We start from the raw sequence: 72,089 nt of genomic DNA on the forward strand, positions 1-72,089 counted from the left end.
TGAGAGTCTTCATGAAATGTGAATAAAATATTGTTGGAAGTGATGTGAAGGCATTTAAACTGTTGAATAAAAAATCAGTTGGCCTGAGAGTCTTCATGAAATGTGAATAAAATATTGTTGGAAGTGATGTTAAGGCATTTAAACTGTTGAATAGAAAATCGGTTGGCCTGAGAGTTTTCATGAAATGTGAATAAAATATTGTTGGAAGTGATGTTAAGGCATTTAAACTGTTGAATAGAAAATCGGTTGGCCTGAGAGTTTTCATGAAATGTGAATAAAATATTGTTGGAAGTGATGTTAAGGCATTTAAACTGTTGAATAGAAAATCGGTTGGCCTGAGAGTTTTCATGAAATGTGAATAAAATATTGTTGGAAGTGATGTTAAGGCATTTAAACTGTTGAATAGAAAATCAGTTGGCCTGAGAGTCTTCATGAAATGTGAATAAAATATTGTTGGAACTGATGTGAAGGCAATTAAACTGTTGAATAGAAAATCAGTTGGCCTGAGAGTCTTCATGAAATGTGAATAAAATATTGTTGGAAGTGATGTGAAGGCATTTAAACTGTTGAATAGAAAATCAGTTGGCCTGAGAGTCTTCATGAAATGTGAATAAAATATTGTTGGAAGTGATGTGAAGGCATTTAAACTGTTGAATAGAAAATCAGTTGGCCTGAGAGTCTTCATGAAATGTGAATAAAATATTGTTGGAAGTGATGTGAAGGCAATTAAACTGTTGAATAGAAAATCAGTTGGCCTGAGAGTCTTCATGAAATGTGAATAAAATATTGTTGGAAGTGATGTTAAGGCATTTAAACTGTTGAATAGAAAATCAGTTGGCCTGAGAGTCTTCATGAAATGTGAATAAAATATTGTTGGAAGTGATGTGAAGGCAATTAAACTGTTGAATAGAAAATCAGTTGGCCTGAGAGTCTTCATGAAATGTGAATAAAATATTGTTGGAAGTGATGTTAAGGCATTTAAACTGTTGAATAGAAAATCAGTTGGCCTGAGAGTCTTCATGAAATGTGAATAAAATATTGTTGGAAGTGATGTGAAGGCAATTAAACTGTTGAATAGAAAATCAGTTGGCCTGAGAGTCTTCATGAAATGTGAATAAAATATTGTTGGAAGTGATGTGAAGGCAATTAAACTGTTGAATAGAAAATCAGTTGGCCTGAGAGTCTTCATGAAATGTGAATAAAATATTGTTGGAAGTGATGTGAAGGCAATTAAACTGTTGAATAGAAAATCAGTTGGCCTGAGAGTCTTCATGAAATGTGAATAAAATATTGTTGGAAGTGATGTGAAGGCATTTAAACTGTTGAATAAAAAATCAGTTGGCCTGAGAGTCTTCATGAAATGTGAATAAAATATTGTTGGAAGTGATGTTAAGGCATTAAAACTGTTGAATAGAAAATCGATTGGCCTGAGAGTTATGAAACCTCATAAGAGCTAAGTTGAAAAGCTCTTGTTTTTAGCTGGGAAATTGATTAATGGAACTAAAGTATGCAACCTGCATCATGAAGCTTGAATCAAAGAACTCGACTAAACAAGTGTAAAACGATTTATGAATAAATTATTGTTTCGTTATATAAAAATGTCCCAGAGTTTTTCCTTGTTTCTCGCTTGCCGGCCTGAATGAAAATGCAGTTTGTTTCAGGTATGCCCTGACGCCAGATGATGAAGGAGACAGACTGGGTCCAGCACGAAGCCAGAGTGACGGCCGAAATTAACGATGTTGCCACACGGACTTAGGGTCATGCACATTTCGCGTGCCCTGAGCAGCAGAAGGATATTTTCCAGTGACCAGTGAGAGTCTGGTCACCCTTGAGGGGTCCACCACTAGACAAGTAAGAATGTAGCCCTGCTGGGTTGCATCTATGGTCCTGTGAGCTGGGAGCGACGAACACGGCCAGAAGTACATCACAAGTATGCTCCAGTGAACCAGGATAGCGACGGATGCGGCCTGGTCCTCGGATGAGAGAGGGGTAGGGTTATATTATACATGGAAGTAAAAAAAAAAAAAAAAAAAAAAAAAAAAAAAAAAAATGGAAAAAAATAAAGAAAGACAATTAAACTGGCAAAATCAACTGGGATTATTTGTTTTTGTGAAGCAGAAGATATCAAGTAGAAAATACACTGGGGCTTCTATATCGTGATTAGGCCCAATGTTTCAAATTCAAAGACAGATATCAGGAATCAGCAAACAAAATACTCAAAGATATGTAAACTTGATTATTGATTTGCATTGGATTAGTTTTTTTTTTTCATTACTTTTCATGGTTCCAATAATAGTTCGTACACTCATGCTTGTCAAACAATTTCCTTCCATTACATGTAAACAGTCACAAAAATGGATTCAAAATTTTGAGGACATCAGGGACTTACCAATCCAATAACTTTCAAAAGATGCCCTCAGATACCTTCAGACTCAAGTCCCGAAAGCTTTTCTACAACTCAAAAAGCAAAAATTTCTACCCAGTTGAGACATGAAAGCAGGAATGGAGAAACAATACTTCCAAAGGAGAGGACATTGTTGAAGACCCAACTTTGTGCCTCCCAGGTTTTGCTACAAATAGTACGAAGCAGTGAGTAGCTGCAAGCTGTATCAGAACAAGACATTGCAGGACTGCAGTAAACAAACACAGGTAGCGACAAATAGACTCCCCAATCTGTTCAAAGTGCAAGGAAGCTCACCAGGACACAGACCACCTGATCCTAAACTGTCGAGTCACCTGACTGGAAAAAGGCTACGCGACAGTTCATTTATCTGAAGACAATTTCTGAGAGTGGTTTGAAAAAAAAAAGTGGTATAGAGTTCTAACCCATACGATACAACGGGTCACAAATAAATATCAGTAAAAAAATAGAAACTAACAAAATCATTTCAATATTTCCTTTTTTTACAGGGAACGATTGCTTTCCTATACGAATTTAATGAATACCCATAACCAAAAACAGTTATTGTTAAGTCTACATATATAACTGATAATAGAAGTATTGGTCTGTGTGTGTAGGGGAGGGGCATGATAAAAGCGACTACTTCTCAGTGAAATATTAAAAAAAAAAATGATCATGCAGGAAAATACCCGAGTTTGGTTAAGATTGAAGATAATGAACTTCAACAAACAATCTACATAATATAAAACAAACTTTTCTTTTTAACCAAACTTATCCTTCAACTAAGTTTCATTTCAAGCTTACAGAGGCAACAAAAATGCTTCCTTAAACAATGTTTTCTGCACATCTTTTTATCGTAAGAAAAGGATTTAATAGAATATTTTAGGTTGCACTGGCAAAGGAGATAATAAAATCTCAACAAATAATTTCTTTTTAGAAAACGACCCCAGACCTTTTGACATCTGGAAACATAGTTCAGTGGTAGAGCATTCGACTGCAGATCGAATGATCCCCTGTTCAAGCTCAGGTGTACCTCACCATTTTATTTTAATTTTTTCTTATTAATAAATTCAATTTACGATAAAAGAGATACCATTTAAAATTGTTGCAAATCATTTGTTTGCATATTTTAAAACTAAACATTAATAAAAAGTGACTTTTCCAGGGCATTCATCGTCAAGCCCAAATATCAGCTGACGTGATATTGTAAACAAAAACAGACAGAATTTGATGAATGAGATTATCATTTTTAATTATTTTATTTTTTTGTTTGCGAATTAGTCAACCAAGCAAATTATTCCTTGTAATATATAATCTATATCTATAATATAAATCTCACCTGTCTGTTTAAATGTATGTATGTATGGCTGCCTAAAACTTCGACAGAGGCGACGGATTTTCAAGATGAAAAAAAAAGATGATGAAAAAAAAAAAAAGATTGCTAAAATATTGAAAAGGTCTAAAAGCGTTGTTTTTCAGGTTATTGAAAATAGGAAAAAAAAAAAAAAAAAGGTTTGTTATTGACTGAAAAGAAAAAAAATAATTCCCAATTTTAACCGTAATAATCATTGTCAACATACTCCGCAAATGCTTAAAAAAAAAAAAAAAAAAAAAAAAAAAAAAAATTGAGGGGGTGGTAGTGTCAGTAGGTTGGGTGGTTGTTTTACGGCATATCAACCCTTTTCAAGTTATTTAATGCCGAATCCAGTGATTTTGGAGAAAAAGTTTTTAATAGAACATGTTTTTTTTTTTCAAGTCAGTTTCTATTTAACCCATAATTGGAATCCTAACAGGTACTACAACTCCGCGTCAGAGTGAACCTGGGAGCAGTGGCAATTATGGGGTGGCTTCACACTCGCCAAAGCCCGCAAGCTGGGGCTTCACCATTGGATATAGTTTAAGGTCATATCCAGGACCGTGTCAGTAGGAGAGAAATAGACTTGTTTATCACGTGTGTGTGTACAAACCTGGCAGCTAATGAATACAATGTATGATACAGGTCTTTATGTCTCTATAAGTACTGATCTCCACAAAATTTGAATGAGATTTTCTTAATAATCATAGTAGAAAAACCTATAAAAGGCGTCATTCTAAAGAAAATTGTGGAAGTGGATCTAATGTACAAACTTACCCTCCACCAAAAAACAAAAAAGTTAACGTGTGTGCAATTTTGAGAATCAATCCCGAAAAGAAATTTAAATAAAATACTCCACTGAATTTAATTCCCTAATTATTCAAATTAACGTAAAAAAAATAAATAAATAAATAAATAAATAAAAAAGGTATTTGCTTGTTTGGTTATTGGCCTTTTGGTCAAGATCAAAGTGTAGTATCTGTTCTTCAGATGCTGCACTTCCATTTTTTGTTCTCTTTCGGTGGAGGAGAAATCCTTCACGACTGAGACAATTTTTATTTTTGTACCTTTTCTCCACGTTAAAAAACGACCCTGGTGTCTAACTCTGTCCCGTGGGGAGGCAAAGTAAATAGGTACATTAAAATTTATGGAAATGCCTAAATATTTAGATATGGCTACATTTCCATACTTTGAAATATCTTACAATCTGCCATAGCAGTGTCGTCCACGTGTTTACGAAATTTGAAATTCAGATACTTATATTCTAATATTTTTGCATATTATTATAGCAAATCATCATATGAAAACAATCCAGTAAAAACAGTTGCAAAATGCTACGGGTGTAATGGCTCGGATCACATACATAAGCAAACAAGATGTCCAGTATTTGGGAAAAGAATATAGCTACTACAGAGTAACAAATCACTTTGAAAAAAAAAAAAAAAAAAACATGCTTAAAAACATTGACTATTGTGGTCATATCCAGGCTGATAGACCAACCTCTAGTCTATCCCTTTTAGAGTATAAAAACATTCTCTAATCTAATAAATCAGGTACTGTCTACCAAACTCCAGCCCCATCACCACAATGTTGAATCCATGGTCTTCGTCCACTAGTACTTTCATGAAAATGTGCCCCGATGAACTTCCTGTACTTTGACACCTGACGACAAACTATCCTTTCACTGTAGAGGTCCCTCAGATGCCAGAAAACATACTCTTGCCTTTGAAATTCCCTCCTTGCTCTCCAACTATACCAATATGCAGAAATTTAAATGTAATGTGAACAAACGTCTTGCTGCCCAACTCAGAATACTCCCTATAAACCTGACTCCTAATGTCTCAGTTACAATGTGCCTAATCTATAAATATAAAAGCGAAAATGTGTGTATGTGTGCCTGCTAAAAACTTTCGACAGACACGACGAAAATTCACAAACTCGGTATCATATTGAAGCCCCATCCTTTGCTCGAAAAATATCAAAAAATTGGCCAAAAACATTAAATTTTTTTCACCCCGAAATCGACAATTTTTGACAGGGTGTCAACAAAAACGGTCCTCTTGTGACGACGTCATGACCTGATTTACTTTAAATAGTTGAAAAAAAAATGACTAAATTTCATGTAGGTCATGTTAGCTCAGTTGGTTAGCGCGTTGGTTCGTTATCTAAACGTTTTGGGTTCGAATCGTGGTGTGAGATATCTTTTTTTTTTTTTTCAATTTTTTAAATTTAAATATTGAACCAGTGTTATTTAAGCCATTTTTCACGTAACGTTCGTTTTTCTGTTTTTTTTTTTTTTTTTTTTTTTTACTTCGCTTATCCACCCCCGACCACACACCCGGGTACCCACAGATTTTTAAAAAATTTTAATATCGAAACAGGCTTATTTAAGCCATTTTTCACGTGTTCGTTTTTCTGTTTTTTTTTTTGTTTTTTTTCGATTTTTACATTTAACATTGTTCGTTTGCCTTACGTTAGTTTTTTTTTTTTTCGATGTTTTGATTTAAACCTTCGCCACTTCCGGTTTGGCAATCCATTGCAACAGCAAAGACATCACATTTTTTTTCACGTTATTTTCCTCCTTCACAGTACGGGTTCGAGTCTGCCTGTCTATTACCACACTTTTTTTTTTTTTTTTTTTTTTGATCACCACACCTCCAAACATGCGGGAGATGCCGGGCATCCAGGCTAGTTTGGGGGGGGGAGAAAAAAAGTTACTAAGAGATTTTGGATATTTGTTGAAGAATACAACTTATACCCGTTATGTAAAGCCGATAGTAGCAAGGAAAAAAAAGACAAATAAATATACTGTGACCTCGTGACCTTTCAATTATAACAGCATCAATATTTATTGCGGTGATGCGACACTCTCCAGTTATTTGTTTCTGCAACAATAGAAAATTTCCAACTGCTGAAGTGATGAATATTTTGATATATTCTCTTGATGCATTGGTTCATCTGTGTTTCAAGCTGACCCAAACTGCTCAGTGTTTTTTTTTTAATCAGCTCCAAATGGTCTTTTTATTTCCAGGTTGACCATCTTGTCTAAATTAAAAATAAAACATGCGAAAGGCCCCAGAACTTTGAAGAGTTGAATCTTTTTCATATCCGTTCAAACATATTTGCAATGCAAAACAAAAACTGACCCAACATTTTACGTTAGGTCTGAACTATTTTATTTAATGTTGTGGAAATTTAGTTGGAAATTACTTATTGAATTAAAAGTATGCTTTAATGATCCCATGGCCAGATGAGACGCCATTGCCATTGTTTTTATAAGTATCATGTTTGTCAAGCACTGCAGTAGTTGGAATGTTCTATAGCCTCTGCCGTTTCAAACTTTTATAAATGCTTTAATAGAAAGCTTCTATTGCTTTGAGAACGTTATCAAATTTAAGAATATCCTTTAACAACCACCTCCCCATCAAGTCATTACAGAGACAAGTGAAGTTTTTTTTTGTTTTTTTTTGTTTTTTTGCACAATTTTATTATGAAAATAGAAAAATAAAAAAATTCTTTTCATCTTTGGACTTTCAGATGACAAAAATAAAAAAAATACAAAATGTCTACACATGATTGATATTTTGAACTTTGGTTCCATGAAAATCATTTTGAAAAAAAAAAAAAAAAAAGATTTAAATTATTTACAATAAAATCGAGAATAATAATTATATCTCGTGAAGTTAAAAACATTTGGAAAAAAAAAAGACATTTTGATAATTATGATCTGAAGATAGAATATTTGTCTTTTATGCGTTTAAATAAAAATTCTGAAAAAAAAAAAAAAAAAAAAAAAAAAATGCGAATACAATGAGCTCTTCCCGAGATAAGAAGCATGTTACCAAATGAGAGTATTGACAAATTATGAACAAAATGTACATACTTATATTTCTTGATTCAATATTTCACTTCAGTTATGAAACTTTGTCAAGAATAGCATTTTATTGTACAAAGTCAGATGAAATATACAAAAGCTTGGAGAAAAATCTTTAAGATGGATGCGTGAATGGGAGAATGTTTTTCTTGGAGGATGGAGGTGGGTTGTAGATAAAAGGTATGTGAAAGATGAAAGATTTAATGCATAGATGATAGAGGTGCATATAGGCAGCTGGATACAAAAAAAGAGTAAGATAGAATGATATGTTGAATGGTGGACCAGAAGGGAAGAAAAAAAGTTGAAGTGATGATGCAGACTTTTTTTTTTTTTTTTTTTTTTTTTTTTAAATACAAAATGGAAATTTATATTTTTGTTTTTATTATATTTTTAGCTACAAATGCTGCTATTTGAAATAATCCCTGTCTTTGGTTGATGTGATATTTTAGAATATAGTTTAGTCTCATAATATATATATATATGTAATGCTTTCTCAAAATCTTTAAATGCTGCTTTGATCATTATAATTCAAGAAAATAAAAATGATTTTAAATGAACAGATTGAATAATTACAAAATGGTTTTAAAACAGATTATTTGGGCATCACACACAATATAAAATTGCCCAAATTTAGACACTCAAATATTTTTTCTTCATTTTTTTTTTCAAATCCAAAATCTTGGAAAATTAATGCTTACTATAACAAAATACAAAAAAAGTTAGCATCACTAATTTTTCAAAAGTAACCAATAGGTTTCCACATGGTAACATCACCACAGAAAAGATTAAAAAAAAAAATTGTTTGAAGAATTTAAACAAAGAATAAATTTTGTAAACTTCTTTGATTGTAAACATTTCAGATCATTTAATAAGTAACTGAAAGAAATACTAGAAACACCAGAATTTGTAAAAATCATTAATGGGGGCTCACATGAAGAGCATAGCATCTCCAAAAAATTCTTCACAACTATAAAACAAACATTGAAAATCAAATCAGTGAACAGAGATTAAAAGTGGCAACAAGGCCAACATTTTTCTTATAGTAGAAAATGTAATTATTCTAGAAAGCTTAATTTTTACATAAAATAATGTAAAGTGAATGATTGAATACAGTTTTTAATCAAAATATTTATAAACTTCTGATAAATTTGATTCATAAAATTTTATCAGTATACACCCAATCAATTAAATATGAAGCAGAAACAGAAATATTGTTAATATCATGGTTGCCAGTAAAGACTAAGAAAACATCAGTTTCTTCTTGCACCCTCCCTCCAATTTTTTATTTCCTTTACAAATTTAACTGATTATTAGGCATATTCTTACGACGTGCAGCCCAGGAAATGAATTTATCAAAAGTTTATAAATATTTTTTAAATTATGTATTGTCCTCAGGTTGTGACAATGGCAAACCTCTGGAAAACTATGATTTGAGAAATTTTAAATGCTTGCAGATTGCTGGACAATTTAACTAAAAGAGAATAATATATATATATATATATATATATATATATATATATAAATATGCAAATAAAAATATCACCAACTTGAGCACTTTTCCTGCCTAGTAATAATGAGATGTTCTTAAGAGCACCAACTTGAGGTAAATATTTGAAATAATTTTTTTTTTTTTTTTTTTTTTAAAACAAATTTTGATCTTTTTACAAAACGTTTAGAAATTATACCATGCCAGATTCAAGCACTGTTAGAAAGAGTTAAAGGGGAATAACTCTAGGGGAATGACACTTAAATTGGTTATAGTTCTTATACTGTTTATAAGCAAGTTATATTTACTTTTACGTTATGATGAACAATTACATCAGACACAAAATGTCTCACACTTATTTTACCATTTTCAATTTGGAAAAAATGCATATACATAACTAGTGTAAGAACCATGCAAATATGCAGGATATATAAAGGTTCTGTTTTTATCAGTTGTTGAGAATAATTAACTAGAATTGAAGTAACAACAGAAAGGATTTTAAAGAGACGTGTCAAACATGTCAATTAATAACTGACATTAATAGTAATCATATTTCATAAAAAAAAGTTTTGGTAAGGTTAGAGTTATCTCCCTTACATATTTGGACAGAGCTTACTTCCCTTTGCATGTGATTGAACACACATCTGCCGTCACCCTTGTTACTGATCAAAAGACACACCTGTTGAATAAATTTCTTGCTTCAATCCATTTCCAACAATTTGTTTATTATTTTAGTTTCTTCTATGATAAACGCAAACTCTTGTCAGTCCATTTTTGTTCTTTAACAGTTATTTCAATACCAAAATTTGTCAAAATGTGTATCTTTATATATGCTTAAATTTGTAGGGTTATCTCTTGGTAGTCATAAGGTATAACCGACTATACATGTACTTTTACCAAAATTGCAAATGGTTGCTTAGCAAAATAAGGACGCTTCTATATTAACGGAAGAATATTGAATTTCAAGTGAAATAAATGGTACCTTTGTAATTATCAGGTCTCAAATAGTAATATATCCAAAAATTACGAAAAACGATATGATAGAAAAATAATTCTTAATGAAAAAAAGAAATTTGAAATGGAGCGAAATCATTGTTACGGTTACTAAAAAGAAAAGAGATAAGTTGAAAGGGGAGATAATTAAGTTCTGTCGCTTACATCAAATAATTCAAAATGTCGGACAAATTTTATTTATCATCTAAACTTTATCGAAAACTTTCATTTATAATTTTTCTACCTATCGTTTTTCGTAATTTTTGGATATGTTACAATTTGCCACATGACAATTATGTAGGTACCATTTTTTTTATTTGAAATTCAATATTTTTTCGTTATTATAATATAGTAGCACCAAAATAACTATTGAGGATTTTGTTTCAAGTAGGTGCATTTGAATGTTGATCACATTCAATCCAACGCTAACCACAAATCAAAGGAAAAAGATAATGCCCATCTTTCGTAATTCGATGAAGGATATGAGATTTGAAAAAAGAAACAAAATTCAGTGAAATAACATACAGAAAAAAAGTTTGTCTAAAATTCCCCCATATTTGAAAAAAACAAAAAAATCTATGAATTTGGTACCGTTGGAAAGGTTAAAGTTTCAAGTTTTGTGGGGAATCTTAAAACTTGCTCAATATGAGCACCATTCGTCACACGGCAGACATCTAAACAACCATCTAAACAAACATCTAAAACAAATGTCATATTCCAAAACTCACATAAATTGATCAAGTAGTTTTAAGAAAATCAAATTTTATGAGCAAGTAAAAATGGATTGTATCGTGTGACATCTTGAAGAAACAAGGGCAGATAACCCGGCAATGTATTACATCCCATTACACACTTAAAATCGCTCAAAAATTATTTTCTGTATAAAAACATAACTACTTGACCCATTTACATGATTTTTTAAAATATGATTTTTTTGTTCAGTTACAGGTATGTACACGATAAAGATTTGTATTTTTTGTTTTAATATAGAGAAAAGTTTTGACAACTATCCAGAAAAATGGAATGGAAAAAAAGAAGGAAAAAAAACTCAATTGTGCATTTTACGTTCGGAGGACATATTTTTGGTTTTCAGTTTTGAAGAATTCTAAGGGTTACATGATTCAAGCATTTGTAAAAGTTTCAGATAACACTAGAAAAAGATAAACACACTGAATTAGAAATAACAAAAATAAAACATTTGAACATTTATTGAATTAAAATAAAATTTAGATTTTTAATTACAATTATCATTCTTTGTATTAAATAAAAATTTATGACTAAAAAAAAAAAAAATTAAAAAAAAAATAATAAAAAAAATAAAAATTAAAAATTAAAAAAATAAATAAATCAAAAAGAACTTTTTGAAAATGTATGACTTTTTAAACAAACTCTTAAATGAACAGTCTCTCTAAAAAAGAAAATTCTGCAATAAATGAAATTGATCATATAAAAAATGTACGGCTTCAAAAGAAATTTTTGTAAAGCCATTTTACAAAATTCATCTTTTGTAATAAATCAAAATAATCATTACAAAATTATAAACTTTAAGAATTTCTTGAATTATCTCCCCTTTAAATTCTTTGAAAATAAAAACAAAACTGTTCTCCAAACAAAAAAGTACAAAAAAGTGCAAGGAAATTAAATGAATGCTTAAAATTTCTTCTCCACTTGTTTACTTCTATGAATTCAATTTTGGATGTTAATATTTTCTTTCATCAATTCTGCTGGTAACATATTCCAGTCAATTGGTTTTTTGTTTTGTTGTACCAGGTAGTCGTTACACTTGGAAAAATGGTGACAACCAAAAAATCCACGATGGGCAGATAACGGGGATGGATGAACTCCTTTCAATACGCAGTGTTTCTTCTATAAAAAAAAAAATAAATAAATAAATAAAATCATAAGATCAAACTTTAACAGCTTTCGTTAAGGGTCACACTTGTTGGTTTGCATAATAATTTGGTGGAAATGACGTCAGAAAATTTTTTAAATACGGATGACCAAAATAAAATATAAAAATATGAAAAGTTGAATAAAACTTCTAACAAAATTATAAACTTAATAAAAACATGTTTATACATTTTTTTTTCTTTCAAAAATCAAATATCAGGTGTTAATTTTTTTCCACATCAAACATAGAAATAGAACTTAAAAAAAAAAATATTTAACTATTTTTTTTTTTTTTTTTAATCTATTTATGTACTGTTTTTATCCCCCAATATTATAGTTTATGATTTTTTTTTTCGTTTTAAAAACAAAATATTTTTTAAACAATATCTCGTTGGGGGAAAAAAAGAAAAAAAAATGGTTCATAAATATTTTTCATAAGTTATATTTATAAAAATGAGAGGTAGTTTGCTTGAAGCATTGTGTGAGATAGGTATATACAAGAGATTTAGAAAGCTAATTGAATGCAGTAGGTGTTGAGGAAGAAATAGGTATTCAAGAGAAAACTCACAAATTTAACAAGTTATTAAGAGTGCTCAATAAAAAAAACAAACAAGATATATTTTTATTGATATAGATAAAATTACATGGTCACGATACTGGACATGTATCACAGCTCATCAGTTCGACTGCCCGTACGAGTTTCGACCAATTACGCTAAATTGCCGCTGCTGTGCAGGTAGTGAATTAATGAAGTTTTGACATCATCCGAATACCTAAGCTCGTTTTGTTTACACAAAGAGCATCGCTTAATACACTAATGGTATATCGTGAATCACTTCCCAATATGTTCAACTCAAGATAAGGAGCATTATACAGGGTGTTTCAAAAGTCTTGGGAACATAAAGATTTTTAATAACTCAAAAACTATTAGGAGTTAAAAAATGAAATTGGTACCGTTGGAAAGGTTAAAGTTTCAAGTTTTGTGGGGAATCTTAAAACTTGCTCAATATGAGCACCATTCGTCACACGGCAGACATCTAGTCGATAGTCCATTTCCTGCCAAACGCGTTCCAGCATCTTGACGTCAATGGTTCCCACAACTGCCGTTATTCGAGCCTTTAGTTCGTCAATATCTCTTAGAAGGGGCGGCACATAGACTTGTTGCTTGACAAAGCCCCAAAGGAAAAAGTCACACTCAGTACCCCATATGCGAGTGCTATGCTTGTTAACTTTGCCATTCAGATAGAAGGTCGCCTCATCGCTAAAAACAAGCCGGTCATCAAAGCCGTTATCTTCCAACTTCTCTTGCATTGCAATGCAAAAGTCACGGCGAAGTGGCTTATCAGTGTCCTTCAACTTTTGGACCAACTTGAGCTTGTAAGGTACCATTTGCAGTCGTTTCCTTAAGACACGCCAGACAGTTGCTGGAGCAAGCTGAAGTTCCCTGCTGGCTCTTCTCACTGATTTACAGGGGCTCTGCTGAAAGGCTTCCGGACTTGCTCAACTGCATCTTCTGAAGTTGAAGGGCGACTTGTTCGCTTACTTGGGCATAAACATCCATCTTTCACAAATTTAGCATGCCATCTGACAATGGGTTTCCTTTCAGGGACTTCTTTTTTAAATTTCCTGCGAAATGCATGCTGAACACATGTCCACGATTCAGTCTTTGCAAATTGGAGGACGCAAAACGCCTTGTCTTGTTTAGAGAACGCCATTACTGCACATGGAAAGATAAGACGAAAATCATTAGTATGACCAAAAATTTGATTAAGCAAGCTTTAAAATGGCACCAGTTTCATTTTTCTACCTGGAATAGTTCATGAGATATACGCATTTGTAATGTTCCCAAGACTTTTGAAACACCCTGTATATTAGCCACTTAATATCTGAAGGGTCTTCTTTTATTATTTTTATTTTTTTAAATTTGTTTATCTTTTTGTCATAAGTAGTCCCATAATAACAATGGTTATTTTTATATGCCAGCCTGAACTATTTAATTATTACTCCTAAATTTGTTGACTAGTTAATTGTTAATGATTTATTTTTTATCTTATTTACGGGATTTTATGTTATTGATGGGAATGTTTCTATAAAAGAATATTATAATATTTAATAGTTGTGTCAGTCATGATATGTGGTTTTAGTAGTTCATTTAGTGGTTGCTATCTAATATTGATTTTATTAACTAATTTAATTTTAATACTTATACATCCTTTGAACTGGATGTAACTCAGCATTCGCTCAACTTTCTCCAGAACACAACGTCAACAGTTCGGGTTTAGCTGCTGTTGGACGTAACATGGAAATCAGCCAATCACAACGCTGTGCGCATGAGCAGCAAACAAGAATTTGGATACCAATTGTAAGAAAAAAAAAAAAACTCCACCTTACATTTGGCGAGATTATTTTGTCAGGAATCCCTGGCAGATAGGAGACCCACGCCATATGGTGGAGACAGATGAGTCCGTTTTTAACAGACGCAAACACAACCTCGGCAGACTACTCACATTGGATATGACCCCACTGATAAGGATGGTTTCTTAGTGAGCGTACCAAACCGAAATGCAGAAACCCTAACCCTTCCGCTAATTTAAAAAAAAAAGAAAAAAAAAAATTAGTACCAATTTTAATTTATTTTATTTTTTTAAATTTTATTTTATTTATTTTTTTTTATAATTCAAATTAATTTTTACCTTTTTTTTTTTTTATTATTTTGTATTATTTTTATTATTCTATTTAAATGTTATTTGGATATTTTCCTTTCAGGAAGTTTAATTAAACATATTTAACTGTGTTTATTAGATACCTTGATTTGATTAGGCATGTTAGCTTAACTTTAAGATTAGGGTTATTAGTTTATTTATGTATTTATATTTTGTTTTATTAATTTACTAGCAGGAGTGCCTGACATTGCCCAGGTGTTTGAAGGTATGTGTCGAGCAAAAAAAAAAAAAAAAAAGTGGTAGTAGGCAGGCAGGCAGGCTGGAACCTGTGACGCAAAGAAGGAAAAGAAAGTGAAAGAAAACCTGACATCTTACTGCTATGCTATGACGCGACAGGAAGCAAAAAGCGTTCAAATTTGTTGATGGCAATCAAAAAGTTGCAGAAATGGATAGTTAAGTAAATGAGTTCACACAAGCGTTAAGCTTTCAGCTTTCTGCCTTGTAATTGTTTCCCCATGATGTTGGGGAAAACCAGCTCCCCACAAAGAAGGGGAAATGCTGGCAGTGTCCAAAGGAATAGCAATTGTCCGATATGAAGGGTTTTCCCCACATTGATCAAAGCTGTTCGCCTTCAAGATGTCCTGGCCATGAAGGCCAGCGAGTGACTTTGCTTCAGTTAGTTTCGCTTTATTTACACGAGAAAGAGAAAAACACTGGAAATCAGGGATTTGTTAAAAAGTCGATCAAAATAAAGATAGAGACGATGTCCGTCCGCAAATCGGAGATATTACAATCTATGGAGTATAAGGAAACTTCTCTAAAATAGTAACCTTGTCGAGAACCCCCGCGAAAAAAGAGAGCCTTTTTTGTACATACAAAAATGTGCACAGCCGTTTTGCCTTTTATATATATATATATATATTTTAATAGTAAAGCCATATTTGTACTAGTAGGTTAGATGTAAGAGAGGGATGTAGTGGTATAGCCATATCTGTTCTTGTTAGAATAGTAGAGTATGGGGAGATGGTCGTGGTGGAAGCTATATAGAATGCTACATAACGAATCATGAACTGAGTTCTAGTCTGTTAAGTTCCGTCTGTAGTGATTTCTTTATACAAAGACTTCCAACGTTGTGTTCTGTGGTTAAAATATCAACTTTAATAGATCTATTTAAGTTTCTGCTGAGGTGTTTGTGGAATGATGATGCTTGTATCTGTGTGTGTTCTTTGATTCTTATATGTAGGAGCGTCATAGTGCTACCCATGTAAAATTTTTTGCAGATGGAGCACTCTAACCTATAGACTTATGTGTGCAGTGACAAATGTTTGTGGAGTATATAGAGCAATGTGTATAGAGATGGGCCATCATTGTGCTTCTGTTTAGAGAGCTGCTGTCTAAGGAATGGACCAGAGTGGGCCAATTGCATATTAAAGCAATCTCTTCTGATAGTCCTACAAATAGGTGTCGTGATCCAGTCGCTGAGGTGGGGTATTTTAAGGAAGCAGGTATTGGAAGGGAAGCTTTTTGCTCTTTTTTTTTTTTTTTTCCCCCAGAGGCGTTCGGTGAGTGTTGGGATATCCATTCGTTTCCAGCACCTGAAAGAACTGTTTAGTGCATTCTATCTTGTCTGCTGTTTTACTGCACTTGTTTTGTATGCGGATGACTATTCGCTGCGTATCTGATTATGGCGTTAGTAGGGAGGGCTGACTTATAATTTACAAATATGTTTTGGCTGGCTATCGGTCTTTAGAATTTTGTAGTGATAGTCCCCTCGTCTGAGATTTTGATGTTAAAATCCAGGAGTGAAAAGGATCAATCAGCGCCAGGGTGTTCAATGGTGAATTCTATTTGTGGGTCGGTATCAGAGAACATGGCGTAGATGTTCTCAGCATCAGCGCGTGATGATCTGAGGATGAGGACGTTGTCGACATATCTTGAGAGAAATGCGACCAAATTGCAGGTGTTCAGAGCTCGACATTCTAAATCTGTCCATGTACAAAAACAGCAAGAAATTCTTAGAGACTGGATCCCATAGGCGGTCCTGTGATTTGTCTGTTTGGTGCTGGAATATGAAGAATGTGTTATCGACTATTATGAGTAAGAGCTTGTGGATGTCTGAGGGAGTAAGGTTGAAGCACTATAAGTCATCGGAGGAGATGTGGTCAGTGAAGCTGGGTGTGCTGTAGTGTAAAGGGTAACTACATAGAGACCAAAAGTGCATTTGTTTTGTCTAAGTTTGAAGGGTGTGTAGACATCTGAATACTTCATCGGAACTGATGACATGTCAAGGGAAGGAGAAGCGTAAGGATTTGAATAGTTGCATGAAAAGCCAGATCTTATACAAAGGTCCTTCGATACTTGACACTATTGGTCTAATTTGTGGGGTTGACGTGGTTTAGTGGGTTTTAATGAGGTGGTAAAAAGTAGAGAGCTAGCTATTTTTAGTGATGAAGTTCTGTTTATGTTTGTTGGGGAGGTTTTTACTTCTACATATGTTGGTCCATGCAGAGTTTATATGATTTTGGATATGTGTGGATGTGAGGTCAGCTACTGGTGTGTATAGGGTGTCATTTCTTAGGTGCACAGGGTTTCATTTCTTAGGCGCACAGGGTGTCATTTCTTAGGCGCACAGGGTGTCATTTCTTAGGTGTGTGAGTGCAAGATGTGTCTTGGGGTATGATGTAGAACTCCTTCCCTTTATCGGAAGAGAAAGTCTTCATTTTTGAGGCTCTCAAGTAGGCAGCGTTGTTTGTATGAGATGTTTTGTACAATGCTTGCTTGTCTGTGTTTGATAATGTCGAAAATGTTGTGTTTCAATCTTGAGAACTTGATGTCTAATTCTGGGTCATTGGGTGGAGAACGCAACGGGTGATCTAGTTGGGGAATCCGCCAGTAGTGTGGGGAGTGCGAGTGTTGATAGTGGATAGCCATTTTAGGTTGTAGACTGCACTGCAGAAGTGTGCTATTAAGTTGAAAAGAGTGTCATTAATTTTCTAGGTGATAATGAATTTGGGTTGGATACTAAGAAGGTCCTTTTCCTCGTGTGTGACAAAATTCCTGAGGTCTGTGACTAGGGTGTGCATGAATATTAGGAGTGGTGCCCTCTTGTCCAAGAGGGTGTGTGGGGTTGTTTTTGTGTAGTAGCCATGTGAATTTGTCTAGTGGTAACATTGGTCTAAGGCTGTAATTATTTTATGACGCATAAATATAGAAGTTATCATTAGTTTAGGCTCAGTGGCGTTGAATTCTTCAATATGTTGGTGAAGATATTAAAGGAGTTTCTCCATGCAGTTTGAGGTTTCGTGATGGTTTGAATTTAGGTAAGTGGAGGAATGAAGATAGGTGTAAATTGTTGGTGTTGATGCAGCGCTTGATGAAGTTTGATTTGTCATCCAGTTCTAGCACGTAAAAAAAAAAAAAAATAAATTACCAACACCTCTAATGTTTGATTAAAAAAAAAAAAAAAAAAAAAGAACACAGTTCATAAACATATTTCTATAATAAAAGGTTATAATTTTGTTATAAAAGTTCGGGTTTGTATTACTGTACACAGATTCGAAAAAGTTGTCAAAAAACAAATATATAACAAATAAATGTTATTAAAGGCAAGATAAGTTACTTTTCTACCTAACTGGATAATTTTTTGTGTTTTTATTTAATGTAGCATGTTTATTCAGCTCGAAAAACATACTGTGTTTACCGATGTATTGGAAAATTCAAAATGGCGCCCGACTCTCTCGTTAACGCGGTAAGTTTGGGAAAAGGTGCTATAAATATAAAACTAGACAAAATACTGTTAGAAACTTGCTCAATATGTTACCGTGACATAGGTTGACATATATTCGGTGGGTTTTTAATAGTATTTTGTCTAGTTTATAATTTATAACACCTTTTCCCAAACTTACCGTGTTAAAAAGAGAGTCGGGCGCCATCTTGAATTTTCCAATACATCGGTAAACACTATGTTTTTGGGACTGAATAAACATGTTACATTGACTAAAAACACGAAAAATATATCCAGTTTGGTAGAAAAGTAACTTATCTTGCCTTTGATAACATTTATTTGTTACATATTTGTTTTTTTGACAACTTTTTCGAATCTATGTGTACAGTAATACAAACCCGAAAGTTCAATAATTTTGTTATAAAAGTTCAAACAAAGACTGAATAAAACTACATCACATACAGTGCTGGTCATTTGCAACTTAAAATTTTTCTGATGTCACTTCTGCCAAATGGCTTTGTAAATAAAGTGTGACTCTTAATGAAAGCCACTTTAATATGTTTCATCACTCATTTCAAGTTTTAAAAACATATCAACTCTACCAATAAGCTACCCTTGATAAGAAAACAAGCACATATCTTATCTTGAAAGTGACGTCAAACATGAATCCTATGTGGTGGCAGATACTATTAATAAAAAAAAAAAAAAAAAAAAAAAAAACCAACTTATCCAGAATTCCTGCCCTACGAAACAAACAAAAAACAAATATATAGAAAAATCTGTATGATGTACGTACCCATGACAAAAAGAAAATATCTTTCACAAAAGACCACATAAATTGATCAAGTAATTTTATTTTTATAAAAAAAGAATTTTTAAGTGAATTGAGTTTTTTCAATGCTCTCCATAACCCACGTTAAGAATAGTTTTCTAAAATCTTGATATGGAGTTATCTCCATTGTTCCTTCAGACTGTTTTCAAGATACTGCTGCAAGATCGGCACTAGTAGTTTAGTCATAAAATTTGATTTTCTTATTTAAAAATAAAACCACTTAATATGATTTTTGGTATACAAAATGCTTTTTTCCATCACTGGCAAGCACATCCTTTTTCAGATTTTTATTTGAAGGTTCATGAGAGGAGAATTCTGAACAAATACAAAAAAATAAAACTTTTTTTAAGCTTTCTGAATACGACAAAAGTTTATAGATTGAAAAACACAACTTAATGCTTCATTGTAAGCATGTTGTTTTTTGGCATCATACAAATTCTACTAGTAAGCCAGCCTTTGTTTGATAAAAAAGAAACCAACATCTTAAAAAGTGACAAACCATAAAACTAAATCATATTAAATGATGCATCTGGAGGATATATCACTATATCTTCTAGTAGATAAGACATTGATGAAAGTAAAAAAAACTGAAAACATTAGGAGGTAGGTGATGACACATTGATAATCTGAAAAAAAAAAAATTACATGAAATACAAGGAGCTCCTGCTGAGCTCCAAATTTTATTTCAAGTGGAACAAGACTAGCATGTGGAGTCCCCCTCCATTAGTGAAAAATTTACTTTCACTATGACTAATGTTTGTGCAAAATTTCAAAAAATCCAAGGTGTGGTTATTGAGACAAGTGCAAACAAACAAACGGACAAACGATTTTGGGAGCAATTTTACAACTATAATGTAGGTTCGTTTTGGGGATTAAAAAGAAAAAAAAAAACAGTTTGATTTTTATCTGGTCTAAATACTGGACCAGTACTGAATAAATTTTAATTTGATTTCCTTGTAAAAAAAAAAAAAATATATATATATATATATATTGGTATTGAATCATTTTTGATCAGGATACAAATGCGGTGGTCGGGTCATCTTGTAAGAATGGATGACTCAGAGTTCCTAAGCAACTTTTTTATGGGCAACTGACAAATTCTTGCTGTTCAATCGGCCGTTCCCTGCTTCGTTACAAAGATAAACTAAAAGACAACCTGAAACGTTGTGGAATTTCTGTGAGTTCCTGGGAAAGTGCAGCAGGGGATCACAGAGAATGGAGGAAGATGTGTTTCCTGGGAATCAAAGAATTTGAACATAACCGCCTTTGTCATAGGAACACCCTTCGTACAAATATGAAGGCAAAACACAAGAAAAATCCACCTAAAAATGAATATGTATGCCACTGTGGTTTCAGAGCACGCAGCAAAGCAGGGTTATCTGTTCACTCGAGAAGGCATCTTTGACTGACGAGCATATGAAAGTTCACCATCTGCGGAGGAGTGTGCCGGATGTCTACAGGATTGCAATTATACATGTGGTGGCACAGAGCTTAGAAGCTGCTGAAGATTGCATACCGAATCCTCATTCATTGTCTTCGATGAGAGAATCCACCATATATATATATATATATATATACACACACACACACACACGTCATTTTTTTTTTTTTTCCATCAAACAAAGACATTTTTTCTTGCTTTAAATGTTTTTTTTTTCATGTTGGAATGCCACCTCCAATTTGATTTCAATGTCCTTTTTGATTCAGTATTTTTCATCTCATAATTCTGCGTCGACAAAAACTAATTTAGTTTGATTCAAAAACCGTACCAGTACCAAAAGTTTATTAAATGACATTTTTGGAAAAGATGTAATTTCAGTTTACACGACACGAGTTTCATATGAGATTGCTTCTTTTTTTTTTTTTCTCCTTAATTTCTGTAACTTTTTTTTTCTGCTTCAGTTTCCTTTTCATCATTGTGCAAGTTTGGGAATTGTTATTTTAGCAGATTTTGTGAAGGTTTTCTTTGATCTTTAAATTTTCAGTTTTCCCCTTTCAACTTGAAGCCTACAATTATATCTCCCATATGATAAAACCTGTAATCCCAAAACACTTATCACGGATTAGAGAAAATGACTTTATAGTTACTTTGAATTCCAAACTTACAGCAACAGGTATTCCAAAATTATCACAGGTCTCAGTACTGACTAGCCGCATGTTTCCTAACGTGTTATCTGATGGAAATGCGAAATAATCACGATGCATGTAAGTACATTGTTTACATCTCATTCAATTTTGTGCAAACGAAGGCCCCACAATATTATTGGCATGAATAAATAAAATTATTTAAAAACATGCATGTTCACACACTAAATATATAGTTTTCTTGGTTTTATTTGTTTAAAAATTGGCTAAGATCAAAGTGTAGTACACGTTCATCACAATATCAGCATCATTTGATGCCATAACTTTTCATATAATTATATTCTTTGAAAAATTCAAAATACAGACATAAAGAGAAAGGTATTAGGTATTTAATTTTTTTCTTCTTTTTTTTAAAGATTTTCTTTTTCTTTATGGATGTTTAAGTTTGACCACACTCAATTCATCAATAAAAATTACGCACTATTTATAAATACCCGTGTGATAACTCGTGTTGGGATGATTAATTTGCAGTATCAGAATCGGTATCGGAAAACTTTGAGCCTATTTTCTGATGCCAAAACCGATTCCTTAAATTATCTTTATTTGATTTTAGTTTAAGAAACATCTTCCACTGCTTGTAGCAATAATAAAATAAATATTTATTGATTTAAACTTCCAGTAGGACTAAAATCTCTTGATCACACCGTCACAAATGTGTTTTACGTTTGATAAAATATATGCACATTTAAGATGTGGTTTTACAGTAATCGGGACAAAATAACACTTCTATAGCTAAATATTTAGAGATTAATAATGAATTGTATCGGAATTGGGGAAAATATTAGAATCGTCCTATCACTAGTGATAACTAATGATACAATAAATAAAACTACATGAAAAAGTATACCATCATTTTTGACACTGTGATAATTTTAAAACTTATTTTGATTAAACTGTGAAATTTCTATCGGTCTTGCTGGTTAGGATAACAAGACTTACCTATGCATCCATTCCTTTTATGGACTGTTGTTTTCATAGTTTTTGTTTCACCACATTTCAACCAACTAATCCTCTGGTTTGCTTGGCCAGGATGGAAATCAGATAATGCTCACCTGGAACCATAGAGATGCAACACCTTTATCCACTGCTTCAGGGCCCATGACACAGTAGATGGAGGAACCGAGTCTCTATGGTTCTAGGTGAGCATTGGCCGAAGATAGCGATTTCAATCCTGCTCAAGCAGGCCAGAGAATTGGTTGGCGAAAAACATGACAAGACAACAACTATAGAAGACAGTAATTACTGTGGCTAAGTTACAAAACTCGGCATTCCTATGTTGCAATTAATCACCTGAAGAAGGCCAGAAGAGGAATTGGCTGAAGCGTGGTAAAACAAAAACTATGAAGTCCGCAAAAATAATGAATACACAAATTATGGAGCCTCATAGCAAAGGATTAAAAAAAATGATTTACCTGATCGATAAAAGATCCTTTCTTTTGAGCATATGCTCCCCACAAAATAAAGACAAGACCAGAACGGTTGCTATTCAGCCATTTGATGACGGCATCAGTTAGTTTTTCCCAGCCTTTGTCCTTGTGAGAATTTGCTTGCGACGCACGAACAGTTAAACACGCATTCAGCAATAAAACACCTATAAAAAAAAAAAAAAAAAAAAAAAAAATTAGATTTCAAAGTTTGAGATGAGGATTGATAATCTCCTAAATATTAATTTACTTGTCCATACATCCAGTATCACAAATAAAAAAAAAAAAAAAATATCAAACATTAATTAATGAGAAACGAATTATCTCCCCTTGTAGTCAATCTTTATTCTTACTTAATTGAACCTTTTCATCTAATTTTTGTTTATACTAGAATACATAAATGAAAGCAGCAAAGAATTAAAAGAAAAATCTTGAAACTATTCTGTATTGATATTAAAGTAATGATTAAGTAAAATAAAAAAGGCTGGTGGGTTCTGGTGATATTTAAGCTTCAAATGTTTTTTTTTTCATTTATCACTCCTATATTTGAACGTGCCACTGTCTTAAAGAACCTTCTGTTGAGTTTATACACCGGGCCTTACTGCTTGTGTGGTGATAAAACTTCAAATATACTTTTGATGTTAAATTATATAAAAGTGTTAACTTTGGTCAAAATCAGAATTCCTTCTTTAATAAGATTTTTTTTGGATTATCGATACTTATTGAAATCATTCCGATATAAAACCTATGCAAGAACATTCCCAGACACATGAAGTCCATATGTGTGAAATTTAAATAAAATCAGCACAGCTGTTTAAGTCCATAGGGTACTCATACAAAATTCATTTTATATAATAGTAGAGATAGGAACATATACAGATGAACAACCCAAAGACAGATTATTTGAATGCCTAACTTGCATAAATATTTTTTAAGCAGCCTATAATAAATAAATTAATGTTGGTGTTTGTAATTCTATTGTTCTATTTTTCCTATACAATAGTTTTGCTGATATTGATAGTTAAACTAAAGTGATTTAAAAAAAAAAAAAAAAAAAAAAAGAAAAAGTGTGTGGGGTGGATTAAAAAACTTAAAATATGCTCATTAATTTTCAAGGGAGATAATTTCCATGAAAGTAATATATTGGTTGGTTGGTTTTGTTTTACGGCATATCAACCCTTTTCAGGTTATTTACTGCCGAATCTAGTTATTTTGAGGAACGATTTTTAATGGAGTATATTTTTTTTTTTAAGTCAGGTTCTATTTAACCCATAGTTGGGACCCTAACAGGTACTACCACTCCAGGTCAGAGTGGACCTGGGAGGAATGGTAATTAAAGGGTGGCTCCACACTCCCCAAGATCCGCAAGGTGGGGCTTCACCATCGGATATAGTTTTAGGTCATATCCAGGACCAATATATTGGTGATTAAACCAACACATTTCGGGTGAAAACATTATGTATTCACGCATCATGATGAAATCAATATAAACTGCAAAAACTATGAAAAATGATCCATTAGAACATGTACTAGAAGTATTTGAAAAAAAAAAAAAAAAAAAATCAGTCACAATTACATTCTGAAAATGTTGATTTAAAAATGGCAGCTCCTTAATTTAAGGTCAAGGGTTATCTCCCTTGTTTGTCACACGGACTTGTCACACACAAACCTCGTAATTCAATAAATTGTATTTTTACTTGTAATTATTTTTCTACTGAATCATTTTTTGTAATTTATATTAATTTCCTCATGATTGATAAGTACATAATGTTTTCATTCGAAATCAATTGGTTTAAAAAAAAAAAAAAAAAAAATCACCAATATAAATAACTAGCTAAAAAGATATACCAATAAAGCATAAGAATTCATATTGGACATGACTGCCCTCTTTTTTGTTTGTCCCCTCACTATATTAATACCAACATTTCCTTTTTAAAAATGTTCTTCCTCTTGCCCCAACATACACCATCACTCAAGTGAATCGATTTCTCCTTTCTTATAGTCTTATTTAAAAAGATAAATTTAGAATAAAGAGATGTAGACATTTTTCAAAACACTGTTTCTGTTTTTTTTTTTTTTTTAAATTTTCATGAAAGAATAAAAAAACAATCCTGCAAGACTCCCCCTCAATCAAGCAAGCAAAATGACAAAAAAGAGGATGTAAATCTAGCAATTCAAAGAAAGAAAAGATAAATAAAAATTGAGACTTCTATTTTTTCTGATTTGCTAAAAAGTGACAGTCTCACATTTCTGAGAAATTCATTACTTTGTGGAAAGTAACTGCAGAGCTTTCAGAATTAGGTTCCTAGGTCGGTTTTTAAGGAAAAAAAAAATGGTCTCAGTCGTGAAAGATTTCTCCTCCACTAACCGAGAACAAAAAATTGAAGTGTAGCATCAGAACAGATGCTACACTTTGATCTTGGCCAGAAAGTTTTTCAAGGTTAAGTAATTAAGTTATAAAAAAAAGTTAATGTTTCTGTTGACTCCCTAAAAGAAAACGTGCCTATATTCTTTTGGGAACCACTTATATAGACCAAATCAATTCAAAGCTAATATACTTACCTTGACTTGCCCAGCCAGTCAAGCAGCCATGATCTGGAGATTTAAATTCAGGAATATCTTTGGAAAGTTCTTGATACATATTTGCTAAGCTGATAGCAAAAATAAAAAAAAGAGAAAGAAAATTATTTTTAAAATTGCAGAAAAAGAATAACCATTTAATTGACAATTAAAAAGTACAAACATTTATACAAAAAAGAAAAAAATAGTTACAAAATGTTGGTATAAAAAAACAAAAACAAAAGTTATTGTACAATGAACATTCTGTATACAAGTGTTGGGAACCAGAATTATCTCCCTTAGATGTTTTTTAAAGTAAGAGGGCGCTACGGTTAAGTGATTTTGTACACTTGTGTTGACCATCTTTGTAAATTCAGACCATGAAGAACAGTAGGAAATAAGCCATACATCATCTATTATGATTATGCCATTCCTACAGCTACGTATCTAGAAAACAGAGCTATTAAACCCGACATAGAAAGAAGCAACCTTAGAAGTTAGTGTATAGGAACTGAGTTCTCTACACAAACGATCACACAAACACAAACGGATGACTTGAAGCCAAACATGATTATCACTCTTTAACTCTGGTAATATCATTCCTTGCCACAAGATGGCGATACAGCCTACCTTCACTTTCAGTTTATATTCATTCTCTTTTCGCTGGACCTCAGTGCAGATGTGACAGAAAACAACTTCCCAGTTTTGGCAAATGGCCAAACCGATGTTCGACCTCTCATCAAGGATTCTTAAGGTCAAAACGCAAGTAACATTACTCATACATCTTTCACCATGAACTTTTACAATCTTTAATTTGTAACTATGCTGTAAATAAATTTACTTTAGTTGTAATATTAATATCAGCAGATTTCGTGTCTTCATTTCATGGCAAAAGGAGACCATGTGACTTTTCTTCAATCTCATACCTAACAAGAGAGGATGATTTTGCCAACTACATTAAAGTGTTCCCAAGGATTAAACAGCCGAGAGGGAAAAGATAAAATACAAAGGTCTTATGTACGACATAAAAAGAAATTGGAATCTTAGGAAGATCTCTATCATTCCAGTAATTATAGAAGCAACTGGACCCATGAAAAAGAATTTCAAAAACTACCTGATAAATATACTAAGTGAACCAAGTGCAAGAGAGATTCAAATAATTGCACTTAAAGGGGCAGTTAGAATCCTAAAAAGATCTCTCTGCTGGAATATACGAGATAGCAGGCAAATGTCTTACATCTGGTAGGATGCCCCATCCCCAGCTTAAAATAAATAAGAAAAACTTAAAAATAATGAGATTTCTTTCATTAATGTGACATTCGAACTGATGAACATGCTATTTAAACCAAAATTAACTTTGTTTATTAAGGTTGTTTTTCTGAATGAGTCAACAGACTCGGTCAAGAAATGAAACCGACTGTTCGTATTTTCCGTGTGGCATATCACCGTTATTGAGACTATGTAGATGAATTTAAAATTTTCTGTTCATTTTATTTTTATTTCATCTAACTTCATTTTTGCCACATCATGGAACTTTGTAGGTTTTCTCCATTTTTTTGTATTACACACAACGAATGGGCACCAGGACAAACAATGTTTTGTTTTATGGCATATCAACCCTTTTCAGGTTATTTAATGCCGAATCCAGTTATTTTGGAAATAGTATTCATGTTGCATTCAGTTATTTTGTAGAAGGTTTTTATTCTTCAAGCTTTTTGTATTTTCAATCATTAGTTTGTAGTGTTTGATAGTGGATTTTATCGATTTTGTTTCCTGTCCTGCAGAACATGAAGGAGTTTTGCAATGGGAGAGGAAAAAGGGTTACAGAATTAATTTTTGGTACATTTGAAGTTAGGAAACTAGTCAGGAAGTGGGGGAGATAGAAAGAGAGGAAAAATGGGAAGGAAAAGTGTATATATATATATATATTCAACAATATATATGGTTTTTGGTTTTGCAGAACATAGTTAAGTTTTGCAAAAGGAAGTAGATAAACAAAAAGCATCTCAGGATTGGTTGGTTGTTTTTGTTTTATGGCATATCAACCCTTTTCGGGTTATTTAATGCCGAATCCAAAGATTTAAGAAAAATTTTTTAATAGAATATATTTGTTGTTTTCAAGTCAGTTTCTATTTAACCCATAGTTGGGACTCTAACAGGTACTACCACTCCGGGTCAGAGTGGACCTGGGAGCAATAGTAATTAAAGGGTGGCTCCACACTCCCCAAAGCCCGCAAGCTGGGGCCTCACCACTGGATATAGTTTAAGGCCATATCCAGGACACCCATTGAGGGACTTTTACCCTCTGGGGGGAGGGGGGGGGAGGAGTCAGTGTATTCTAATGTCCCACAGACAGGGCCTTCATCTCAGGAAGCCAATATCTTTAGACAGCTTGATACCACCAGTGATCAACATGAACTCAGAAACTGGGATCTTGGGAAGATATCAATCATATTATAGGTGCCACAAAGCTTATGAAGAAGAACCTGAAGTCCTACCTAACTAATATTTCTGGTGAACCAAGTGCAATTGCACTTAAAGGAACAACGAGGATACTAAAAAGAGCTCTCGACTGGTTTTAATAAAAAGCAGAGCAATGTTGGCAGCTGGTTTAGCTGCCTTATACCCAACATTACATTCTCCAAAGGAAGAAAATGAAAAAATAAAGACACACATATTATTCTAACTCATATCTACTTGAGAGTAAGGCCATGCAAATGTTTTGTTTACTTTATATATATTCGAATTTATTAATGTTTTGATCTATCTACTTTCGTAATTTATATGCTTCTGGATGGTAGATAGACATCAATTTAATGTCCGCTGTATTGATCGCCAAGGAAAAAAAAAATAAATAAATGGAGTGGTAAAAGTAGGAAAAGAAATAATCACTCCGAACATGTACATGTAATCAATGGTGAAAAGATTAAGTTCACATTTTTTGTTTTTTTTTAAATGCATCTTGAATGCTTGTCACTTTAGATTGGTGAAAAATTTATGCCAGGATTACACCAGTTGGTATTACTTGGAGGAGGTAATGTTCAGGAGGATGGCTTTCAAGGACTGAACCAGAACCATACTCCACTAATTTAAGCCTGAAAGCCACCAATCAAAATGTGTGTGTGTGTGTGTGTGTGTGTGTGTGTGTGTGTGTGTGTGTGTGTGTGTGTGTGTGTGTGTAGGCATAGATGTTGCTACGTTTGTGGAAACTGATTTCACCTTTAAAAACATATCTGCAGTCATTTAGAGGACTTTCAAACCAAGTGAAAGTCATTTTGTATTTTACCTCCTTTTCTCAAATGGAAATATTCAATGCTCAAACATAAGCAGAGTTTAGAAATTTATATTTTAATGAGACATTAACTGCTTATATATCTTTGTTCAATTGTTCCTTTTACAAATAGTATGTTAAAATTTAATTTCATGTAAATCTGAACGATTTTTTCTTGTTTTCTTAGGCATGTTCATTTGATAGCATTAGGACTATACAAAATGTTTTCAGCTAACAAAAAAAAAAAATTGCGTTTCCACACAACTGATACCCCAACTATTACAATAATACACACAAACATTAACAAAAAACAAATAAATCACCTAAATATTGTAAAACTTGATTCCAGCCTTGCATCCTGTTTGATCATAAAAAACTTTTGTGGGCTTATATTTGCATTTCTGCAAATACAATTTGGCAGAAATGTTAGTATTGCACTTCTGCAACCTATTTCAAAACCTTTGATTCACCCGTTGTATTCAAATATTTTTTAATTCATTATATTAATTTAAGATTTATTATAAGAATGTTTACTGACCTTGGGGGACGCTGAACACCAGGCTTCACACTAAAACACAAACCTACAGAAAAAAACAAAAACTGAACTTAGCGGGAAATTAGATATGCAAGAGATTCAGATAACTGATAAAGAATATTTAAAACAATATAATAAGACCTACGTAAATGGGGAAGAGGTCTCAATGCTGGAAACTGAAGATTTCTAATCTTATTTATAAATGTAATATTTTGTAGGTTTTGACTAAGTCTGAGGTGGTTCGTCCAATTTGTTTTTCACTTCCTCTCATAACTTGAAAGTGATTTTATCCAAGGTCTAGAAAAAGGCATGTCTTGCTAACTTTTGAGTGACAGAAGTGCGTGTGTAAGAACGTTTAAAATTAAAAAATGTTTAAATTCAACGTTTATTTCACGCGGTTAATGGTGTCCGAATGGATACGGTCTTTGCTAATCAAGCCAGAGATGGCTCGTGGTGCTGAGTTTGAATCTGTCAACTGGTGTTAATCGTGACACCCTACACTGAAGATTCCCGAAAGGATGAAACACTAGTGTCTGTAGGTATTTAATTATTATAGTAAATATATATATATATATATATATATATATATATATACATATATATATATATAAGGTAAAATTAAAAGCCAAGAACAATGCGAGATTTTTTTTTTATATAGAGTAAAATTAAATGAAAACAAAAGAAATAAATTTCTTTTTTTTTGTTGCTTGTTTTTTCTTTTTCACACAAATTTTAACTCTAAACAACATTAAATTTTTTTTTTTTCTGTTGTATTCAATGGTGTTATAAATCTCAATATATTTCAGACTTCTCTTGAAAAAGGACTAATAGGTCTGAAATATATTGAGATTTATAACACCATCGAATACAACAGAAAAAAAAAAAATTTACTGTTGTTTAGAGTTAAAATTTGTGTGAAAAAGAAAAAACAAACAACAACAAAAAAAGAAATTTATTTCTTTTGTTTTCATTTAATTTTACTCTATATATATATATATAAAAAAAAAAATCTCGCATTGTTCTTGGCTTTTAATTTTACCTTATAATTTTCTTCAACAATGCTTCAAGCAAACTACAATCTACTTATATATATATATATATATCTCAGTAGTTTTCATTCCAAATGTCAAAAGATGGAATTAATTGACTCATAAATTTTTTTTTTTTTAATTTTTTATTTTTATCTTTACATACTCCTATGTTAGGCAGATGCCTCAATTTTTGTAGCGGCTGATGTTTACACCTCAGCATCCAAAATCAAAATACGTAAATTCGTTTGTATGCACGTCATGCGCACATACACTAGCCTGAATAAAAACACCAAATTATATTTTGGACCCATCTGAGAACTTTCTGAATTTATTGGATATGGTCTTTCTGGGAGCCACCTAAGTCCTTTAAAAAGCCAGATTTTTATTCAATAAACCAATGGAATCCAGTTGACATGAATCTATAGATCGATATTGCTGGGCACCCCTGAGCTGGGTTCTCATCTCTACCATGTCTCCACTCATAAACATTAATGATCGACTTATTATCGTCTGCCAATCCGTAGAAACTTCATTCATCGAATTATTTCCGATTTTTCTCAATGAACTACTTTTCTAATATAAAAACAAATGAACACTGACTCATATGAACAACTTTCAATGAATTACAATTTATATAAATGAGAGCAGAAAAGTTTTGATAATTTTTCTGACCCAACTAACTTAAGGCTCTTAATAAATTCAGACTTCTTCAATGTCTCAGTTAATGAATTTACCCTTGTTTTACAAGTATTTTAATGGATGCTCTGATGAACTACAAGCCCTTGTACCCCACTCGACGTAAATACCCCGGCAAGCAGCAAAGTCCCACCCCTACACAGTAGAGATCCCTAGATGTAAGAAAGCCTTCTACTCTAATAGTTTCTTCCCCAGAACTGCTAGACTTTGGAATCCCCTTCTGAGTTCCTACTTCCTCAACTCTACTGACATGCAGAAGTTCAAGTGTAATGTGAACAGACATCTTGTTGCTCAACTCCCTCCATAGTATCCCTGCAATTGATGTCCCTGATAGTAGTCCTCTACATCAAAGTGGCACTGTGCCTTGTTCGGGGTGAAAATGCAATTAGAAAAAATAAATATCCACACATCTATGTTTTCTTATTGCTGTAAACTTTCATTTTAAACGTAGAAAATACCTCTATATGCCTTCTTAACTAATTTTGTTTTGTTTAGCTTATGATAAGGTCTTCTTTTTCTTATATTTGGTTATAAAACCTGCAAATCTTTTTTGCTGAAAATATTTCTCTGCAGCCAGGTCACCCCAAAAGTACTTAGCTCATTAGAAAACAACTTAAAGACCACAAAACTGGTGTAGAACGCATTCCTTAGAAACTGGTGATCCAGACCACCTAAATTTTTTATTATATTTGCATTTTACACGTCTTTCGTTGGATAGCGGAAATTATTTCCCCTGTATCACTGAACACCGAGGAGATGAATAGATATTCTTCAAAACCTGCTGCAAAGTTCAAGATACGAAATGTAAAAAATTAGAATTTGAAGAAGGAAAAGGAGATATGCAAAACCTGTAAAAACACAAATTGAAAAACATGGATGGTAATCTTCACAGAAACCAAAAATCCCCAAAATCCATGCTTCTGTTTACTCTTGAAAGACAATGGATACCGCCTATAAGGGTAATTGTGCGTGTAATTGTGAGGCAAGGGTAACACAATCTCCAACCACACCTCTCCTCAACTGGCACTGTTTGAGTCCAGTAGCTCAATGACTGGAAACAATGTTGAGATAAGCGGAGAGCACATACAGCACCTAGAATTCCCAAATGGTCACCCATCTAGTACTGACCAGATTCAACAGTGCTTAACTTTGGTGATCTAACCAGTGTGTCAACATGATTATGCTGTATATTCCCAAAATAATAGTCTTCCAAAACAATGGAGAATTTCTCACAATGCTATATTAGAATATATTAGATTAGTATATTATATACTAGCGAGGGGTACCCGGCGTTGACCGGGTGTTTGGAGGTGTGTGTGAAACCTCTGGGGGAGGGGGGGGAAGTAAGTATGAGGATCGAACCCGAACTCTTGAGGCAAAGTTGTAAATAATTAAAGTGTGAAAGAAAAAAAAAAGAAAAAAAGTGCAACATTGCTAACAGAAAAACGTTTGAATTTATTTAATATCTTGGATTTGGCAGGTGCTCGTTTTAATGAGTTAATGAGGTCAAATTTGACTGCGGGATGGTACCTTCATTTACTGCTGAACGCCCCCCCCCCTCAAGATGCTATAGGAAAAAGACTAACCCACATGCGGCGAGCAACAAATGTTGAATATTTATCTTCCCGAATGCAAGCAAATTAAATAGACAGGTGAGCTTCGTTGTTAACTGTGAGATATTACGATTTATATGTGATATAAAAACTTTTAAAAAGTTGTGAAGCGAGCGACCACTTCTCTGAAAAAAACCTTTTGTTGACATACAGAAAAAACGAACACACATACATACATATTCGCTTTTATATATATAGATTACACATACACACATACATACATAAACATTGGTCTTTATATATTTATTTTGATTTTGTAATAGCAACGTTTTAAATGGCATTGGTATCAAATATATAATGTATCGTTTCCAAAAGATGTATGAAAGTATCGATACGTTTGATAACATGAATATGGAAAATAATGACAATATATAAAAAACTAGCCTGAATGCCCACTGTTGCTTGGATGTTTGGAGGTGTGTGTTGACAAAAAAAGTGGTAGTAGGCAGGCTCAAATTCAAAGGAGGAAAAGAATGTGAAAAAAAACCCAAAAAAAACATGACATTTTTGCTGTTGTGTTCCTCACAAAACCAGAAGTGGAAAACATCAAAATTAAGGCTATTCAATCGAAGAGTGGATGACTTGTGAAAATATCTGCGAAAATTTGTAGAAAACTTTCCAATTGAGGGTGAAAAAAAAGTAATGTTTTTCGCCAATTTTTCGATATTTTTTGTCAGAAAGTTTGAGATTTAAAATCATACCGGCTTCGTCACGTTCCGAAGTGTCTGTCAAAAGTTTTTAGCAGGCATACAAACACACATATTTTTACCCTTCATATTATAAACTAGCGGCATTGCCCGGGTGTTTGTAGATGTGTGTACGGAGGGGGGGGGGTGTATAAGTAACAACCCTGTTTAAATATTATTAAAAAAAAAAAAAAAAAAAAATGTTAAAACAATCAAATATCAATTTCTATAACTTGATTGAAGGATCCAAATATGGGTTTTTCATTCTTATATTTCTCATTGGTAGGTTCAGGTGCGTTTTTGCTGCTAAATGATTTTTGTCGGCGTTCGATTCGTAGGTAAATAATGCTTAATTTTTTATTTTTGAGCGATTATTGGGAAAAATAGGTAACTTTACATGAATAGGGAGGACTTTTTTCTTCACGTTTGAGTGATCCGTCCGTGATTTTTCATTTTAATATACTTTCATAGAAATGTGTCCGTTATGTCAAAAAAAAATATTTTCTTTACGTCACAAGTGTCACGCTCATACATGAATTCCATAGCTAATATAACATACTGATCCAACGGGTCACGGGTAGTCTAGTATGATATAAAAAATCACTTTATTGGTACTTTTATGCACTTATGTTACCGGGCCGGCGGGCGTTTTGTGACTATTCTTTCACCTAAGAAAGTAATAAACAAAAAGACATCGTAAAACTTGAATTCATTTTATTATATATATTTTGGGGGTGGGGGTGGAGGAATTAAATTAGCGAGATAAAGGACCGTTTGAATAAATTCACAATGATTTAAATTTGTATAAAAAAATCATTTTCAGTTGTGTGCACTTATATTACTGAACTGGTGGGTGTCTTGTAACTATTCTGTACTTTCACCTAACAATTTAATAAACAAAAAGATATTGTAAAACTTGAATTTAACTTGAAAATACTATTTAAAAAAATAGCATGGTAACAAATACATAAATACCATTTTATTTTACAGTTCTGTAACATAAGTACACGCAATTGAAAACATTTTTTTAAACTGCTTCTGTGGTACCAGTTTACAAAAATTCTGGCAAAAGACCTGACCTGTTAAATTATCACTCCATTAGCCTCCTCCCGCTCTCCGCCCAAATATTCAAGTCCCTACTGAACCAAGCTCTAGTCCATCACCTTACAACTGCTAAACTTCTGACTGGCCAACAATACGGATTTAAGCAAGCACTTCTACAGCAGACATCCTAACTGTAATCTCTTAACATATATACCATACACTGGACAAAGCAGGGGAGGGTAGAGCAGTAGCCCTGGATACATCTAAGGCTTTTGCCAGGGTTTGGCACAATGATCTTCTCAGGAAAATCAGATCATATGGTATCGCGGGACGAATACTTAACATAATCAAGAGAAAAATAAGAGAAAAGTCACGGTTGTCCTCGATGGTCGTACATCTAACCAATAGGATATAAATGCGGGTGTACCACAGGGGTCTATCCTTGGACTTTCATTATTTCTAATATTCATAAATGACCTCCTTGATAAAATTGTCTCTAAGATGGGTATATTTGCAGATGACATCACCCTCTATAACAGGCACGAGGGGAAAACAAATGAACACATATCTAAGGAAATGGCAGAAACACTAGAGGATGACCTCCAATCAGTGGAATGGGAACAATTATATATATTGAGCACTCTTGAATAATCATGCAAGTTTCATTAGGAAACCAAGCGATGCAATCATTATATATATATATATATATAACTTGAGTTTCTTCAGCTAAAATCAAAACCGAAACCAAAATCATGAATTCTTGGTAAAATTATTACACTAATGCCAAACTCAGAGTTTCAACAGAGTTTATTTACATCTAACCAGATGTGTCGGAACAAAATTCTAAAGAGAGAGAAAGAATATTAAATGAGATTTTGTAATGTGATGGGCAGTGAGTTAATGATCTGCTGGATAATAGAAACTGAACTGATACTACGGTAGTAATCCTGACTCAAACTATTCATTTGTTGGTTGAAAAGTGCTTCCCTTTACTAGTGTTTATTATTATTGCAGATTCCAAGCGTGCAAAAAAAAAATATAAAAAATAAAAATAAATAAATAAATAAAAATAAACAAACTATAGTTCATAGTAATCAATATTGGCTTTTGTTTAACATTTGATACAATTGAAATCTCTTTAGATGACAATCTATTTTGTAAATATCTGTTTATATATATATATATATATATATATATATATATATATATATATATATATATAAAAGCGAAAATTTATGTATGTATGTATGTGTGTTCGCTTTTTCTGTGTCTACAAAAGGCTTCTTTCAGAGAAGCAGTCGCTCGGTTCACAACTTTTTAAAACTTTTTATATCACATAAATCGTAATATCTCACACTTAACGAAGCTCACCTGCCTATTTAATTTGCTCGATTTCGGGAAGATAAATATTCAATATTTGTCGCTCGCCGCATGTGGGTTAGTCTTTTACCTATAACGTCTTGGGGGGGGGGGGAAAGTGTTTAGCAGTAAATGAAATCCCGCAGTCAAACTTGACCTCATTAACTCATTAAAACGTGCACCTGCTAAATCCAAATAATTAAATAAATTCAAACGTGTTTCCGTAAGCATGTCGCGGTGGGGCAATGGTTAACGTTGCACTTTTTTTTCCACAACTTTGCCTCAAGGGTTCGAGCCTCATACTTATTTTTTTTCTTAACCCCCCCCCCCCCACCTCCAAACAACCGGGCAACGCCGGGTACCCCTCGCTAGTATATATATAAGTGCGAGTCTGTTAAGCTACATTGTTCATTGCCTAAAGTTTCCAACCTAATGCATAAATTCTTTTTCTCCAGACTTCTGTGTCCCTTCCTATTCTGTTCATGTTATTTTTACATTTGTTTTGAATTTCCAATGCAATATTTTAAATAACATGAATTGCTAACTATTTCATTACTAATTGATCATTGTCCGCTGACTGAGGTCATACCAAAAGAATCCAACATAATACTTTTACATTTGTTTTTCATTATATGGTTTGTCCTTAAACGTCTACTAACTTGGCTCACCTTATTACAAATTGACATAAGGACATACATGAGGATGTAGATAGAAGCACGAAAAACACTTGTCTAGCTGAAACCACTGTCAATAATTTTCCCCAATCTTTATCTGTGCCTAAATAAAAACATAGATTCCATGAACAAAGCTTCTTTCTTATAAGTGCACGCCTGTGGAACTCTGTTCCATTTGCCTGTTTCCCACCTGACTACAACTTGGATGTCTTCAAGTCCAGCATAAACAAATTCCTGATAAACCGCCCCCTTAAGACACTTTATCAAATCTCCATTACTAATGATTATCCCATTGATTATTGTACACGCAATAACCCTTATCCCAGAGTGGCTTCCGGGCCTTGATAAGTGATGACTACCATATAAAAAAAGAAAAGAAAAAAAGCATGTTGCATCATAAATATGCAGTGTGCAGCATGTTTTGGTGTTGCATAAAAATAGTAGACATTGCAGATAATAGATCAGGAGTGCCCATTACGTTGATCACGATTGACTGGCCGATCACAGAGACACTGTGGGCAGATTGGATGGCATTAAAAAAATAAAAAGTTGCCGCTGGCAAACTCCCACGACCTCTGGGCAGAGCAGGTGACACGAGCAGTCACGTGCGCAACATGACAGAGCATGCTACACAAAGAAAATTGGCGATTGTCTGTTAGCGATCGATGCTTTTAAGACCTTGCGTTATTCATAGCTCGAGTATTTTTTATTTTTATTTACAAGAAGTGAACAGTTTTACCCACTAGAGTCACAAAACTGAAAAAAATGCTGTTGTCATAGCCCTAGTTATCATTCAATCCTGGGCAACGTTGGGTCTCCCTGCTAGTATATTTCAAATCAATATTAGAATAAGAAGTCTTACCTCATTTAATGTACACATGCGGGTCCAGGAAAAGACTTCATCTGTTGGTGGATAGATTGTGTGCTTGCTCCTTTCACTTGCAATAAATTTGCAAAGCTACATTAAAAAAACGAAAAAAGACATTAAACAAGGACAACCTTTTTAAATATTTATAATATTGCAATTCATGACACACAGAAAACTCAGTTGTCTTCTTTTGTCCAAGTAAGAGTACCATGGATTGGTCAAAAACTAAACCCAATTATTGATTCCTTAGGTATTTCATGGCAAGTGCTCGTCTGAACCCCAATCTATGGTCCCCACCTTGCCAAACTTTCATTAAAAACACTTGTCTAGCTGAAACTACTATCAATAATTTCTCACACTCTTTATCTGTGCCTAAACCCAACTGTAAATTCCATGAACAAAGCTTCTTTCTTAGAACTGCACGTCTGTGGAACTCTTTTACGTTTCCCTGTTTTCCAGCTGACTATAATATGGTCGTCTTCAAATCCAACATAAGATGAGTCGTCCCCTTAAGTAATCCAATTTACCGAATTTCCACTACTGACAATTACTATGATTATTGTCCCATTGACTACTGTACAGTCATTAACCTTTATCCTCAAATGGCCTCTGGACCTTCATAAGTGGTGACTCCTTTGTAAAAAAAAAGTATTACACGAATCAACTTATATTTGTTTACAGAAGTCATTTGCACATACGAAGACCAAAATCTGTTCTATTGTTTTTTTTCACTTGACATGAGTCAGTTGAAGTCCTTATTCTTTTCTTGGTCCAATGCGATTTATGAAATTATATTTACATCAACTGCATTCATTTGATGAAGGTAAAGTAATCTGTCAAGAATTTTTCTACCTAAAGCTGAATGATCTATACTTAGACAAATCTGAAAGATTATCATTCAAACACGGTAGTTTTGGAATGTATGGTTAAGTGACAGTTTTAGAACTGCTTTAAAGCTTCACTGCTCACTCATTTTTCGACCAAATTTAAAACAATTACTGGTATTCAAAATCATAAAAAACTGGTTTCCATAGAGACTACTGTTGCTACCAATTCACTGCTCTCACGAAAAGAGAAGTAACAAGTGAAACAGAATGAAAGGGAGATAATTGAGGGATTTTATTGAAAGCAGACAATTGCTGTACATATGTGTATGTTATGTTTATGGAGGCAAAAAAATAAGACAAATTAAACAAAGAACAAATAAATTTACTGGAAGCCTGGAAAAATCATGGTTTACAATAGAAAAATGTGAGCATGAAAAGTAATATGGTTAAGCTTAAACATGGAAAAGTAAAGGACTAGTTAAAACTGAAAAAGAAAACGACAAGATATTCTAGTAAAAAATATAAATTTATAACTTAAAATATTGCAGCATTTTTTTTTTTTGATGTGTTAAGACTTGATTATATAATGTTATAAATTGAATTAAAAAAAATTCTTAATGCTGCAATATTTTAAGTTATAAATTTATATTTTTTTTTTACTAGAATATCTTGTTTTCTTTCCCAGTTTTAACTAGTTCTTTTACTTTTCGATGTTTAAGCTTAACCATATTACTTTTCATGTTCACATTTTTCTATTGTAATAATATATATGCATAAGACCCCTCCACTCAAGGTACAAACTGTCGAAAAATCTGCCCACTTTCATCATGATTCAACAAGATAATGATACAATCAGCTTATTCACAATGTATCACTTGCGACTTCCTGTCCGTCATTTAATATCTTACAGTATAATTCTAATTGTGATTATACTTCTACTGGAATTTTCTACCCTTTTTTTTTATATAAATCTATCCTAATCTAAAATACTGATTTTAACTTTTTCTTCATTTTGTTTAGCACACACAAACCTAACATTGTTAAAAAAAAAAAAAAAAAAAAAAATGAAATTCTAGTTATTCTATTTTAATATGGAATTAAAGCATACCCAGTGATAACGCATAAATTTATGAGTTTATTATTGTTGTGTCAATTTCAAGTTATCATTACTCTCAGGTTTACTCTGACTTGTAATACCCATCAATGTTTCATGTGTTATTTGAATTTGCCACAGAAACCCTTGAGCAAGGTATTCATCTACCCCAAAATTTATCTTTCCCACACTTTGTTTTTTTCCCCCCCATTCTACCTACCTTATTTCCCGACCCAATATCTCTAGCTCTAACCATCCTGGGTATAGCACTGAACTGTTTAATGGTGGTGGGAGTCATTCCTTTAGTAATCATTACTCCCACCTCCACGCTGACCAAGTGGTAGTACCTACTAAACTCTAGTCTGTGAGTTGAATAGAATCTTTCCTGCGAAGAACATGAAACAATAGATATTGTTGGGGGGGGGGCACCCATACAGATTCTGACAATGGACTATTCCTGACGTCACATGCGGTGAACCCAATACTCAGAGAGAGGCAGTTGTAACATTACAGTTGAGTGGAGTTCCCACTCAACTAACGTCGTTTCTGTATTTTCTGTTTAATATATTTTTCATTTTACTGTTTGCGAGTCTTCTCATTCTTTCCGACATTTACACCATAACAGATATACATTTACATCATGAATGAATTAGTTAAATGTTAAGAACTTGAAAATGACTGAATCTGGAAAAGGGCTAATATGTCATCAAACACAAAAAAAAAACCAGCATAATGTACTAAAAACTCTAAAAAGATCTCATTTACAAAAATTAATTACAGAATTAAATCCACTAGATTACATATTGGTTTATTTGTCCACAAGTTTGCGATTACTTTTTTGCTAATACTTAAATTACTTTGTATTGTATGCTTTCAAAAATTCAAAGGAATTTGGAAGCATTTAAACTGTTCATTTCTTGCTTTAAAATTCTCAGCAAATCCCATTCACATCTAATCAGTTTATAAGCAATATTAAACAAAATTACTTACACTTTTATAACAATTTCGTTTGATTCATAAGTTTATAACAAAGTAGGAAATTTAAAAAATTTAAATTTAACTTCCAATTATAATCAATTAACATACTTCCTGACTTCTGGCATAGTGCTACCGGAAATGGTAACAAATCAAATCAATTCATTCACTTTTATTGTTCTTCAGTATTGAAAAATATACAATAAAAGTTAAAATTAAAACCAACACAAAGTCAAGTATCTGCAGAATGTCTTCTTGGTTCCTCCTCTTCTCTTTTCTCTCTCCCAACAATCGAACACAGCATATAATAACAAAACTCTAAAGCACGTCTGACAGCACTGACTTCTGCCAACAGTCTGCTCCTCCTCTTAACAACACAGGCTTTTTATATCGCAAAATCGTTCACCTCTATTTGCATATTCTTCTAACTCACGTGATCACTACTCTATAAATAAGAGTCTTGACCGTTTCTTTTCTTTCTTTTTATTTATTTTCGGTGACCGACCCGCACGTGGTCTATCCAGGTAAGTCACGCATTTCTCCACACTCCCCCCTGATCTCATGATCACAAACAGAACATGCGGGCAATCGTCGTTGGCGGGTACTCCTTCGAAGAAGCACTTCCTCATTGCTGTTTTCTTCATTACCACCATCATTACTACCAGTCTGTTCCATTATCCCGTCTCGTGGTTCCATAGGCGGTGTCTCACAATCAGGGCAGGGGGGCAGTATCCGTCTTTGTCGGGTACTTCTCCGAAGAATCGGAGGCGTCATCTCCTCGGTATGCTCCATCATCCCTTCTCGCTGGGTTTCGCAATCACGGGGGGTGGGCAGTATTCGTCTCTGTCGAGTATTTCGATGAGGCATTACTTCCTTGTGTCCATCGCTCTCCTCACTATTGTCATCAGTATGTCCCATCATTCCCTCATCTGGTTCTGTTGGTGGTGTTTCTATGCTCACCTGAAGGGGCAGTAAGTGATCAGGATCATCTCTGAATTCCAGGATGTCCAATCTGCTGGTGTATCATACGGATCTGGTCAGGTGTTAATTGATCCGTTACAGTCGCGCATGTTTGTTGTTGAAGATCGGATCCCTGCCTCATTGCATCGATCCACCTCTTTGGTACTCGAGTCAAGCTATCAGCCAAATTCTGCATCGACGAGACTAACGTAATGTCTACCTGCAAGCTGTATTCGTCAACTAGACGCTTAATTATTGCTAGTCTCCTTCGTACTAGCATTTCACTTGCAGCTCTAGTCTTAACTCGAGCCTTTCCAGTCAAGGTGTCGGTTAACCAATGGTAAACACACAATGAGTCAGTGTGGAGATGCACAACATTAGTCTGCCATTGCAATGCGAGATTAAGACCTTTTAACGTGGCATCAAGTTCTGCCAAATTTATATGTTGGGCATCATTTTTCGGACGAAGCCAGCATGCATCTTCCACAACAACACCTAGTTGCTCCAACACGACACCTGTAGCCAATGAACTTGCGTCAACCCATGCATTTAGTTCGTTTCCAGACACTTGCCACTCACCCCGGGCAGGGTCATTCCTATGCACTCTGGACAACATTTCAGCCATCATTTGTTGGAGAGAATCATCATCCGCAACATCGTCCCATCCTTTTGTTACTGTAGTCACTCGTCTTTTCACCACTCCTGTTGCCGATCGGAGCCATCCACAGACAGGTAGATGTCCTACCAATTTACCACAGATAGAAAACACAGTACGTCTTGTTAATACATTGGGTAACTTTGGAAGTGGGCTCCCTCGTTTCCATCGCAACGTATTGCCCTCCTCCCAGACCTCGAGGCCTAGCACGGGCACTCCATCCTTTAGGCGCTTAGGGTCTTTGCTTATTAACCCAAACGCTTTCAGTTTTATTCGAACTGCATCCGCAGACATTATGTCCTCATTAACATAGATGTCATCTATGTAGGCTGAAGCAGCTTTTGCTGTGGTCTCATCCTGCATCAAAACAGTTTTAATAATGGTTGTCATAATCAAGGGTGCTACGTTTAGGCCAAAACCCAAACGTGTCAAACAATATAGTTTTCCCTTGAGTAGTACTGTCTGAAACGGCCATAATGACTCATGGACACGTATCTGCAGGTAGGCCCTCTTTAGATCCAGAAGTGCTACATTGCTCCCTTTTTGACGCCACTCTCTCAGTTTAGCAGCGCACACATCTGCGTTTCCGGTAAACGCATCAACATGCCGATTCAACTCTCGGTAATCCATTACGGGACGAATTTTTTCTTTGGTAGGTTGTTCAACAGCCATGAGCGGAATTAATCCCTTGGGTGGTCCCAGACGTTCCTGTGGGTATGGTATTAACCAACCGTTGTCAATCCACATCTGAAGTTCTTCTTCATATGCGGCCCTATTCTTGGTAGAAACTGCATACTCTGGAATCGTGTTGCACAGCCGATCTGGTTCCTGGCCCATGGCCCATTTCCACTTTGCAGTCCACACCCTTTCGTTGTCATCAAATGTAGCACAGAAGTCCTTTTCTTCAATCGACATGGCTGCACAGACATCTTTCCCTTCTCCAAGCCTGATACCTCTAGCTGCTGTGATTGTAACGCCTCCTAGTGCTTGTATTGCATCAATTCCAAGCAACATGTCGTAGCCAAGGGGTTTCTCCTGCATCACCAGAACGTCAACTTTAGCTGTGTCACCCTTCTCAGTGCAGATTGTGACTGTCCCTTCACCACAACATACCCGTGATAAGCCATTAATGGTCATAACGCCAACTGGGTTCCTCCGCCACACCGGACAGCAATGGGCACTAACTATAGACCGGGAACACCCCGTGTCTATAAGTGCTGAACACTGCACATCATCAAGTTTAACGCTAATGACAGGCAATCCTGTGTTTATTGGTTGGCAGGGGGCAAGAGTAGCGATAGTACCTTGCCCCCAACTTCGTTTCCCGAACAGTTGCGAGATATGTGCCCAAACTTATTGCAGCGATAGCATTGCACTGGTCTCTTTGATTGTGGATATACACCTCTCCTATCACTCCGGCACTCTTTAGCAAAATGATTGGCCTCCCCACATTTATAGCACACTGGGGTGGCATGCTTATTACTATCTGGAAGAGAGTCCACATTGCCTCCATGTCGAAAACGAGCTGCTGCTGCAATTGGTTCCTGTTCCTTACAGATGTTTCGAGCTCGGGCCAATAACTCATCAGTTGACAATTCATCGATTCTTGATGATGCCCGCAACAGTTTACTGACCTCCTCGGGTAGGCCTACCAAAAAAGCACAGCTTAATATTTTATCGTTGACCCCACCAAACGGTACAGATAATTTTCGCAGGTCGGCTAGGTACACGTCGACTGTTTCCTTGGGTTGAAGTGTCCGGCTCGTGAACTGTTGCCACGCAACAAATGGATCTGTACCAAATGCTGTATACAGGCTCTGCTTGATTTCATCCCAGTCTGGTTCATCCCCGAGTTGTTGGTAGACTGCATAGGCCCCTCCGGTTAGCCTCAAAGGGATAACTGTGGCTGGTTCTTTAATTTTGCACAGTTTACAGATTTTCTCTGCCTTTTCAATCCATTCAACGACAGCCGGTCCAGTGGTAGATCTGTCGAACTCGGGTATTAAGCAGATGTCGAATCTGTCCATTGTTAGTAACCGCACACCAAGCGCCGAGATAGCTTAAAACCAACACAAAGTCAAGTATCTGCAGAATGTCTTCTTGGTTCCTCCTCTTCTCTTTTCTCTCTCCCAACAATCGAACACAGCATATAATAACAAAACTCTAAAGCACGTCTGACAGCACTGACTTCTGCCAACAGTCTGCTCCTCCTCTTAACAACACAGGCTTTTTATATCGCAAAATCGTTCACCTCTATTTGCATATTCTTCTAACTCACGTGATCACTACTCTATAAATAAGAGTCTTGACCGTTTCTTTTCTTTCTTTTTATTTATTTTCGGTGACCGACCCGCACGTGGTCTATCCAGGTAAGTCACGCATTTCTCCACAAAAATTATACAGATAGAAATAATTAGTTTTTAAGTTTTTATTTTACTTGAAATTTTATACGAAAGATGTTTATGAAATTATAAAAATAAGTTTTTTGAATTTTAAAAAATTATTTTATTTGCATTTATATAATACATGTTTATGAAAGTATGAAAATAAAATTATTGAAATCACAATAACAAAATTTCAAACATAAAAATAACATTATGTATACATAATATTCCTAAAATATAGTTTTAAAATATTTTAAAGTTTTTTTCATTAATTCTTAAAAAATAAAATAAAACTAATTTCAATAATTCTTAATTAAAAGAAGACTGGAAAAAAAAAAATAAATAAATAAATTTTTTTTCAAAAATATATCAAAGAATGGAAAAAAGTAAAAAAAAAAAAAAAAAGAAAGAAAAGTACATGCACATGGGGAGATATAGGCGTGAGAAAAAAAAGATGCTAATGCACTTACTGATCTGCACTATTTTTTAAATCGTATTTCCAAGTTTAATTAAAGTTTTATGTTTTTTTTATTCAATTGTAAGGTTAAAGTACAGAATAGGTACAAAACACCCTCCCTTCTCCATGTTAAGAATGGTTATTTAAATATTAACGTTATTATTTCAGCATGGATCAATAAGTGCATGAGTACCTAAAAAAGTGAAGGAACTGATTTGCCTGTCACTGCTTCCGGTAATGCTACACCGGAAGTTAGGAAATATGTTAGTTGACTATAACTTAAAATCTTATGAAAGTGTAAAAAAACTTTCAAAGGATTTTGGAAAAGTCTGGATTTATGACACCGTTCACCAACAATACTTCCTAAAGGAAAGGGAGCAGAGAAATAGAATATATAAAAAGCCAAAAGTGAACAGTATAAAAACTTATGTCCATTATGTAAAAAAAAAAAAAAAAAAAAAAAAGGAGGCGTGGGGGGGTTGTAATACTTACAGATTGAAAATATTCCTTTTTGATTTCTGGTTCAAGTACCTTCATCCATGATGGCCCAACATTAACAAACAAACCTTGCGTACGCGACTGATGCAACTTTGCAAGAGCGATTATACGATTCTCTTCTGCCCTGGCTAACTGCACTGGAGAAGGAGGAGGAGAAGCAGGAGGAGAGTTTTCAATTTTTTTAATCTTGGGAGACTTCTGAAAAAAATAAATAAATAAAATTAAGAAAATAAAATCTACTTATGCTGAAGTGATTAGCACGGGTAACCATTTAAGTGCTAAATTCACCTTGGTACTTGCTTAAATGGATCTTGGTTTTAATGACTCACAGGAACAATTAAAATGTAAAACAAGTTGAAATGGACAAAAAAAAATAAAATAAACGATAAAAACGGTTGTTGTGTATGAAAAAATTTCAAGCATAAGAAACAAAACATTTTTACAAATATTGAAAGATTGTCTAGTGTTTTTTTTAACACAGGAATCACCACTTATCAAGACCCAGAGGCCACTCGAGGATAAGGGTTAATGGGTATACTATACATTAGTCAATGTGATTATAGTGTAGTAAACATAAGTAGTGTGAACTTTGTAAATTGGATTACTTTAGGGGACGGTTCATCAAGAACTTGTTTATGTTGGACTTGAAGACAATCAAATTGTAGTCAGCTGGGAAGCAGGCAATCAGAAGAGAATTCCACAAAGAAGCTTTGTTCGTGGAATCTACATTTAGGTCTATGCACAGACAAGGAGTATGGGAAATTATTGATAGTGGTTTTTTGGCCAGACAAGTGTTTTCCGTGAAAGTTTGATGAGGGGGGATTGAAGCTCAGATGAGCGTTTGCCATGAAAATAATGATAAAGCAGAGACAGGCTCGCAACGTCTCTTCTTTGGGAAAGAAGTTGCAGGGAAGAGATAAGGGCATCCCTCACGAAGCTACAAAGTTTTCCATGATTGAATCATATTTTTAAGGAATTAATTCTCATTTCATTCACTTAAGCTCATTTGAGTCGACAAATCACAAACAAGAGTCGGATTTTGGGTTTTATACAGCAGCAGTCTTCTTTTCCTCTCCCCCAACAGACCGTAAACTCACCGTGAATGAAATGACATGTAACAGAGTGCATGAGAAAATATCAGCAGGAGCTGTAAGACGGCTGACTTATGAAGATATTAGCAGTAGCCAAAAAAGCACATATGCAAATTAGAAAGTGTGCACGGACTTGCATGACAAAAAGAAAATAAAGGACACCACATGGTAGAGAGAATTGAAGTGCACGTTGAACAAGATGGACGTATAAAGTCGAAGACGAGAAATGGTTGGTGTGCGGTTGGAGAGAAAGAAAAACACGGCCACGTGAGGTGGACATGTGGCTCTGCAGTGGCAATGACTTAAACTGGTGGAGTTTTAATTTCATGACAGACGAAATAAACAGTGAGAAAAAACAAGAAGCAGGCATTGTTTGGAAAGTACTGGTAATAAATGCCTTTTGCTAAATCAGGGAGAAAAGCAGAATTAAATTTATTTTTGCTTGGTCCTTTTCAATGGTGCTGAGGTCCAAGAGAGGTTTAAACTCTAATGAACAAAGTTTGAACGTTATGGCCATGTTACACACATTAAAAAAAAAAAAAAAAAAAAAAAAAAAGTCTGAACCGCTGACCAATTCGCAAAAATCGTCTTTACGTAAACCATACCACAGCAGCAACTCTCAACATTTTTGCTCTCTTTCTCTCTCGGTTGTTCCAACATTTTTTTACATTTGACAGATTTAAAGAGTCGAGCTTGGTTCTTAGAACCGATAGGACACAAGGCATGTATTAAGTATGTAGAATTCTTTCTACAAAGACATCAGGGATTATGGGAAGTACCGCATGAAGGTTGCCAACATCGTAAGTGAAAGTGATTTTTGTGGAATGAACTGGATTTGAACTTGGAACACCCAGGTGGTCATTTCATGTCGTCAACCTCTAGACAACCATCTACCCCCTCTCAAACTGAAGTGTTATTACTCAAAACAAGATATTTCTAATGTGTTGATAGAAAATCCTTCAGAAATTTCAATTCCCTTCATTTGGTACCAGTTTTCAAGAACTTTGGAGAAAGAACTTACCTGCAAAATTATTGCCTCATAAGTCTTGTCCCATTCTTTGATAAAATTATTGTCCCATTCTTTGATAAAATTATTGTCCCATTCTTTGATAAAATTATTGTCCCATTCTTTGATAAAATTATTGTCCCATTCTTTGATAAAATTATTCTCCCATTCTTTGATAAAATTATTCTCCCATTCTTTGATAAAATTATTCTCCCATTCTTTGATAAAATTATTGTCCCATTCTTTGATAAAATTATTGTCCCATTCTTTGATAAAATTATTCTCCCATTCTTTGATAAAATTATTCTCCCATTCTTTGATAAAATTATTGTCCCATTCTTTGATAAAATTATTGTCCCATTCTTTGATAAAATTATTGTCCCATTCTTTGATAAAATTATTGCCCCATTCTTTGATAAAATTATTGTCCCATTCTTTGATAAAATTATTGTCCCATTCTTTGATAAAATTATTGTCCCATTCTTTGATAAAATTATTGTCCCATTCTTTGATAAAATTATTGTCCCATTCTTTGATAAAATTATTGTCCCATTCTTTGATAAAATCTGAATAAACTTAGTCGTGCATCATCATAAAAATGGACTTTTTTCTAATCAGCTTTACTTGCTTCCCTGACATGCAGAAATTTAAATGTAATGTAAACAAACATCTTGCTCGTCTGTAAATATAGGTATAGTTCCAAATAGCCTCTTACGGTCTATGTGCCCCCTCCCTCCCGAATAAATTATAAACGAGAGCATAAAAAAAAAAAAAAAAAAAAAAAAAAAAAACTTTTCTTGCACTGATGATACCTCCAATGGCGATTTCTCTCCCCGTCCTCCAAAAATAAAATTTGGGAAAATCAAAAATGAAACCGGGTTGACTTTTTCCTCTTTCTTGTAAATTACTTGCTGAAAATTTTAAATGTGATATTCGTTCAAAACAGTTCCAAATACACATAAAAATCAATTTTTTTTTAATTGTAAGTCTTCATTTGGTCTACCAAGCCACAAATAACTAATTTGCTTTTTTATTATTATTATTATTATTATTATTATTATTATTACTGTTGTATTTATATATATATATATATATATATATATATATATATATATATATATATATATACGAGAACAAATGATTGATAAAACATGTTAAAACATCTTGAAAAAGAGTTAAAAACATATTTATTTTTAAAAAGGAAGCACAAGATAAGTGGATAGTTCTTAATCCGCGGAGTTTCGAAGAAATACTCTCCTCCTCATCAGCAGGCAGGAATTAGCAAAATGCGGGATCGGATTTTGCATGTAAAAGTATTTAATGAAACCACAAGTAAGTCACAGATCTTACTTGGTTAAAAAAAAGGTGAGGATAGGGGAATAGGAGGTAAAAGAAAAAATGATAAAAAGATTTCACATGAATGGATAGTCCGGTGAAGGGTAAAAAATCCAAAAATGGTAAAATCCAAACACGGTCGAATTAAAAACTTCCAATCCAACAAGTAAGTCCCAAAGGAATCGCGTATCCACTTATCTTGTGCTTCCTTTTTAAAACTAAATATGTTTTTAACTCTTTTTCAAGATGTTTTTTAACATGTTTTATTAATCATTTGTTCATATCATAAGCTCTATTTCCTTTTCGGTTTTATTGAGCTTTTACATCTGGTTGAGACTACTTCACTTGTAAATATTAACGCTTTAATATTTATAATATATTTTAAGTTTACCATTTTGATTACCTTGGTAAACTTATTGCAATTTTTATTTCTTATGAAAATAAAAATCCAAATTTTTGTTTAAATAGGTTTATTAAAATTTTTTGTAAATATATAAACTAGTGACGGTGAGAATCCTATAGACCAAGCCTTCTCAGATTGTATTCAATTGAAAAATTTCTAAGTCCAAACAAGAGGGGATGTACGTATAGATAGGTGAGAATCCTATAGACCAAGCCTTCTCAGATTGTATTCAATTGAAAAATTTCTAAGTCCAAACAAGAGGGGATGTAGGTATAGATAGGTGAGAATCCTATAGACCAAGCCTTCTCAACGTGTATTCAATTGAAAAATTTCTAAGTCAAAACAAGACGAGATGTAGGTATAGATAGATGACAATCCTATAGACCAAGCCTTCTCGGATTGTATTCAATTGAAAAATTCTAAGTCGAAACAAGAGGGGATGTAGGTATAGATAGATTACACTCCTATAGACCAAGCCTTCTCAGATTGTATTCAATTGAAAAATTTCTAAGTCCAAACAAGAGGGGATGTACGTATAGATAGGTGAGAATCCTATAGACCAAGCCTTCTCAGATTGTATGCAATTGAAAAATTTCTAAGTCCAAACAAGAGGGGATGTAGGTATAGATAGGTGAGAATCCTATAGACCAAGCCTTCTCAGATTGTATTCAATTGAAAAATTTCTAAGTCCAAACAAGAGGGGATGTAGGTATAGATAGGTGACAATCCTATAGACCAAGCCTTCTCAACGTGTATTCAATTGAAAATTGTAAGTCCAAACAAGAGGGGATGTACGTATAGATAGGTGAGAATCCTATAGACCAAGCCTTCTCAACGTGTATTCAATTGAAAAAATTCTAAGTCCAAACAAGAGGGGATGTACGTATAGATAGGTGAGAATCCTATAGACCAAGCCTTCTCAACGTGTATTCAATTGAAAAATTTCTAAGTCCAAACAAGAGGGGATGTAGGTATAGATAGGTGAGAATCCTATAGACCAAGCCTTCTCAGATTGTATTCAATTGAAAAATTTCTAAGTCCAAACAAGAGGGGATGTAGGTATAGATAGGTGAGAATCCTATAGACCAAGCCTTCTCAACGTGTATTCAATTGAAAAATTTCTAAGTCCAAACAAGAGGGGATGTACGTATAGATAGGTGAGAATCCTATAGACCAAGCCTTCTCAGATTGTATTCAATTGAAAAATTTCTAAGTCCAAACAAGAGGGGATGTACGTATAGATAGGTGAGAATCCTATAGACCAAGCCTTCTCAGATTGTATTCAATTGAAAAATTTCTAAGTCCAAACAAGAGGGGATGTAGGTATAGATAGGTGAGAATCCTATAGACCAAGCCTTCTCAGATTGTATTCAATTGAAAAATTTCTAAGTCCAAACAAGAGGGGATGTAGGTATAGATAGGTGACAATCCTATAGACCAAGCCTTCTCAACGTGTATTCAATTGAAGAATTTCTAAGTCCAAACAAGAGGGGATGTACGTATAGATAGGTGAGAAGGGATGTAGGTATAGATAGGTGACAATCCTATAGACCAAGCCTTCTCAACGTGTATTCAATTGAAAAATTTCTAAGTCCAAACAAGAGGGGAGTTAGGTATAGATAGGTGAGAATCCTATAGACCAAGCCTTCTCAACGTGTATTCAATTGAAACAATTCTAAGGCCAAACAAGAGGGGATGTAGGTATAGATAGATGAGAATCCTATAGACCAAGCCTTCTCAACGTGTATTCAATTGAAAAATTTCTAAGTCCAAACAAGAGGGGATGTAGGTATAGATAGGTGAGAATCCTATAGACCAAGCCTTCTCAGATTGTATTCAATTGAAAAATTTCTAAGTCCAAACAAGAGGGGATGTAGGTATAGATAGGTGACAATCCTATAGACCAAGCCTTCTCAGATTGTATTCAATTGAAAAATTTCTAAGTCCAAACAAGAGGGGATGTACGTAGGTGAGAATCCTATAGACCAAGCCTTCTCAGATTGTATTCAATTGAAAAATTTCTAAGTCCAAACAAGAGGGGATGTAGGTATAGATAGGTGAGAATCCTATAGACCAAGCCTTCTCAACGTGTATTCAATTGAAAAATTTCTAAGTCCAAACAAGAGGGGATGTACGTATAGATAGGTGAGAATCCTATAGACCAAGCCTTCTCAGATTGTATTCAATTGAAAAATTTCTAAGTCCAAACAAGAGGGGATGTAGGTATAGATAGGTGACAATCCTATAGACGAAGCCTTCTCAACGTGTATTCAATTGTAAAAATTTCTAAGTCCAAACAAGAGGGGATGTACGTATAGATAGGTGAGAATCCTATAGACCAAGCCTTCTCAGATTGTATTCAATTGAAAAATTTCTAAGTCCAAACAAGAGGGGATGTACGTAGGGTAGAATCCTATAGACCAAGCCTTCTCAGATTGTATTCAATTGAAAAATTTCTAAGTCCAAACAAGAGGGGATGTAGGTATAGATAGGTGAGAATCCTATAGACCAAGCCTTCTCAACGTGTATTCAATTGAAAAATTTCTAAGTCCAAACAAGAGGGGATGTAGGTATAGATAGGTGAGAATCCTATAGACCAAGCCTTCTCAGATTGTATTCAATTGAAAAATTTCTAAGTCCAAACAAGAGGGGATGTACGTATAGATAGGTGAGAATCCTATAGACCAAGCCTTCTCAGATTGTATTCAATTGAAAAATTTCTAAGTCCAAACAAGAGGGGATGTAGGTATAGATAGGTGAGAATCCTATAGACCAAGCCTTCTCAGATTGTATTCAATTGAAAAATTTCTAAGTCCAAACAAGAGGGGATGTAGGTATAGATAGGTGAGAATCCTATAGACCAAGCCTTCTCAACGTGTATTCAATTGAAAAATTTCTAAGTCCAAACAAGAGGGGATGTACGTATAGATAGGTGAGAATCCTATAGACCAAGCCTTCTCAGATTGTATTCAATTGAAAAATTTCTAAGTCCAAACAAGAGGGGATGTAGGTATAGATAGGTGAGAATCCTATAGACCAAGCCTTCTCAGATTGTATTCAATTGAAAAATTTCTAAGTCCAAACAAGAGGGGATGTAGGTATAGATAGGTGAGAATCCTATAGACCAAGCCTTCTCAACGTGTATTCAATTGAAAAATTCTAAGTCCAAACAAGAGGGGATGTAGGTATAGATAGGTGACAATCCTATAGACCAAGCCTTCTCAACGTGTATTCAATTGAAAAATTTCTAAGTCCAAACAAGAGGGGATGTAGGTATAGATAGGTGAGAATCCTATAGACCAAGCCTTCTCAGATTGTATTCAATTGAAAAATTTCTAAGTCCAAACAAGAGGGGATGTACGTATAGATAGGTGAGAATCCTATAGACCAAGCCTTCTCAGATTGTATTCAATTGAAAAATTTCCAATTCCAAACAAGAGGGGATGTACGTATAGATAGGTGAGAATCCTATATACCAAGCCTTCTCAACGTGTATTCAATTGAAAAATTTCTAAGTCCAAACAAGAGGGGATGTAGGTATAGATAGGTGAGAATCCTATAGACCAAGCCTTCTCAGATTGTATTCAATTGAAAAATTCGAAGTCCAAACAAGAGGGGATGTAGGTATAGATAGGTGAGAATCCTATAGACCAAGCCTTCTCAACGTGTATTCAATTGAAAAATTCTAAGTCCAAACAAGAGGGGATGTAGGTATAGATAGGTGAGAATCCTATAGACCAAGCCTTCTCAACGTGTATTCAATTGAAAAATTTCTAAGTCCAAACAAGAGGGGATGTAGGTATAGATAGGTGAGAATCCTATAGACCAAGCCTTCTCAGATTGTATTCAATTGAAAAATTTCTAAGTCCAAACAAGAGGGGATGTACGTAGGTGAGAATCCTATAGACCAAGCCTTCTCAGATTGTATTCAATTGAAAAATTTCTAAGTCCAAACAAGAGGGGATGTAGGTATAGATAGGTGACAATCCTATAGACCAAGCCTTCTCAACGTGTATTCAATTGAAAAATTTCTAAGTCCAAACAAGAGGGGATGTAGGTATAGATAGGTGACAATCCTATAGACCAAGCCTTCTCAGATTGTATTCAATTGAAAAATTTCTAAGTCCAAACAAGAGGGGATGTAGGTATAGATAGGTGACAATCCTATAGACGAAGCCTTCTCAACGTGTATTCAATTGTAAAAATTTCTAAGTCCAAACAAGAGGGGATGTACGTATAGATAGGTGAGAATCCTATAGACCAAGCCTTCTCGGATTGTATTCAATTGAAAAATTTCTAAGTCCAAACAAGAGGGGATGTACGTATAGATAGGTGAGAATCCTATAGACCAAGCATTCTCAGATTGTATTAAATTGAAAAATTTCTAAGTCCACACAAGAGGGGATGTACGTAGGTGAGAATCCTATAGACCCAGCCTTCTCAGATTGTATTCAATTGAAAAATTTCTAAGTCCAAACAAGAGGGGATGTAGGTATAGATAGGTGAGAATCCTATAGACCAAGCCTTCTCAACGTGTATTCAATTGAAAAATTTCTAAGTCCAAACAAGAGGGGATGTACGTATAGATAGGTGAGAATCCTATAGACCAAGCCTTCTATGATTGTATTCAATTGAAAAATTTCTAAGTCCAAACAAGAGGGGATGTAGGTATAGATAGATGAGAATCATATAGACCAAGCCTTCTCGGATTGTATTCAATTGAAAAATTTCTAAGTCCAAACAAGAGGGGATGTACGTATAGATAGGTGAGAATCCTATAGACCAAGCCTTCTCAGATTGTATTCAATTGAAAAATTTCCAATTCCAAACAAGAGGGGATGTACGTATAGATAGGTGAGAATCCTATAGACCAAGCCTTCTCAACGTGTATTCAATTGAAAAATTTCTAAGTCCAAACAAGAGGGGATGTAGGTATAGATAGGTGAGAATCCTATAGACCAAGCCTTCTCAGATTGTATTCAATTGAAAAATTCGAAGTCCAAACAAGAGGGGATGTAGGTATAGATAGGTGAGAATCCTATAGACCAAGCCTTCTCAACGTGTATTCAATTGAAAAATTCTAAGTCCAAACAAGAGGGGATGTAGGTATAGATAGGTGAGAATCCTATAGACCAAGCCTTCTCAACGTGTATTCAATTGAAAAATTTCTAAGTCCAAACAAGAGGGGATGTAGGTATAGATAGGTGAGAATCCTATAGACCAAGCCTTCGCAGATTGTATTCAATTGAAAAATTTCTAAGTCCAAACAAGAGGGGATGTACGTAGGTGAGAATCCTATAGACCAAGCCTTCTCAGATTGTATTCAATTGAAAAATTTCTAAGTCCAAACAAGAGGGGATGTAGGTATAGATAGGTGACAATCCTATAGACCAAGCCTTCTCAGATTGTATTCAATTGAAAAATTTCTAAGTCCAAACAAGAGGGGATGTAGGTATAGATAGGTGACAATCCTATAGACCAAGCCTTCTCAACGTGTATTCAATTGAAAAATTTCTAAGTCCAAACAAGAGGGGATGTACGTATAGATAGGTGAGAATCCTATAGACCAAGCCTTCTCAGATTGTATTCAATTGAAAAATTTCTAAGTCCAAACAAGAGGGGATGTAGGTATAGATAGGTGAGAATCCTATAGACCAAGCCTTCTCAGATTGTATTCAATTGAAAAATTTCTAAGTCCAAACAAGAGGGGATGTAGGTATAGATAGGTGAGAATCCTATAGACCAAGCCTTCTCAACGTGTATTCAATTGAAAAATTCTAAGTCCAAACAAGAGGGGATGTAGGTATAGATAGGTGACAATCCTATAGACCAAGCCTTCTCAACGTGTATTCAATTGAAAAATTTCTAAGTCCAAACAAGAGGGGATGTAGGTATAGATAGGTGAGAATCCTATAGACCAAGCCTTCTCAGATTGTATTCAATTGAAAAATTTCTAAGTCCAAACAAGAGGGGATGTACGTATAGATAGGTGAGAATCCTATAGACCAAGCCTTCTCAGATTGTATTCAATTGAAAAATTTCCAATTCCAAACAAGAGGGGATGTACGTATAGATAGGTGAGAATCCTATAGACCAAGCCTTCTCAACGTGTATTCAATTGAAAAATTTCTAAGTCCAAACAAGAGGGGATGTAGGTATAGATAGGTGAGAATCCTATAGACCAAGCCTTCTCAGATTGTATTCAATTGAAAAATTCGAAGTCCAAACAAGAGGGGATGTAGGTATAGATAGGTGAGAATCCTATAGACCAAGCCTTCTCAACGTGTATTCAATTGAAAAATTCTAAGTCCAAACAAGAGGGGATGTAGGTATAGATAGGTGAGAATCCTATAGACCAAGCCTTCTCAACGTGTATTCAATTGAAAAATTTCTAAGTCCAAACAAGAGGGGATGTAGGTATAGATAGGTGAGAATCCTATAGACCAAGCCTTCTCAGATTGTATTCAATTGAAAAATTTCTAAGTCCAAACAAGAGGGGATGTACGTAGGTGAGAATCCTATAGACCAAGCCTTCTCAGATTGTATTCAATTGAAAAATTTCTAAGTCCAAACAAGAGGGGATGTAGGTATAGATAGGTGACAATCCTATAGACCAAGCCTTCTCAACGTGTATTCAATTGAAAAATTTCTAAGTCCAAACAAGAGGGGATGTAGGTATAGATAGGTGAGAATCCTATAGACCAAGCCTTCTCAACGTGTATTCAATTGAAAAATTTCTAAGTCCAAACAAGAGGGGATGTAGGTATAGATAGGTGACAATCCTATAGACGAAGCCTTCTCAACGTGTATTCAATTGTAAAAATTTCTAAGTCCAAACAAGAGGGGATGTACGTATAGATAGGTGAGAATCCTATAGACCAAGCCTTCTCGGATTGTATTCAATTGAAAAATTTCTAAGTCCAAACAAGAGGGGATGTACGTATAGATAGGTGAGAATCCTATAGACCAAGCATTCTCAGATTGTATTCAATTGAAAAATTTCTAAGTCCAAACAAGAGGGGATGTAGGTATAGATAGGTGACAATCCTATAGACCAAGCCTTCTCAACGTGTATTCAATTGAAAAATTTCTAAGTCCAAACAAGAGGGGATGTAGGTATAGATAGGTGACAATCCTATAGACCAAGCCTTCTCAACGTGTATTCAATTGAAAAATTTCTAAGTCCAAACAAGAGGGGATGTAGGTATAGATAGGTGAGAATCCTATAGACCAAGCCTTCTCAGATTGTATTCAATTGAAAAATTTCTAAGTCCACACAAGAGGGGATGTACGTAGGTGAGAATCCTATAGACCCAGCCTTCTCAGATTGTATTCAATTGAAAAATTTCTAAGTCCAAACAAGAGGGGATGTAGGTATAGATAGGTGAGAATCCTATAGACCAAGCCTTCTCAACGTGTATTCAATTGAAAAATTTCTAAGTCCAAACAAGAGGGGATGTACGTATAGATAGGTGAGAATCCTATAGACCAAGCCTTCTCAGATTGTATTCAATTGAAAAATTTCTAAGTCCAAACAAGAGGGGATGTAGGTATAGATAGATGAGAATCATATAGACCAAGCCTTCTCGGATTGTATTCAATTGAAAAATTTCTAAGTCCAAACAAGAGGGGATGTACGTATAGATAGGTGAGAATCCTATAGACCAAGCCTTCTCAGATTGTATTCAATTGAAAAATTTCTAAGTCCAAACAAGAGGGGGATGTTGGTATATGTAGATGAGAATCTTACAGAACAAGGCAAGTCAACGTGTATTCAATTGAAAATTTCTAAGTCCAAACAGGGGTGGACGTAGGTATAGGTAGATGAGGAGCTACTTGACCAACACATGTCAAGTAGTATTCAATTGAAATTTCTAAGTCCAAAACAGTGTAAGTAAGTGTCTGGAAGTGCCCGATCGACGCCTACTGCCATGTTGGGTGCATGTAGGCGTAGCAAAATGCCTTCTAATCTGCTAGGCACATCGGGACTTAGTTTTTTTTCTGTCCTTTCTCTGCACCGTGTAGGTTGGCGTCTGGATGTGCCTCATCGACGCCTACTGTTACCTGGGATAGCAAGACGGGGAATAGGGATAAAGAATAAGAAAAGGGAGATAGACAGATCTAGATAAATACAGAGGTATAAAGAGAGACAGGCAAGGGAGATAAATTTCATGATTCAACTTATATGCTAATAAGAAATAGTTGGTGTATCAGGAACACAAGCATTGTTTTTACTGGTTAATTTTACATCAGAATACACTTGTAGATTTTATGTAGCTTTTTTTCTATAGGGAACATGCAAATAGCACACATAACATCTAGACATATAAATATATACATAAAACAATTATAGTTATGAGATATATCTGAACTAATCCAAAAAGACAATAATGATGAATATCATCACTTACCTTGGAAAATTATCCAGGCTGTATGCCTACTCACATTCCATCAAACACCAGGAAATCATGAGCCATTGCTTGGTTGATTTTTTTTATTTTTTTCATACACATTTGTAATTGCGTCTTGCTTTATCAAGTATTTTTGTAGTTAATCTGTGGTGTTGGGAGAGGTGTTAACATGAATCAATTTTGCTTAACATTTTTGATTATGTATATTTTTTCAGTTTACAGAGTCATTGCAGTACCAAGTCTGACACTGTAATTGCTTGAAAAGTATTGCATTGGGAAGGATTCTTTTTTCTTTCTTTTTTTTTTTTGAGGTGTGCAGGAATTTCAGTAGGGGAAGTTTCTACTGATTTCAGATTCCAAGACAGCAAAGTTGTATTTTATTGTTTGTGCATTCTTTTATCAAGTTTTTACAGATGTTTTTGTGTTATGAAAGTGAAAATGAATGAGTTGCAAAGACATTTACATTTTTGCATTCTTTTTTTAATTCTTCACCTTGTGTGTTTTAATGTCCCAAGAGTGAACCAAGACGGATGAGTCTTATTCAGCAGAGTGGAAAAAAACAGGTTACCTTTGGTTGTCCTCAATGGATTTGTCCATAGTATAATGTGTCCAAGTTATTGCCCTAATAAAGTGAGAACCATACCCCAAAACTAATGCAGAACTCTACTTACGTATTGCACAGCTACAAGAGTTAACTTGTCTAGGATAAGTGCCATATAAGTTTGCACAAGTCACTATATAGCTCTATTTATTAACTCATATGAACTTAAATTGCTGAACATGTCTCAAAAATTTTCTACAGAGCTCTACTTAGAAATGAGCACTCTCAAAGACAATTTATCTAACATAATTTTTGAAATATGTTTTATAAAGTTACCATAGAGCTCTCAAATATATTAGGCACTCAAATAAGAAACTTGCTTTAAATACTTGTCATATATTAAACACTTACAGTATATCTATACTTACATATTGACATTTAGGTTTTCAAAACATACTGCAGAGCTCTTCATGTTTTCTGAATTTTATTCTTTCGTCTACTAATGTATTGAGCACTCTTAAGTATATTCGTGTAGCTGAATTGCCATACATGTTTTTTGAAAGTCTATATTTAGCTCTACTAATGTATTGAACTCTGTCAAAATAAATTTATGCAGTTGAAATGCCATATCTGTTTCTCAAATGTTTTATTTAGCTCTACTAATATATTGAGCACTCTGGAAGTAGATTTGTCTAAAATAATTGCCAAAATGTTTCCAACTCTTACTACAAAGCTCTATAAATGCATTGAGCACTCTTAAAGTAAAATCGTCTTGTATAATTAAACAAAGCAATTTTTAAATTTACTACACAGCTATATAAAACTATGGAGCACATGCAAGAATCATTGGTAAATATATAAATCACATAATTATTAGAAGTTATTGTTTTAATTGAAATACATATATATATATATATATATATATATATATATAATCTCTCTATATATATATTCAAGGGAGACAATTTGTATATAGATCACATAATTATTAGAAGTTTTTTTTTATTGAAATATATTCAGGGGAGAAATTTGATATAGATCACATAATAATTAGAAGTTATTTTTATTAATTGAAGTAAATATATATATATATATTTATTTCAATTCAATCAATGAGACATAGAGCAATAAAGTCATGTTATTTAGATTTTTACTTAATAATAACACTTTAAAATAGTGCTCAAAACTAGACAGAGCTGATATTATAAAACGTTTATTTTATTACAGGATAAGTAAACATTAAGATTAAACTAGAGTTATATAAGAGTGCTCAATTAGACATAGAGCAATAAAGACATTTTATTTAGATTTGTATTTAATAATTACACTTTAAATAGTGCTAAAAAAAGGGAGACAATTTGTATATAGATCACATAATTATTAGAAGTTATTTTTTTAATTGAAATATATATATATATATATTTATATATATATATATATATATATATATATATATATATATTACAGGGGGACCATTTGTAAATAGATCACATAATTATTAGACCTTACTTTTTTATTGAAATATATATATATATATATATATATATATATATATATATATATATATATATATATTCAAGGGAGACAATTTTAATATTGATCACATAATTATTAGAAGTTATTTTTTTTAATATATATATATATATATATATATATATATATATATATATATATATATATATAAATATATATATTTTATATATATATAATCAATATATGTTCAAGGGAGACAATTGTTATATAGATGACATAATTATTAGAAGTTATTCTTTTTATTGAAATATATATATATATGTATATATATATATATATATATATATATATATATATATATATATATATATTGACATTTTAGATTTTTCATTGAGAATCATAACATTTAGAATAAAATTATTAAAATTTATATTACATTATGTCATATTCACACAAGAATACCAAAAAAATTGTGGTTATCTAAATTGACGTATGCATTTTTTTTTAACTTATTACCTTGCTCTACTGATGTATTGAGCACTCTACATATAAGTCCTGTCATTTGAATTTCTGTGTATATATTTTAAATATTAACAGTTAGCTCTAAGTCTTACCATCAAATTGCCATACATATTTCCAAAAATTTAACAACTATCTCTACTAATTCATTTATCATTGTATATATTTATCTTTCTGTCTCTCATTATTTATCTATCTATCTATCTATCTATAGAATTGAATATGTCTGTCTGTGTGTACATTTCTCTGTCAATTTTAGTCTACATATTCCAAATTTTGATAAAAAGGGTACTGAGATTTTGGAAAATCTATGTGATTGGTACTTGGACAGAAATTTGGCGATTGAGGGGTCAAACTTCAATGATTTGGCCTTTGAGAACCCTACAAATCTCCTCCGACAATTATGGGTCTAAACACTTGAAATTTTACATATAGTTTCCTTGGACATGGATCTAACTTAATATCTCCGTTGGAGCCCCAAACAATAAATTTTAAGGGTTCATAATAGGGGTCAAGTTTTAAAAAATTAACCGTTTCTCTGCTTTTTTTTTGGGTTGGGGAGGGGGGCAGCATACACCGCTAAACACCGGGGCTACGCCAGTAACCCATGCAAGTATAATATATATATATATATATATATATATATATATATATATATATACATATACATATATATATATATATATATAAATATATTTATTTCAATTAAAAAAAATAATTCTAATAATTATCTGATCTATATACAAATTGTCTCCCTTGAATATATATATTTATTTATTTCAATTAAAAAAAATAACTTCCAATAATTATGTGATCTTTATACAAATTGTCTCCCTTGAATATATATATATATTCAAGGAAGACTATGTGAATACAGATAACAATTATTAGAAGTTATTTTTTTAATTGAAATAAATAAATAAATATATATATAGATATATATTTGAATTAAAAAATAACTTCAAATAATTATATGATATATATACAAATTGTCTCCCTTGAATATATATATATATATATATTTCAATTAAAAAAATAACTTCTAATTATTATGTGATCTATATACCAATGGTCTCCCTTGAATATGTATATATATATATATATATATTCAAGGGAGACAATTTGTATATAGATTACATAATTATTAGAATTTATTTTTTTTTATGCTTAATTGAACTTTAATGCTTAGTTTTTCCATCAATTGTTTGACTTGGGTAATTTTTTTTAATGTATATTTGAAAAAAATCTATGTGCTAGTTGAGATAAGAAATAAAGAAAATTCTTACCTGTTACTTCCCAGGTGTTATCTCCACTTTTTCTCTTTTCTGCTTCTTGCTGAAACTCATGGCAATTTCATGTTTGTTTGTGTTCTTTGTTACATATATATAATTTTTACTGTGATGATTTTTTTCCTTTTAATAATTTAAAAACTTCTTTTTTTTAATAATTTAAAAACTTTTTTTTTAATGATATATTTAACTTTCTGGCTATGATCAAACACCCATGTACTACTTTTTTTTTGTAGTTGCATAAGTTAGCTGATGAGAAGAAATACAAGCAGAACTGCATTCATTTAAATAAAGCTAATAGTTTAGAATTTGATTGTACCCAGATGTGCATGTACACAAAGAAAGAAACACTTACTTGAGGACTTCTGCAACTACAGGAAACATGTGGCAGCTAGGATAGGTGATGCTGCTGGATTCAGTTGTTTTTTCCAATGCACATAATTCTAACAATAGCTGATAGTAGAATTCCACCATGATCAAGGGGAGTACCTGAAATTACAAAAATATACACACAGAAGGAAAGAAAAAGAATACTTACTCTACTTCTATGACAATGATTGCTGCCAAGACTTCGAGATGCTAATGTTGGAAGAAACAGATAGACATACATCATACGCAGTTTGATTGTACCCAGATGTGCTTGAACGCAAACAAAGAAATACTGGATTCAAAGTGCACAAGACATGTGGCAGACAGGAACGGTGATGCTGCTAGGTTTCATTGCTTGTTCCAATCTATAAAAAAGAGATGATATTTATAGTGTTGATAATCTACTGCTGTGTGAAAGCTCGAACAATGGAAACAGTTAAATTAAATTATCAAATCACAAAGACTGAAATCGAAATAAAAAGAAGAAAGGGTGATACTATACTCATCTTCCTGTCGGTGCAGACCACTTGCTGGTGACTGTTCGTTCGCCATTAAACTGGAAAGTAAAATAAAAAAAAGAAAAAAAAAAGAGGTTCCACCGGAGAAAGCTCTCGTCTGGGCAGCGAGGTGATGAACTCCCGAAAGGAGGGGCACTATATAAAAACAAGCTTTGCTGCGAACATCTCCTAAAAAGCGGTTTCTACTCAGAATAACAGGCGGAGCAGAAAACAGAGGTGTTCTCTCTACCCAACAGGATTCGTAAAGATACCACTAGTTTGTGTTCATAAGACGGCGATGATCGCTCACAAAACTGGCATTCCTACTATCATATCGGAGGACCGTCATATATAATTGCACTACCATTTCGTATTGGAGGACGGTCATATATAATTGCACTACCATACCGTTTCGGAGTTCCTAGACAGTAGGAATAATAAAAGCGGCCTTAAAGCGGCTTGTGAGCACACAATCTAGTCGAACTCTAGTCGTCCTTAGTCGAGTCGAGGCAAGCCTGCATTATATAGTAACACGAGCACGTGTCGCCTGCTTAGAGGGTAGCCCCCTTCGGGAGATTCGAAAGCGCACCTCACAGCGGAAGAGCTTCGGAACCAATCGGACCGTACCCAGACTTGCAGCTATTTGTTAACTTGGAAGTGGAGTCAACACCCCGACACTGAGAAAAGAGCTTTCCAAAAGCTCAAAACCAGTTGCATGCAAAGTCGGGGAAACTGGGAGCAGGCTGGGGAGAACACGGGGCCTTGCAGGAAGGCCCATTTTTCTCTTTCGTTCGGTTTACATCTTTCGGGTATTGTTCTCCTTTCAGCCTGCTCCCTTCACGCCTTTTTGCTCGCCACATGCAAGCGTATAAAAAGACGACCAGATGACGGACGCAACAAACTAATGCCGACATTTTCTGGATTTTTTTTTTTTTTTTTTTTTTTTGCCAGAGCCCATTTAGCCGTGTAGCTGTTAAACTACAACGTTACACCCCCCTACCACGGTGAGGATAGGGTTGGACTTTAGGGGGGAAAATACACATCCAGTATTTTATCCAAAAAAAGAACGGTTTATAAACTGCACAATTGTCACGGTAATTCTACAGTTTATGGACCGCCCTTAAATAATATTATATACATGCTTTCATCTAACAAATTAAATAAAAAGACGTTAATTTAGATTTAAATTAAAAATATTTTATCCAAGAACAGCACGGTTTATAAACTGCACAATTGTCACGGTAATTCTATAGTTTATTGACCAACCTTAAATAATATTATATGTATGCTTTCACCTAACAAATTAAAAAAAAAGACGTTAATTTAGATTTAAATTTAAAATATATTTTCCAGCAAAAGCACGGTTTATAAACTGCACAATTGTCACGGTAATTCTATAGTTTATCGACCACCCTTAAATAATATTATATGTATGCTTTCACCTAACAAATTTAAAAAAAAAAACGTTAATTTAGATTTAAATTTTAATATTTTTTTCCCAGAACAGCACGGTTTATAAACTGCACAATTGTCACGGTAATTCTTTAGTTTATCGACCACCCTTAAATAATATTATATGTATACTTTCATCTAACAAATTTAAAAAAAAGACGTTAATTTAGATTTAAATTTTAATATTTTTTTCCCAGAACAGCACGGTTTATAAACTGCACAATTGTCACGGTAATTCTTTAGTTTATCGACCACCCTTAAATAATATTATATGTATACTTTCATCTAACAAATTTAAAAAAAAGACGTTAATTTAGATTTAAATTTTAATATTTTTTCCCAGAACAGCACGGTTTATAAACTGCATAATTGTCACGGTAATTCTATAGTTTATCGACCACCCTTAAATAATATTATATGTATACTTTCATCTAACAAATTTTAAAAAAAGACGTTAATTTAGATTTAAATTTTAATATTTTTTTTCCCAGAACAGCACGGTTTATAAACTGCACAATTGTCACGGTAATTCTTTAGTTTATCGACCACCCTTAAATAATATTATATGTATACTTTCATCTAACAAATTTAAAAAAAAGACGTTAATTTAGATTTAAATTTTAATATTTTTTTCCCAGAACAGCACGGTTTATAAACTGCACAATTGTCACGGTAATTCTATAGTTTATCGACCACCCTTAAATAATATTATATGTATACTTTCATCTAACAAATTTAAAAAAAAAGACGTTAATTTAGATTTAAATTTAAATATTTTAACCAAGAACAGCACGGTATATAAACTGCACAATTGTCACGGTAATTCTATAGTTTATTGACCACCCTTAAATAATATTATATGTATGCTTTCACCTAACAAATTAAAAAAAAAAGACGTTAATTTAGATTTAAATTTAAATATTTTAACCAAGAACAGCATGGTCTATAAACTGCACAATTGTCACGGTAATATTTGTTGGCTGGCTTTCTAACAGTATAATAAAATATAAAAAGACGTTAAACGTTAAAATCGTGTAAACTACACAAGTGTCGAAATTTGAAAAGAAATTCGACGTGTTTATGAACTGTGCTCATACTAACAACGTTCATTTGAACACTTGTGCAGTTTACACAACTGAAATAAATGTGTCATCGACTTTGAAACGAGAAGAAATACCTTATTTTTTTTTTTACATCATAGAAGTAGAAAGAGGAGCGGCAGGGCGGCGGCTTAGCTGGGTCGACTGGCTGGTCATCATTTCTCCAGGAACTCATCTCGCTGCCAGGGTCCAAACTGAATTTACAGCCCGTTTTAGGGATCTTTTTATATTTCACCATCGGCGTGAAAACCGTTAACTTTTTCCGGGAAAAATCGAACAGTTTGCAGTCGATGACGCAACCTTTTTACCTTTTATGGAGTTTGTGTTACCTAGCTGCCTTTTCATTGGTTCATTTAAACTTGTTTAGTTTGAAGAGTGAATGTGGCGTGATATGCGCGCACGCACGCACGCACGCACACACAGAGTAATACTTTGTGTTGGTGTGTGTTGGTGTCTTTATGCGAGTGTGTGTATGTGTGTGTGTGTGTGCTGAGTTAAATTTGTTTAGTTTGAAGAGTAACCGTGGGCGTGTGTGTGTGTGTGTTTATGCAAGTGTGTGTGTATGTGGGTGTGTGTGTATGTGGGTGTGTGCGTCGTTGAGAGAGAGAGAGAGAGAGAGAGAGAGAGAGAGAGAGAGAGAGAGAGAGAGAGAGAGAGAGAGAGAGAGAGAGGTTAGCACCCGGTAATTTAAAAAGTTATAAAAAGTTAAAAAAAAAATATATATATATATATATATATATATATATATATATAAAAACTTAGTAGCCGGGGCACGGAGAAGCCAGAGAGAGAGAGAGAGAGAGAGAAAGAGATAGGGGAAAGGAGAGAGAGAGAGAGAGAGAGAGAGAGAGAGAGAGGGTAACAGCATACGGTCTTTGGTCTTTGGTCAGAGTCTATTCCTGATATTAAACTTCGTAAGTAAATATAACTTTGGGCGAGTGTTTCAATTTCCCAAGTTTTTTTATTTATTAAAGTGCGCCAGTGCGGCACAGTAAAAACAGAAAGGTTATTTTTACGACATACCCCAGCGTAGTATAAACACCCCAACCTCCCGATTTTAAGAACGATTTTCGGAATGAACCCCTTCCCCCCGATTTCTCCATGTTAAGAACGGCTTCCTAGGTTGTTTTTTTTTTTTTCAGAAAGCCGTTCTTATCATGGAGAGGTTAGAGGTGATAATACTACGCTGGGGCAACTTGTAAAAAATATCAAAGAAAACTTCTGCGATATTTTTGGGTAAAATTTTGAAGTTAAATTCAATTTTTATCCTATCTTTTGCCTATTAAATTATTGGATGAAAGTACAGAATAGTTAACATTCCCCTCTCTACATTAAGAATGGCTGTCTTAACTTTTAAGGTAATGATTTCTTTAAAAATTGCAATTAAAAAAAAAAAACGGTTACTTTTACGACCTACCCCAGCGTAGTATAAACACCCAGTCTCTCCTTAAAAAAATATATGCATCCTATGCAGTTATGCTACCGTGCCGAAATAAAAACATTATTACTTAGAAATCTATTCTTTGTACTGTCATCTAACAATGTAATCAAGATGTCGTGAAACTTGAATTGAACGAGGAATAATTCCGAGTGAAACTCGAGTATCGCTTTTAGATAAACTCGACATCAGGTCAAATTTATTTAGTTTTGATTTAGCTTGGTCACATAATGCCAAACGAACATTTCGTCGATTTCAACAAAATTAAAAAAAAAATAAAAACTTTTCCGGACCGGTCGGGATTAGGGTTGTGAGGTGTGGTTAGAGTTTATGAAAATAAATGTTAGCAATAAAAACTTTTTAAAACCAAGTTAGAAAAAAGAAAACAATTTGCTTCCCCCACCAAATTATCATATTATTGGAGCGTCTAAATTAAGATTCTTCTTTTTTTTTTAGGCGATGTAATAAACCATATTTTAGAGTAGGGTGCCTCCTGTCTTTACTTTGGTTTGTATATTTTTCATGTAGCAAAAATGCTTCCGGGAGATCTTTTTAGGATTCTAAAGGTTTGCCTTTTTTTACACTTTTTATTATCTTCGAAAAATGTACGCAAATGTAAACAAGCAGTTTACGATTTGAAAGGCATCGTTAAAATGATATTTTTCGCGAGTTCTTTCAACTGTATAGTTTTTATTTCGTCGTCTTCAAGTCCAATGTAAACAAGTTCTTGATGAGCCGTTCATCTTAAGTAATCCAATTTACCAAATTTACACTTCTAACGATTACTATTATATTGTCCATTGACTACTGTACACTCTTTAACCCCTCGAGTGGTCTCTGGGCCTTGATAGGCAGTGATTCCTTTGTAAAATAAAATAAAAACATTTCAATACTTTGATGGTGAATCTATAGTCAGACTATGCTAATTTTCCTTGCGATATTCGTTTTCAACATACCTGAACAAACTGAGGGTTTGCCCCTTTCATATGCCGCCTGTTCAAACATGGTCGCCAGTGATTTACATTTCAAAATATACGCATTAGTATCTCGAAATATACGCATTAGTATCTCGAAAACTATTTGTCTGTGCCTTGCGATATTCGTTTTCAGCATACCCGAAGGATTTTAAAATGGACAGTCCGAATGTTAACGAACCACACACACACACACAAAAAGACACACACACACGTAAACTCAGTGAAAGTGTCTACTGTCGATAAGGTAGTTGTAAATTAGATTACTGGCTCTTATGAGTTTTAGTCTAACCATCCTTTACAACTGTGATACAGCAGAACAGTCCGTCTCTGGACAATTAGCAGTGTATCGCATAACTCAATGACAGTGTCGAATGTTGACTAGCTAGTTGTAAGTTAGGTTACTGGCTCTGATGAGTTACAATCTAACCACCCTTAATAACTGCGATACAGCGGAACAGTCCGTTTTTGGACAAGTGGCGGTGATCGCATAACTCATTGAAAGTGCCGAATGTCTATTAGCTAGTTGAAACTTAGATTACTGGCTTTAATGAGTTTCAGTCTAACCACACTTAATAACTTTGATACAGCGGAAGAGTCCGTCTGTTTCGCATAACTCATTGACAGTGTCGATTAGCTAGTTGTAACTTCGTAGCCGAATGCCCCTTTAAGAAGAGACTTGAAGATAATAATTATTGTTATTTGTATTGTTATTCTTATCGTCCAGCCATGCACGTGCAGAAATCCATTTCCAACTCAACTGTGTTAAAAAAACTTACTTCGAGACAAGAACGCCGACACTCGACTTCGCACCGATACGCGAATGACGATTCATAGAAATTAAAGCTGTTGATTTTATGTATTGAATGTTACAACTTTGCCCCCACTCCTACACACACCCAGACACAGCGACGAACGAACTCGGCGACGCTTTCGATTGTAAATATAAGAGCGTTGTCGGCGGCGACAACCGGAAATGGCAAACCCTGTTTCAGTCAGATTTGTTTATTTCACGCCAATTTGAACTGCGAAATAATTCGTTTTAACTAATGAGACCTGTGGAAATTCTAAGGTTAATCCTTCGGAGTTAAGACAACAAAGCGTAAAAGTTAATAAAAAAAATACAAAACAAATATATAATATATAAATGTTAACAAAAGGCAAGATAAGTTACTCTTCTACCTACCTGAACAAGTGTTTTAAGTTCTGCTGCGATATTCGTTTTCAGCATACCTGAACAAACTGAGGGTTGGCCCCTTTCATACGCCGCCTGTTCAAACTGTTCAAACATGGTCGCCAGTGATTTACATTTCAAAATACACTTATTAATAAAACTAGCTCCAAAACTATTTGTCTCTGCTAATTTTTATTGCGATATTCGTTTTCAGCATACAAACTGAACGGTACGAGTTTTCCGGGTACGGTTTTTCCGGAGACGAGTTTTCCCGGGACAAGTTTTCCGGGCACTGGTATAAGTGCTATGGGTTCATCAGGGCACATCCCATTAAGGTACTTGTAAACAGGGATGCAACACTGAGGCGATGGGACAGACTTTGGAGATTGACCTATAGCACGGGGCCTATTAGATTAGATACTCTTTTTGTTTTTGTTTTTGTGCTCAACGATAAAAACCGACTTCTTCATTTGTGTTTGCTTCTCATTTTCGCTTTTGCTCTGATAAGAGTTTCGCTAATGTGAAAAAGAAAACATGTTCGAACGTTTGCTGACATTTATTGGATGTGTTGCTACTAGTATTTTGCTTAATTTTCGAGTTTGGAGCGATTATCGAGTCTCACAAGATGTCTGTAAAATGTCAGACACTTCTTTATTGTTCTAACTTAAAACTGTGCGCTACTTTTGTTTGTGTTAAATAAACGTTTTCAAATAAGTTAAAACAACAAAAATGTGATCTAGGTAGGCAGAATGGTAACTTATCTTGCCTTTGGTAACATTCATTTTCTTATATATTTATTTGTTCACTACTTTTTCGTTTTGTTCTTATTGAATGCTAAATATTCGCCGTGGAATTTCCACGGGTCACGATTATTTCGTTTTATTAATCTTAAGTTTCATAGAATAAAACGTTCAGACACAACTTTGTCGAGCCATTTATAATCGATTTCATTTAACTTCTGTTTGACCCCAGCACGTGCAGTGCAGAGAACACGACCCTTTCTCTCCTTCCCCCACTTTCTCTCTTCTTCAGCTTGGTGACAAGAAGCGATGCTTATGTGTGCGTGCGTGCGTGTATGTGTGTACGTGCGTGTGTGTGTGTGTGTGTGTGTGTGTGTGTGTGTGTGTGTGTGTGTGTGTGTGTGTGTGTGTGTGTGTGTGTGTGTGTACGTGCGTGCGTATGTGTGTTGTCGGTTTCAACAAAATTAAAAAAAATAAAAACTTTTTTCCCGACCGGTCGGGATTAGGGTTGTGAGGTGTGGTTAGAGTTTATGAAAATAAATGTTAGCAATAAAAACTTTTTAAAACCAAGTTAGAAAAAAGAAAACAATTTACTTCCCCACCAAATTATCGTATTATTGGAGCCCCCGATTCTTCTTTTTTTTTAGGCGATGTAATAAACCATATATTTGAGTAGGGTTGCCTCACCTCTTTATTTTGGTTTGTATATTTTTCATGTTTCAAAAATGCTCCCCGGAGATCTTTTTAGGATTCTATAGGTTTGCTTTTTTTTACACTTTTTATTATCTTCGAAAAATGTAAAAAAATGTAAACAGGCAGTTTACGATTTGAAAGGCATCATTAAAATGATAGTTCTTTCAACTTTATATTTTTATTTCGTCGTCTTCAAGTCCAATGTAAATAAGTTCTTGATGAGCTGTTCCTCTTAAATAATCCAATTTACCAAATGTACACTTCTAACGATTACTATGATATTGTCCATTGACTACTGTACACACTTTAACCCTTATCCTCGAGTGGCTTCTGGGACTTGATAAGTAGTGATTCCTTTATAAAATAAAATAAAAATTTCACTACTTTGATGGTGAATCTATAGTCAGTCTGTGCTGATTTTCCTTGCGATATTCGTTTTCAGCATACCTGAACACACTGAGGGTTGGCCCCTTTCATATGCAGCCTGTTCAAACATGGTCGCCAGTGATTTACATTTCAAAATACACGCATTAATAAAACTAGCTCCAAAACTAGTAGTCTGTCTGTCTCTGCTAATTTTCTTTGCGATATTCGTTTTCAGCATACCTGAAAAACTGATGGTTGCCCCCGTTCATATGTCGCCTGTTCAAACATGGTCGCCAGTGATTTACATTTCAAAATACACGCGTTAATAAAACTAGCTCCAACACTATTTGTCTGTGCTAATTTTCCTTGCAATATTCGTTTTCAGCATACCTGAAACAAAAAGAGGGTTTGCCCCTTTCATATGCCGCCTGTTCAGACATGGTCGCCAGTGATTTACATTTCAAAACACACGCATTACTATCTCGAAAACTATTCGTCTGTCTGTGCTAATTTTCCTTGCGATATTCGTTTTCAGCATACCTGAACAAACTGAGGGTTGCCCCCTTTCATATGCTGCCTGTTAAAACATGGTCGCCAAGGATTTACATTTCAAAATACACGCATTAATAAAACTAGCTCCCAAAATAAACTCTGTCTGTATGTGCTAATTTTCCTTGCGATATTCGTTTTCAGCATACCTGAACAAACTGAGGGTTTGCCCCTTTCATATGTCGCCTGTTCAAACATGGTCGCCAGGGATTTACATTTCAAAATACACGCGTTAATAAAACTAACTCCAAAACTATTTGTCTCTGCTAATTTTCCTCGCGATATTCGTTTTCAGCATACCTGAACAAACTGAGGGTTGGCCCCTTTCATATGCCGTCTGTTCAAACATGGTCGCCAGTGATTTACATTTCGGAATACACGCATCAATAAAACTAGTTCCAAAACTATTTGTCTCTGCTAATTTTCCTTGCGATATTCGTTTTCAGCATACCTGAACAAACTGAACGGTACGGGTTGGACCGGGTACGGTTTTTCCAGGGACGAGTTTTCCCGGGACAAGTTTTCCGGGCACTGGTGTAAGTGCTATGAGTTCATCAGAGCACATCCTATTAAAGTACTTGTAAACAGGGATGCAACACTGAGGCGATGGGACAGACTTTGGAGATTGACCTATAGCACGGGGCCTATTAGATTAGATACTCTTTTTGTTTTTGTTTTTGTGCTCAACGATAAAAACCGACTTCTTCATTTGTGTTTGCTTCTCATTTTCGCTTTTGCTCTGATAAGAGTTTCGCTAATGTGAAAAAAAAAAAAAAAAAAACATGTTCGAACGTTTGCTGACATTTATTGGATGTGTTGCTACTAGTATTTTGCTTAATTTTCGAGTTTGGAGCGATTATCGAGTCTCACAAGATGTCTGTAAAATGTCAGACACTTCTTTATTGTTCTAACTTAAAACTGTGCGCTACTTTTGTTTGTGTTAAATAAACGTTTTAAAATAAGTTAAAACAACAAAAATGTGATCTAGGTAGGTAGAAGAGTAACTTATCTTGCCTTTGGTAACATTCATTTTCTTATATATTTATTTGTTCACTACTTTTTCGTTTTGTTCTTATTGAATGCGAAATATTCGCCGTGGAATTTCCACGGGTCACGATTATTTCGTTTTATTAATCTTAAGTTTCATAGAATAAAACGTTCAGACACAACTTTGTGGAGCCATTTTTAATCGATTTCATTTAACTTCTGTTTGACCCCGGCACTTGCAGTGCAGAGAACACGACCCTTTCTCTCCTTCCCCCACTTTCTCTCTTCTTCAGCTTGCTGCCAAGCGATGCTTATGTGTGCGTGCGTGTATGTGTGTACGTGCGTGTGTGTGTGTGTGTGTGTGTGTGTGTGTACGTGCGTGCGTATGTGTGTTGTCGGTTTCAACAAAATTAAAAAAAATAAAAACTTTTTTCCCGACCGGTCGGGATTAGGGTTGTGAGGTGTGGTTAGAGTTTATGAAAATAAATGTTAGCAATAAAAACTTTTTAAAACCAAGTTAGAAAAAAGAAAACAATTTACTTCCCCATCAAATTATCGTATTATTGGAGCCCCCGATTCTTCTTTTTTTTAGGCGATGTAATAAACCATATATTTGAGTAGGGTTGCCTCCTCTCTTTATTTTGGTTTGTATATTTTTCATGTTTCAAAAATGCTCCCGGGAGATCTTTTTAGGATTCTATAGGTTTGCTT

General features: G+C 34.1%; 1 protein-coding gene across 1 annotated transcript; it reads right to left on the reverse strand.

The window, feature by feature from the left end:
* Positions 1–11,764: 11,764 nt before the first annotated feature.
* Positions 11,765–29,192, reverse strand: LOC145283843 (uracil-DNA glycosylase-like). The gene is made up of 4 exons (XM_080132951.1): positions 29,155–29,192; positions 25,349–25,437; positions 22,775–22,953; positions 11,765–11,974 (listed from the first exon to the last, which is right to left on the reverse strand). Exons 2-4 carry the CDS (start codon positions 25,425–25,427, stop codon positions 11,795–11,797), a joined length of 438 nt encoding a protein of 145 aa, XP_079989077.1. The 5' UTR covers positions 25,428–25,437; positions 29,155–29,192; the 3' UTR covers positions 11,765–11,794.
* Between the last annotated feature and the right edge of the window lie 42,897 nt (positions 29,193–72,089).

Source organism: Euprymna scolopes, chromosome 8 (assembly GCF_053919585.1).
Source record: "Euprymna scolopes isolate OS-2025 chromosome 8, ASM5391958v1, whole genome shotgun sequence".
NCBI classification, from domain to species: Eukaryota; Metazoa; Mollusca; class Cephalopoda; order Sepiida; family Sepiolidae; genus Euprymna; species Euprymna scolopes.

Excerpts from the sequence above, each read along its gene's own strand:
- LOC145283843 (XM_080132951.1), bottom strand. The coding sequence starts at position 25,427 with ATGTATCAAGAACTTTCCAAAGATATTCCTGAATTTAAATCTCCAGAT. Across the intron at positions 22,954-25,348 it reads GACTGGCTGGGCAAGTCAAG|GTGTTTTATTGCTGAATGCG; the intron begins GTAAGTATATTA and ends TTTTTTTTATAG. Across the intron at positions 11,975-22,774 it reads AAGGATCTTTTATCGATCAG|AAGAAACACTGCGTATTGAA; the intron begins GTAAATCATTTT and ends TTTTTTTTATAG.